The sequence below is a fragment of the Chelonoidis abingdonii genome, chromosome 1, assembly GCF_003597395.2.
Source record: "Chelonoidis abingdonii isolate Lonesome George chromosome 1, CheloAbing_2.0, whole genome shotgun sequence".
NCBI lineage: Eukaryota > Metazoa > Chordata > Testudines > Testudinidae > Chelonoidis > Chelonoidis abingdonii.
In genome coordinates this window covers 164,433,243-164,505,331 of record NC_133769.1, presented here as the reverse complement: position 1 = coordinate 164,505,331, position 72,089 = coordinate 164,433,243, and the positions used below count along the sequence as shown (strand labels likewise).

Here is a 72,089-nt window from a genome sequence, read left to right as displayed (position 1 = left end):
AGACCATAGGCTTTACGTACACAGCACAGGAATACAGATTTGACTCTAAAAAATTTGAAAATACAACATAGTGTTCAAAGTTGGACGACTATATACACTTAGACTCACTCTTCAGACATTTACCATTACTCACTAACCAGTGCCCATATCTCAGTAAATAGGTCTCAGTTTTGCCTAATGCATCCCCAGAGTCTAATCTAGTGCTCTGGTCACTGAAATGGGGACAAATCTCATCCATTCCTACCTATCAGAGAAGGCAGACGTTGAAAACTGTAAGCAAAATAAGCTCAAATGTTCTTGACTGCCAAATCGATCAACTTTATGTCAATGTCTTCACATCACACCAGCTTTGATATTAGCTAGAGGGATAGCTCAGTGGTTTGAGCATTAGCCTGCTAAACCCAGGATTGTGAGTTCAGTCTTTGAAGGGGGCTATGTTGGGATTTGGCCCTGCTTTGGGCAGGGTATTGGACTAGATGAGGTCCCTTCCAGCTCTGGTAATCTATTATTCTATCTGGCTCTGGACTTTCCAGAGTGGAACTCTTCAGATTAATACAGCTGGGTTCTTATGGGCAGCTTCTGATCTCATAGACACAAGAATCTTCTTCCTTCCACCCCACCCTTGCTCTTTTCACTACTAAAGGGGCTTTTCTTGCAACTTCGCTGTTATAAAATCCCAGCAATACTCCATTGGAAGATACAATTTTCCTTCCTGTCCCCCGTGTGGTGCTGTGCATGCATGCCTGGTACCGACATTACACGCCCTCATGGTTTTTTAACTGGTGGCAGGGCCGGTGCTTCCATTTTGGCGACCTAGGTGGTCGCCTAGGGCGCCAGGATTTGGGATGGTGGCAGGCTGCTCTGGCAGACCTGCAGCAGGCGTGCCTGCGGAGGGTACGCTGGTCCCGTGGCTCCAGTGGAGCATCCGCTGGCTTGCCTGAGACAGGTCCACCCGAGCCACGGGACCAGTGGACCGTCCGCAGGGATACCTGCGGCAGGTCCACCGGAGCTGCAGGACTGGCCCTGTGCCTAGGGAGCCAAAAACCCTGGTGCCACTCCTGACTGGTGGACTAGCATGAGAAGGCACAATCCTCACAATAATGACGCAGGCACTAGGTAGTATGCTAAAGAACCTCGTCTGTTTACTGCTGGAATTGGATTCAAAGGCAGTTCACATCTCCTGCTGGAACCACCATCACACAGCCTTCCTCTCTTTTGAGGGCCAGAAGAACAGACTCAGCCCTGAATCTCCTCTCAGAAATGCTTCCTAGGCCAAGGATCTTTCCCATATAGGAGGCACACACTTCGGGAGCTGTTGGGGAGTGTGCCATGAAAGGTTCACCCACCCAGCCAGCCAGCACTGTTAAACAGCATTTGCTTAACAACTGTTAAACAGGTCCCGCATCCTACCCCAGCCGTGGCTGCATTTTACTGGTGGACAAAGGGATTTGGATCAAAGTTTCTCTATAAATCATATGATCTTTTCCTTTCCTTTTGAAAAGTGGCCCTGCATTTGAACCTTGGCCTCACTTCTTTTGTTGCGATTCTTAGGTTTGTGGCTCCTCTTGCTCATCCCGTGGCCATCTTTTAGGCATCATTTGTGACTCGGCAGAGTTGCTGAGAGTGTTGGCAGGCTTCCAGCATTATTGGATTGATTCAACTTTCAGCTCCACTATGTCTTTAGCAGGCAGCCATTTAATAGAAGATTCAGAAAAAGATCCTTCCTTAATGTATGTACTTGTTCTCCTCTCCTTACTAAAAACAAGTACACGTTAGCACAGTCTGAGTTTGTTCAGAGTGCATCTATACTGACATCAGCAAGTCTCAATTCCCCAGGATGAGAGACACTAGGTGAGACCAATTAACAGAGCCAGAGTGGGAGGGATAGCTCAATGGTTTGAGCATTGGCCTGCTACGCCAAGGGTCATGAGTTTGATCCTGCAGGGGGCTGTTAAGTGAACTGGGGTAAAAATCTGTCTGGGGATTGGCCCTGATTTGAGCAGTGGGTTAGACTAGATGACCTCCTGAGGTCCCTTTCAACCTTGATATCCTACAAGTAAAGGAATGTTATGGGGATTTCTTACCGTACCTTAGGGCCAGATTGTGGATTCTAGGCTTATTAATATGTATATAAAAACCGCTCGGGCCATTGGGGAATATACCCGTCATAGGGTAACACAGGGTATGTCTATACTTTGAGCTGTCTGAAACCCTCAGAAGGGTTAGCCACCCAAACCCCCACATCATTTTAGGGGAATAGTTTGATTGCAGTCTAGTAGCTCCCATACCACTGTCCTTAACGCTCCTGGCCTAGAGGCTGGCTGAAAAGAACAGGGCATGACCAGAGCACTGCTGCTCTCCAGCTACTCTTGGCTGTCACCATGGCCCCTTGGAGCCACAGAGAGCAAAGCTTAAGTTTAGAGCAGCCTTAATGCACAGGCATGTCCTCAGCTGGCCTTTAGAGCAGCATTTTTCAAATGCAGCCACAGTGGCCACATGCAGCCACCAGGGGGTTTTCTTGCAGCCTCCTGGGCTGGAATGGAGTGGAGGTGGGGGCAAAATAGCAGGCCCTCCCCCTACCTGTTGCTCCTGAATGCACTGCCTTGATGTTGTTGCTGGGGCTGCCAGCAGGGGTTGGGCCCTACCTCACTCTGTAGACACCTGGAGCACAACACTGGAGGAGCAGGCAGCCTGTGAGTTTCCTGCCTTCAGACAGCAAGGTGGCAGGTTCTGGCTGAGGTTTGGGCTCCAGCTGTGCAGGAGCAGGCCCCTGGCTCTACCCACAGGCCTTCAGGCTCCAATCCCCCATTTCCTTCCTTCAACCCCCTGGCCTCCACTGTCTCCTCCATCCAGGGTTTAATTTGTCCCCAGGCTAGGCAGGGCTGAGTAAGTGAGCTGTGAAAAGTGATACATGTATGTTAATATCACTTTTCACAACAGACTTACTAGCTAGCGATAAATACATTACAATGATTTGGACATGTGTATGTGCATATTTCTTTGTTTTTCCTAAAGCTAATTAAATATTTTAGGGAAAAGTGTGAGAGTAGCCACCAGCAAGAGTTGGTGATCGCTTTTTGAGGCCACCAAAAATTTTGTCCTGAGAACCCCTGCTTTAGAATACAGAGAGGCACAAAGGCATCTTTCACCAGCACTAAATATATACAAAATAAATGGGTTGTTTTATTTAAAACATTATTAAAAGAAAAGGATATGTTCTGAGAGCTAATCTTCAAGGAATTGTCACTAAGTAGGGAGCACTGCGTTGTGCGACACATTGCACTGACTACTGAGCTACTTCGTGGTATGGATGCCACCACATTGCAGCGTCAGCTTCAGAGAAACCTGCATGGCTGAGAAAGCCTGAGAAATGAGGCAGGATTTGCTTGTTATTCATACGCCAGGCCTAAAGTACCAGAGAACTGACTTGGCATGAGAATGCGATGATACAACACAAAGATCATCACATCCTCATGTCCCATGTTTGAGTCCACTCCTCCCCAAGTGACGATGTTGGGATTTAGTCAGTTGCAGTGACCTCAAACAGCCCAGGGCCCAGACCCTGTTGAAGTCAATAAGAGTGAGGCACCTAAATCCCTATCAGGATCCTGGTCTGTATCTATTTTCCTGGCCACTTTTCCAAGCCCCAATTTGGAAAGGCCTAAAATCCCAACACAATAGGCTATAAAGTTCCTTTAAAATGACATTGGACCAAATGGTAGCAGGAACTGCTCTCGTTGACTAGGAAATCTTAGATTCTGTTAGAAAACCACAAGAACTTGGGAAAGAGTTCAGAGCTCTGATTTATTTACTAAACTTCCTTCACATGCCCATGTAACCCCCACACCTCCTGGGTGTGGTGTTCTATCCCATCTAGTGGCAGAGATCACTTAAAGAGAGAGAGAAAAAAAATGAGTCTGTCTTACAGCCTCAGCTAACAGTCAGTTGGCTATTAGCTTATATGGTAGCAGCTCCTGCCAGGGGCAGCTCTAGGTATTTTGCCGCACCAAGCATGGCAGGCAGGCTGCCTTCGATGGCGTGCCTGAGGGAGGTCCCCAGTCTCGCGGATATGGCGGCACATCTGCGGGAGGTCCGCCAAAGCTGTGGAACCAGGCAAGCCTTTGCAGGCATGCCGCCGAAGGCAACCTGCCTGCTGTCCTTGCAGCACCCAGCAGAGTACCCCTGTGGCTTGCCACCCCAGGCACATGCTTGGAGCTGCACTTGGTTCCTACATTAAGGTCCCAGGTTTGATCCTGCCTGGTGACAACTGGGATTTCTTGGTATTACACCCACATTTATGGTTTCTTGCTAACATTTCAGCATGGGTAACCTTTCTCCCCAGAAGTTGGGAGATTAATTCAGTCTATCTTCAGCACTTATATGCACCCCCGCCCCCCAATTACCATAGTATCTGACCGTCTTTAACGCATTTATCTTCACAACATGCTGGTGAAGACTATTGCTTCCATTTTGCAGGTGGGGGCACAGAAAGACTAAGTGAGTGGCCTAAATCAGGGGTGGCCAAACTTACTGGCCTCTGAGCTGCATAGGACAATCTTCAGAAGTTTGAGAGCCTGGGGCTTGGGGCTTCAGCCCAGCTGGGAGGGGAGTCTCTGGGCTTCAGCCCTGCAGGAGGGGCCTGATGGGGCTTGGGGCTGAAGCCCTGCTCCTGCTGAAGCCCTGAGCCCTGGCAGGCATATGTGGTGGAGCTGAAGTCTCCAAGCTCTGCCCCTCACTGGCCCCTACACACTCTGGGCAGAAGCCAGAGGTGACACGGGGGGGGCACATGGGGTCACATACCCTCCCAGATTTTAGCCAGGGTTTGTTGGCCTCACTTAGTCACATGGTGCTGCCAGGCCCCCACCCTGTGCGGCAGCTGCTGGAGCCAGCAAGCTGGGAGCTGCGGCCATGGGGAGAGGCAGCGGCAAACAGCTGGGAGCTGCAGGAAGCAACAACTGCTTTTGTTGCTGCCTCTCCTTGCAGAGCTAAAGCAGCAGCCCGTCCTTGCAGCTCCCAGCAGTTTGCTGCTGCCTCTCCATGATGCAGAGCTAACACCTAGGTGCTGTAGAGGGGAGCAGCTGAGCATAAGATGGGGGGTTCTGTAGGGGGCATGACTCAAACTGTTGGGGGGGACCTTTAAAGTGTGCCCCATACTCTTAGCAGGCACAATCATCTCTGTCCCTAACTGCACCACCCCGTTGCAGGGCAGAAGCCCTGAGCTCCACCTCACCCCACCCCCATTCTGGTAGGTGGAAAAGGGGGGCCCAGAAGGTTCTGCAAGCTGCGTGTTAACTATAAAGGAGCTGCATACAGCTCGCAGCCACGGTGTGGCCACTCCTGGCTTAAATCACACAGGAAGGCCGTGGTAGAGCAAAGAATGGCACCGAGATCTGTCACGTTTCAAGCAAGTGCGCTAACCCAGGGATCATCCTTTCTAGCCGGGCTATTAACAAAGGGACTGGTCAGGAGGATCTATCTGAGCTGTTTCCAGGACAACAATCATCTCTCAGTGCCATTGCAGATGCCTGCCCACTAGGAATTCCTGACTAGGGGGAGGGAGGGGTGTTCCTTTCTACAGCAGTTTCCCCCAGCGCTCTCTGGCATGACTCAGACATATATTTTCATTGCTTGTCATGCAGAACACAAAATGCTGCTTGAACATTTGTAGTCGCACGCTCCTCTGACAGAATAATGGATTTGTTCTTTCTGCCAGGGTAAATCACCAGCAGCCCTTGTGCCCAGGCAAAGATTGCAAAAAAAGGACCTAGTGCCTCTGACCTTTGGGTAACAGTAAGTTCTGATTATTTTTTACTTTCATTATCCTCCACCCACCCAAGTGCTCTTCAGTTCTTAAGCTTCAGACAATTGAAAGCTTTGCTAACAAAGACATGTGACGAATCTGCCTCTGCAATTTGGTTTTAACTGGAGATTTCACACTCCAGGGGTGAAACATTTAAAGCCAATATTAAATCCATTCCTACAGCCAGTTTGACCTCACTTATATTTTATTCCTTGATGCAGATTTCACCACATCCCCACTGGCTGGCTTCCCTCATCCCTCCAGGTCTCATGCCCCTCCTGGGGCACAGGCAGTCATGGTTTGATCTACCTAGGTAACCTTGGAGGCAGTGGCGCTGATAAGCTCACAGGCAATCCCTCAACAAGGAACTAGCTCCTGATCTGCTGTAGACGGGCATTGCTGATTTACACCAGTTTCTCTCAGGCACTTGTATGGCCTCCATCACCATGATATCTGAGCACCTCACACTCTGTAATGTATTTATCCTCCCAGCATGCCTATGAGGTAGGGCAATGCTATTGTCCTCATTTTGTGGATGGAGACTGAGATACAGTGGGACACAGAACTAAGCCCCTGTCTCCCCTGACTCTGGCTAGTACTCTAGCCACTGGACCCACCTTTCCTTTCACTGAAAGTCTGGCCACAAAAACATCTACACTTCCCAGGGTCTTTTTCTCTGAATGAGCCTTGTTCACCACCCTTTCCCCAGCACTACATCACCACCATCGTCATCATCTTGGCTAATACGATACAGTCCCCTCGGCAGCCTACCGGGGGTGAAGTCACTATACTGGTTAGAACAGGCCAAGACTCAGCATTTTTTAGTCTCTGTCTCTCTCCTAGGGGGCATCAGAAGAGTTAATCCAATTCCTGTGCTAAACGGCCGCTTCATAAAGCCACAGCAGCAGGCCTTGGGGTTTGCATGCATTCATAAGTCTCATTATGTAAATGCGGTATTCATTTTATCGTAAGCACACCTCGTATTTACAGATCCCATTGCAAATGAATGGATCTGGCAGCGTCTGGAGGCAGAGCTGGCGACACCTAACACAAGTAACTAGCTCAAGCAGGATAGAGAGCAGGAGGATGAGTACTCAGCCCATCAGTGACCTCTCCCATAGACAAAAGACATTCCAGCTCCCGGATGAATCAAATGAGCAGTGCTTTCCAGCAACAAGGCAGAAGTGGGTTTAATTGTTTGTCCTTCAAAATATATCTGCATTCAGAATTTGTATCCCCTTTAGTGAATGTGCTGAGCAGCCACACTCCCACTGATTTTAGGTGGAGCCAAGCATGCTCTTTACTTCTGAAATCAGGCCACGCTTCAGGAAAGTGATGAGCACATAGCAGCGGCTTGAGTCAGGCAGCTGCTTTGCCTATACAGAGACATCAATATACCTAATCTATAGATCACCATTCCCCTGTGATTCCAGTCCTGGGCCCTCACAATTCTACCAGCGCACTCACTCCTGACCCGCAGCATCACTGGCTAGTCCAGTCCTGGATCCTTGCTAGCTGTGTAGCAGCTTTGTGATGTGGACAAATGGGAACTAAGAGAAGACTCAGAGAGGTCAAGGGGACAGTCCTCAGCGAGAGCAAACGAGGATCGCTTTATTAGTGTCAGTGGATTTACCCACATTTACAGTAAGCTGAGGATCTGATTCATTTTCCTTTGTGACGTAAATCAGGACTACAAAAGTGAGAGTCTAATGAACAATGCCTCTATGCCATTTAATCCCTGTGGAATCTCCGTTCTAGATAGCCCGCTCCTGTAAGTGCTCGGTGCCCAAGGAACAATTTCAGAGCACAGACGTTCCCTCCTTAGAAAGTGCGATTGTTAGAGACTGTCACAGTTACCCATGCATTTACTCTAGCTGCCAAACTGTTTTTCATTTCTCCCTGGCCTCCTCCAACCCGCCCTGTAAATAACACTGAGAGTAACCAAGAATGATAGCCCCTGTTGTTGGTATAATGTTTGAATGCCTTTGTGCTCTGTGTGTCATGCTGGAATACTAAGCACAGACTCTGATGCAATGTTTTGGTCCCTGTCTACAATGGCCGATGGGAGTTGAAAGAGTCTGTACACGGCTGATAACGTGGAATCAGAGACAGCAATGTTGCAGCCAGGGATGCCACTTCAAACAGTTTCCAAATGGGGAAAAAATGACATTGTGTCCCAGATCTGTGCCTGGGGCGTCATAAAAGGATTTAGACTGGATAACATTTCCAAACCCAGCACACTGGGATAAGTGCTGAAACACAGCAAATAAAATCCCTGAAAAACCCAGCATTCATGCTACATATCCAGCCTAAGACCTTCAATAGCTGTAAGTCATTACCATTCAATGGCTGTTTGGTGGCCCATGTGAAATAAATGTATGGTCTCAAGCCAGTTTCCAGTGAAGAAACCACAACAACTAGCAGTAATTGGTCCCTTTGTTGCTAGTATCAGCAGAACAGCTGATGAGTGAATGATCCAACTGTCCTCTCAGCTCCTATGGGTTCTCTCCAGGTCAGGCTTGAAGGTTATGGCTGATGGACCACCCTATACCTGTTCTGGAGATGAGAATGTCATGCCTATCCATCTTGACCTTTTCACCTGTGCTGAATTCACTCCAGACATGTACAATAAAATAAAGAAATTATCTGTAGGGCCCAGATGATTTGCTTAGTAGGCCAAATATAGTTGAATTCAATGTCCCAGTGCACGGTTAGGACTGTTCCATTCCAAAACCAAAGAACACCCTAAAGTCTTAGAGGACTGGTGGAGAACTTGGGGCCAGAGCAGACTGGGATGAGGGGGAAACTTTTTCCATGGCTGATGGCTCTGCTCCCTTACCCAAGGCCCACTGAAATCCAGGGAAAGTCTCCCACTATGGTCAGCGGTCTCTGGATCAGACCTTCAGGCAGCAGGGACATGTTTGTAGATAACTGAGTCCCAAATGAGAGAAATCTAAAAACATGATATGCTTTTCTGAGCTACTGCCTTTTATTACTTATATAGTGTCATAGAGTAGGTGTGGCTTTTGACAAACAGGGCAGGGGAGACAAGGTCACTGCCTCAGAAGCCTTGCAATCAGCATTACATACAATGAAAACAGAGGGTCCAGTGAGAGGGTTGGTGCAGGCAGCTCCAGACAGGGCTGGCTCCAGGCACCAGCTGAGGAAGCATCCGCCTGAGGCAGCACATGCTAAGGGATGGCGTTCCGTCCATTCTTGGGGCGGCACAGTCCGGGCGGACTTTTGTTTGTTTGCTTGTTTTTTGCTTGAGGCGGCAAAAATGGTAGAGCCTGCCCTGGTTCCAGAGCAAAAATTTGGGAATCCAAGTAAAAGAAGACTGACTGGAGACCGGGAAGAGGTTGCTTGCCCTATGGGTAGGGGTCTGGAATGCTGCTTATTCTCCCAGCTAATGACTCCTGAAAGGAGACCCATAGGAATTGACTTCATATTTAATGTACCACATTCCCTAATAAATCATGAAGTAGGGGAAAGGAGAGGAAATTTCTGTGAGGTTCCCCTTGTGGATACTGCCCCACATTTCATTGGGGTGGGGTTTGCATTTCTCCATGAACCCAGCCATGGGACTTGCTACTACATGCAAGTACATGAAGGGGATGGATATCTCATTGGTTTGAACATTGGCCTGTTCAACCCAGGGTTGTGAGCGCAATCCTTGAGGGTCCATTTAGGGAGCTAGGGTAAAAAACTGCCTGAGGCTTAGTCTTGCTTGGAGCAGTGGATTGAACTAGATGATTTCCTGAGGTCGCTTCCAACCCTTCTGTTCTATGAGAAATAGTGAATGATTTGTGCTATTATCACATGTTCTTTTGGTTGATTGAACATATCAGTTTGCTGGGTCAGTGTTTGCTCAGCAGGGATGGGCCTGAACCCAAACCTGAGCCTTCTACAGCTCCAAACTTTGAAAACATTTGGATCCAGGTCTAGATCTGAATTCTGTAGCTGTGCCAATACATCTATAGTGGACCGAATCAAACCCTGGAGCCAGCCTCATACACACATAGAAGTTCAGATTTGTATCCAATTTTTTAGCTTAGGTCCATTTCTTTTGCTTGCTTGAGGAGTTTGGTAGAAGGTTTCACTTTAATTCATTTCTCTGTTATCTATTCGTGTCTCCATTTCTTATTTACAATCATTCTTCCTGCTTGTATGTATACCTCCTCATTGCCTTGTTCCCGTCTGTTCTTTTCTCTGTCCATTTGCTTTGATCTGTGACCAAGCACTCTTAACACAGACTAAAAAAAAATCTAAATCAACATTACCAATTGGCTTGGATTCACCTGGCACATTGCCTATCTTTCAGGAAGATATTTAATTTACAGTGTTGGCTTTTTAATTTGGAAAGTTATTTGGGATATTATTGCCAATTTCTTGACTTGTTTATTGCCTTCAAACTTAAGTTGGTCATCGCAGCTGTTTGAATCTGAGTGTACCATACTGTATGTTATTTTACAGAATTTCACCATTGAAAATCCATAAGATTGCTTGATAGTTCTCTTCTTCTTGCTCCTCTTCTTGGCATTCCATGAGCAAAAAAAATGCTGGGTTAACAAGCCCTTGCTCAATTTGTTTCCTTCTAAATTCACATTGCTGTTCAACATGAATAAGGGGGAGAGGGGGCCTGAATCAGCCCTGTAGGCCCTCATTCTGGAAAAATGGATGCATGTACTTAGCTTTAAGCATGTGAGCAGCCTCATAGCCTTTTCTAAGCTTCTCAAAGCATAACCCTGGATTTCTGTGGTGGCAAGTAACTACAAATGCATACATAAGCATGAATAAAGTAATAGCCTCCTGTATCATTGTACTATCTCATGGAAGGCAAATCCAGGCACACTCAGTTACAGGTCTGGGGTATTATTAGCAGAGCTCTTTCTGCCTACTGCACATGCAAACAGCTGAGGCACAAAATTCCATTGCCAGTAGAGGTGAGGTTCTCGAGTTAAAACAGTCTGGTAGTCTCAAAAGGGCAGACTACTACAATAACCCATGACTGATGGGATAAAGACAGGCTATACTTAAATTTTAAAATGGAAAGATTCACTGGTTGCAAGCTCAAGACCCTTAGGTATTTAAACATGTTAGCCTGAGAGCCAACTGATATCCTGCCAGAGCACTTCCTTATACTATGTACTGGTTTCCTTTCAGCTGTGCTGGTGTCTCTCTGCTTTGAGGTTGCTGTGCCAAGGTTATCTCATGTTATGAAATCCCAGGCGCTTAACTGAAAGAGGTTTCATATCCCTCTTGATCATTCAGGAAATGTGCCTTATTTCAGCATCGCTTACTGAACATTGGGGTGTGGTGAAGGTTAAATATGTGATAGATAGCAACATTGTACAATTTTATCACTAGTTTCATGATATTTGGTGTTTTGTTTAAAGCTTTAACTTCTGGAGTCAGGTGATTACATGAGAACATCAGCTTTTATTACTAAAAAAAAGTAGGTGTCTAGCTGTCGTGATTGCAGAGAAAAGCCTGAGAAGCATGATCTGAGTGCACCTTGAAGGCTCAGAAATCAGACGGCAAAAGGAAAGAATCCAAAATTAATTTTTAAAAGTCTCTTGATTTTTAAGCCAAACTCATCAGTTTTTGAGGACCCAACTCAATATTTTGGGATTGGCAATACTGTTCATACTCTCCCCAATCACCCCTGCCACCTCTCTTGTCTCTGTCTTCATGAGGTCAACACCAGCTAAGAAGAGTGGGTTTGTTCGGCTACAAACTGAATTCAATCTCAAATTAAAAGAGGCCTACATAGGGGAAAAGTTGGTTTATGCCTCCCTGCACCTTTTAAAATTATTTTTCCTCTTTGTAATGGTTTTAAAAATGCCTGAAAGGTTTTTTTGATTGTTTATTAAGTGGGATTCTGCCACCCGCATCCTCCTGCTTGTTTCTTACCATAGAAGCAGCAGGTCTGTAAAGGCTGGTCTTCCCTAGTTTTGAAAATGCCAGAGATGCAGGCTATGAGCTTTCTCAGCCCTTATCTGAAGGGGTAATGGTGTTGGGTCTTTAACAGAGACTGCTTTTCTCTCAAGTGTTTGGCTTAAACACATATTAACCTTATGAACTTAAGTGGACCTTGAGTTATGCATAGGTCTTGTGCTGCTCCTCCACGTGGGTAAACTCTACCCCTTGTACGTAGGTGTGCACAGCACTTCATTGCAATGGAATTTAGTCTGAATTAGGGTTGCAGAATTTGGCCCGCTCTATAACTCTGACTCAGATCTGATGCGCACTGGCTTTATACCACTGTAGCTTCACTGACTTCAATGGAATTACTCCTGATTATTACAAGTGTTAGTGAGAGGAGAACGAGGCTGAGTGGATACAATAGGAGAGGGCTAAGCAGCTGTGATTGTGACAGTAAAATCCCATCTTTTTCCACACTGCCACCTAGAACTCCTAGCAAACCTGATCAGTTTTTGAAGTCAGATAATGACTTGTTTTGTGTGTCGTTTTCATGTCACTCTGCCCTTACTGGTTCTAGCTGGATGCAAAGCTTTGAAATCTCTCTTGTGAGAGGTGGTTCTTGTGCAGTTTCCAGCCATGACTAGAAGCAGCAGCCATAAGCACTTCAGCTAAAACTCAATTAAACCTCAAGTGCTTATTTGAACCAAAAGTCTGCACCTTTTGAAGGGTGCCTGTAGCAAGCCCAGCATCTTGGTATCCAACGATTTAACACCACAGTCTATTTGCTGCCACTAGTTCTGCTGTGTCAGGGTATGTCTACACTGCAATCAGAGGTGTGACTGCAGCATGTGTAGACATACTTGAAGAGACCTGGCAGCGAGGTGCCCTTCTCCATGACAATCATCCCATCTCTCTTTTTAAGGAGGCATCTCCCCACCCAGGTGTATCAGCTAAGTATGGAGTGCCGTGACTGGGGGACAGTCCTGGAATGGGTTCTATTCCTAGCTCTCTGTGTGATGTTGGTAAAGTCATTACATCTTAGCCTCACTTTCCTACCTAGGCAATGGGGATAATGGTAGCTGCTTTTGAGATCTGCAGATGAGGCGTGCTAACCATTATTATAAAAAGATGGGACCAAATGGAAAATGCACCTTAAAATGTACATGGCCTCCAAGAAAATAAAGGGTAATGGGGTAAGATATGGTACAATACGCTTTTCTGTTTACTGCGGGAGCTTCCCTTCCCAAGCCCTTGCCACACAATATACAGAGTTATAGCTACCTCTGGGGAGCAGAGCAGTAGCCATCATACTATAGAACAGGGCAGGGGCCGCCAAACCAGTAAAAATCTCTTGGGCCTTTTATATCACCCCAGCAGCAAAAGTGTGTGAAAATAGCTCCTGTGCAGAAGATTTCCTTAGCCAGTGTAAAACTAGCAAGAGAGCTGTCTTCTGGCCCTGCTACTAGCTCCTAGCCCCTGGCAGATCAGGGATATGTCAGGAGTGTGGCTGGGATGCACTGCACTAAGCTATTCTCTCCTTCCCAGGGCCCATACTGGAAAGCAGAGGGTAAATTAGAGTAGCCTTACAACTGTGCTAACTCATCCCAGAGGCCAGACAGGTCTATTCATGGCCCAAGAATACAGGGGCCAGACCCTCAGCTTGTAAGAATTAGTGCGGCTCCAATCACATCAATGGAGCCATGCTGATTTACTGAAGCTAAGGACCGGGCCCTGGGATTGCAAAGGTGGCTTAAAGCCATTTGTGCCCCTCTAATCCTGCCTCAAGCACAGGATCGAGGTAACTTACAAATAAGTACAAGTGGAGCTGTCCATGGAGAGATTTCGGTTTTCAAAGTCTCACCCAAAAGACTCACTCCCTATAAAACAATGTGGGAAGCAATTCATCGGCCTCACCATGACACAGGGCTGAGCAGGACCCAGGTAGAATTTAAGAGTATAGTTCTGAGGAGTAACTATTGCAAAACAACCAAGTCATCCCTTCCAGTAGTGGTTTCGTAAGAGTTTAACTTCTCTGAGTTTGATTGTGTCAGCTCCACTACTCGGACATCTGCAAGCTTGCTCCAAAAGGCACTGCGCTAGAACAGCAGTAGGCTTCTTTTGCTCAGGGCCAGTCCCAGAAGGTGGATGTGTAGGTCTTTGGGGCATTATGTTGCTGAGGGTCACAACATGCCATGTCTTCAGTGCAGAGTTAACTTGCGTTATCCACACTAGAGTTTCTGCTCTTGAGTTAGCCTAACTCAAGTGAAAGCAGCCACACAGACACACACACGCTTGAACAGCTACATCCACACTGGCGGGGAACTTGCTCATGTGTGGCACTAAGACTTCTAGGGACATGTCCCATGGTTCTTTGTACTGCAGTAAGCTGAGCTACTCTACAAATTCTTTCCCAAATGAACTGTGGGAGAACTTGTCTGTCTTTTCTAGGAACCTGGGGATGGGGAGATTGTGGGAAGGCATTGGAGGAGTAGCCTCACTTGAGTGGTGCTAGCTTGCATCCGCACTACAGAGTGGTCATGTTGGCAGCTGATGAGTTTTGCTAACTTGGGTCATAGCTTATAGCCTCTGGTAGGCTAGCCAAACAGAGTTAAAAGCACCATCAAATTTTGTGGGATAAGAGGAAAAGTCCTCTCATATGTAGGCATTGACTCTGTGGGTGCTCCGGGGCTGGAGCAGCCACAGAAAAAAAAATGGTGGGTGCTCAGCACCCACCAGCAGCCCCCCTACCAGAGCCTCCCTCCAGTGCCTTCTGCCCACTGGTGGGCCCGGCTGATCAGCACCTCCCTCCCAGTACCTGCTTCCTGCTGTGGATGAGCTGTTTCGCAGTGTCTAGAGGTGCTGGGGGAGGAGTGGGAGGCATGAGGGCACAGCATGCTCAAGGGTGGAGGAGGAACTTGGCAGGCAAAGGGCAGGGGCAGGAAGAAGTGGGGCATAGATGAGGCTTTGGGGGAAGGGGTGGAGTGGGGGTGGGGCCTGGGCAGAGCTGCGGGGTCAGATTAGAAAATCAGCACCTATGATCTCATGGATCAGTAACTGGTTAAAAGATAGGAAACAAAGGGTAGGAATAAATGGTCAGTTTTCAGAATGGAGAGAGGTAAATAGTGGTGTTCCCCAGGGGTGTGTAATGGGACTTGTACTCTTTAACATATTCATAAATGATCTGGAAAAAAGGGTAAACAGTGAGGTGGCAAAATTTGCAGCTGATACTGAACTACTCAAGACAGTTAAGTCCCAGTCAGACTGCAAAGAGCTACAAAAGGATCTCACAAAACTGGATGATTGGGCAACAAAATGGCAGATGAAATTTAATGTTGATAAATGCAAAGTAATGCACATTGGAAAACATAATCCCAACTATATAAATAAAATGATAGGGTCTAAATTAGGTGTTACCACCCAAGAAGGATCTTGGAGTCATTGTGGATAGTTCCCTGAAAACATTCACTCAATGTGCAGCAGCAATCAAAAAAGTTAACAGAATGTTAGGAACTATTAGGAAAGGGATAGATAAGACAGAAAATCTCATATTGCCTTTTTTAAATCCATGGTACGCCCACATCTTGAAAACTGTGCAGGTCTGGTCACACCATCTCAAAAAAAAAAATACATTGGATTTGGAAAAGATACAGAAAACAGCAACAAAAATTATTAGGGGTTTGGAACAGCTTTCATATGAGGATAGATTGATAAAACTGTGACTTTTCACTTTGGAAAAGAGGGAATATGATAGAGGTCTATAAAATCTTGGCTTGTGCAGAGCAGGTAAATAAGGGAGTGTTATTTACTCCTTCTCATAACACAAGAACTAGGGGTCACCAAATAAAATTAATAGGCACGAGATGGATCACCTGATGATCACTAAAAACAACGAGGAATACTTGTGGCACCTTAGAGACTAACAAATTTATTTGGGCATAAGCTTTCGTGGGCTAAAACCCACTTCATCAGATGAATGGAGTGGAAAATACAGTAGGAAGAGATATATACACAGTACATGAAAAGATGGGAGTTGCCTTATCAAGTCAGGGGTCAGTTCTAACGAGACAATTCAATTAAAGTGATCACTGTTCAGTTCATTCCCTCATTGGTCACTGTCAGAAGACAGGATACTGGGTTAGATGGACCACTGGTCTGACCCAGTGTGGCCGTTCTTATGTACCCATATCCAAGAGTTTGAAAGTGAGGTGGGACTTGAGTTATGGGCAACACTTGAGCTATAACTTGAGTTATCTCTGCAGTGAAAACAATACCACAAGAGACACTCTCTGCCATCTCCCACAGCTGGATACTGAATGCATCAAAGACTCTTTTAGACCTAGAGAAGTATGGCTGGAAACAAAGACCCTGTTTCCACAGGATCTCAATCCTGAAGTATACACAGAAAAGAGGTTAAGGTGGGTATAACCTCACAGTGAGCTTATTGTTGGTGGGCAAGGAGGGAGAACTGGAGGGACAGCTGAGAGGCATTGCACAGGGAGAGGAGATTTCAAGGCCTGTCAGCAGGTGGTTAGAAGAATGCTCATTTTGGTCTGTGAGGATGGGGATGAATGGATCATCGAGGAATTTTTCCCATGATCCACAGAACTACCAGACACTTTGCACCTCTACCAAAGTCTCTGTCCTACAGAGGAAACCATCCCATCCACCTCCACTAATGATTGGCCCCTATTTAAACACAGGATCCCCAATTACATGGGGACAACTAGGCTTTCAGAGAAGCTGAATCTGCGTTTGGCTTGTGAACAAAACCTGGCTATGAAAGACTTCAAGGGAGGTATCTTTGCTGGTTCCCAGCATTTTTAAGTTATTTCTCCTCCCCTGAGGAATGTGTGATAGCGTTCAGAATTTATCAGTTACCCTAGGAAGTCTGGCTAGGAAGAGCCTTGGCAGTGCTTCATGCACAGCTCTAGTCATCCATGGTCTGTATCACTGCTCTAGCAAGAAACAGAAGAATACAACCTGTGCAGAAGTAATAATAAGAGATTATATCTCTGAGTTGTCCTGGGGATTTTCTTCCACCAATGACTTTGCCTCCCCACAGCTATTGCAAGGCATCAAACGAAACAGTGACACAATAGCTTGCATATTAGTAACATCATCCATCCATATGTTTTATATGTAAGCAGAGTCAGGATGAGCTGTACCCTGACATCTGATGGTGAATTATGGAAAGTGTGGAAAGAATGTCCGGAATGTGAAGTTTCAAATATTTGCAGGAGCCAGCAGGGAGTCTGGGAATGGGTATTTTGACATTTCTGGGATCCCCAATTTCTTCATTATTGGGGCAGGATAAATAAAGTGTTGCCACCTGATTATGTGAATGAGGAACTACGAGACTGCTTTATAACAGAAATGTCTCAATATAAATTAAGTGACACTTGCTAGACAAGGGACATGGGTTCCAAAACCCAGTGAATTAAGAAAGGTTGGGGACAGGTATCTGTGCTGGTGGCGCAGTCTCCTTATGGAGCCAGAAGCACTAGTTCCACCCCTTCTCTCTCCACTGTGGAATGTCAGAGTTGATTTTTTTAATTCCCTTAAGACTCTAGATACAGGTTGCTGAGCTGAACTCACTTTGGGCTAATGGTGCACTAGCACTGGGGCTCCCCTACTATGTGCTGAGATCACTAAGAGCTGAATTCTGAGCTGGGAGCACTTGAGTGCTGTGCGTAACTAGTTGGGGAGCCTGAAGTATACTGTGGACAGAGCAGCCTGGCGCGAGCCTGGCCCAGTTTTCCCGTGGGGATTGGATGGAACGGACGGGGAAGTGGTGGAGGGGCGAGAAAAAAAGCGTGGCAGAGCGAACTAGCTGTGGGATGTGTGGAGCAGCTACAGAGGAGTGGGAGACGAGCGTTGGCAGGGACAATGGACCGTCGAGGAGCTGGTGAGCAGAGGTCTGTGAGCAGCGGGAGGAGAGAGTGGCGGCTGGTAAGCGGAGCGTTCGTGGAGAAGGCGGAGCAGAACCCGGGAGCAGGGCAGTATGGGCCCTGAGGACCAAATTAAGGTGCCCCTTACAGGTGGGGGGGGCCTCTGATGCTCTTGAATTCTGGGGTGGCTATTGACCAGGACTTTGGGTTGGTTGGACTTTGGAGTATTGGTTGTTAGACCTAAGGGAAAGGACATTGCAAATTGATTACTTGGGGGTGGTTCATTGGTTTAGTTTGTTTATAACTCTGTCTGTGGTGTTACTCCAATGGGGTGCTGCATGATTCATTCCTTTATTAAAAGATTCTTTGCTTACCTTCAGACTCCGTGTTGCGAGAGGGAAGTATTGCCTCTAGAGGGCAACCCAGGAGGTGTGTATGTAGTGTTCCCAGGTCACTGGTGGGCCTCGAGCCGGTTATGCATGGTGTTATTGAAACGGAACCCCTGAATACTGAACCCAGCCCTTGTTGCTGCCAACTCAGAGGGGCAGAAGGGTTACATATAGATATGTAAATATTCCTCTCACAGCCCTCTTGAGATAGGACACTTAAGTCTGATTATCCCCTTTATGTAGCAAGGGTAAATGAAAAGCAGAGAGTAGAGCTGGTTAACGCTCAGAACTTCCAGTTCACAGGAAATTGACATTTTGAAATCTAGTTTCATTCTCATTCAGAACAAAACCAATGTATCAAAATTCCGCATGAGCTAGAAATTCTCGAAAATGTTTGTTTTGGAAACACCAGTACAGGGTGTTTCCAAAACAGAATATGCTCCCCAGACCTGGGCAGCTGCTGACTGATATTGGCATGATTCTTCTCAGTTTCACAGCTGCCCACCACTGAAAAATAGCCCTGAAGCTGAAAAGAATCATATCAGTTTCAGTCAGCAGCTGCCAGAACTTGCATGGTCTCAGGTGGGATGCCATCAGGTGATCCCAGTTCCAGGGCAGTCTGCAGCCCTGTGAAGCCCAGGCTTTCTAGCAGCTCGCTAGGCGAACTGGCAGGAAACTGGGCAGATGTGCAACAGACACTTGCCTTTGATTTGTCAGAAGTTTGTCAAACCTGATTCATTTCCACAAAACATTTTGGGGTTGACAAATCAGCATTTTCCAGTGAAACCCTATTTCTCTGGAAAATTCCCAACCAGCTCTAACAGAGATGTTAAAGTGGCTTGACCAAGGTCACACTGCAAAGTTAGTGGTGAAGCTGGGACTAGTAGCCAGAGCACCAACTAAGAGCTTGTCTACACAGCACAGCAATGTGAGCTAGGAAGTGTGTGGTTTTTGTTGCTTTCTAACTTCCCCTTGTAGACCCAACTAGCATTCTCTACAAAGGCACCACTGCACATTAACATAGCCCTGTGTGAAATGTGACAACATCCGTGTGCACTGGGCACCTGTCAGAGTGCACCAACGGGGTCCACCTGGGGCAGTTAGGGAACAACACGTCAGAGTGCTCCAGATATCACACCCCTCTAGTTTGCACTGCGGTGCCATGTAGACAAACCCTAAATTTCCCTCATTCATTAATTTGCATAGCACCTTTGATCCCAAAGAATCCCAGAGTGTTCTACAGACTTCATTCCTGGGTATAACCATACTCCTTCGGGCACAAGACCCAGGCAGGAAGCAAAAACGGCCTTAAACTGACAAACAGTTCAGCCTTCAGCATTAGGATTCTCTGTCTTATGCTTGGATGACCACTGGCCCAAGGGGCAAGTCCAGCAGCTGGGACTAGCCAGATTGCAGGGTCAGTGTTTTAACCTCATTTTGCACTTGTGTAACTGATTGCACAAGCTACAAGGCAGCATCAAATCAGGATCAATATATTTTTGAATATCTTTAGGCTGTCCTAGACCTGCAGGAAATCCAACAGAGAAGGCTTTGGGGGCCATTGCACAAAGTAACTGAGAGAAGCCAAATGCCAAACAGAGGGAGCTGGCAGGAGCATAGAGGGAGGTCAATTCCATGAGGCAGGCTAGCGGTTAGAAGCTTTTAAAAAAGAAAGGAGAATATGGCCTAGTGGGTGGGGCACTGAACTATGACTCAGGAGTCTTGGGTTGTGTTCCTGGCTATGCCACTGGCTGCTGTGTGACCCTGGGCAATCATTTCCTGTCTCTGTGCCTCAGTTACCCCATCTGTAAAACAGGAATAATGATATCAACATCCTTTCTCGTGTGCTTTGAGATTGTCATGGGGTCCACTCATCATACATGGCACCTCCTCCTGATAGCTCTGAGGATTAGCTCCAGCCAGGCATTTCCCTCCTCTAGCAGTATTGCTACCTGTCATCTCTTTCACCCTGCAGCCCTTCTCACTCTCAGAGCTGCAGCTTCCTGCTTGTGACTTAGCTCTCCAGCCAGGTCACTAAAGCCCTCCCTATCCAGGCAAGTCAAAGACCTTCCAGACCAGCTATCCACTCCAATGCCCTGCACCACTTTCCAGCTGGTAGAGAACACAGGCCCACCACACTGGGTTCCAGCCAGGGACCCTACAACAAGCAGCCAACACCTGTACTATAGACCTCTTCTCTACAACTCCCTTGCTGTTCACAGCTCCTGGGCTTTATACAGGCCCCCCCTGTTCCTGCCCAGACGAGCCCATTTCCAATTAATGGCCTGTTCTCTGTCTCCTTCAGGTGCAGCCTGGGCCATTAATTGGCCTGCCTGGCCACCTCAACTCCTCCAGGCCTTGTGTTGGGTGGGCACCCCATCACAGAGATCTGCTGAAGAAAAGCCCTATATGAGTGCTAGGTATTATATGCAGCACGTTGATTTATTTTACAGTTTGCACTGGCTTCTGCAAACCTTTTATCTGCAAATGTATGATGCTAGTGTCTGTTTAAAATGTCTGTAGCTATAGACAGCTGTAGGAGATTGAGATGCTGATGCTGATGATTTGTAGTACAGAAATATTTAAGAGGAGGCCACAAGCACAGGACCTAATTATGCTAGGTGCTGTACATACACATAGTAAGAGGCAGTCACTGCCCCAAAGAATTTATAATTTAAATAGACAGAACAGACAAAGGTGGCCAGAAGAAGGGCTGACATAAACGAGAGTAATAGGTGTCTCTCAAGGAGAGATCTTCCTGTGGAGGACCAAGAATTCTATGAGTTTGATTTAACTCCATATCCTTTCCCATCACTACTCTGGTGTGAGGGCCTTTTCCTCTGCAGTGCCTTTTGGGTGTTACACTCTTTGTTTCATCAACTCTTCATCTCTTCCAATGTCAGCTGAAATCTTCTCTCCCTTTCCTGTGCCTCTCAAATTTCATTTTTCCTCTATTACTTATTATTTGGCCTAGTAACCGGCTAGGACAGAACCTTACTAATGACGGTGATGCAATCTGTGAATGACTGAGTTTTTGGCAGATTAGTGAGTTAAGTGAACAAGCAGGCTAAAAAAGACCCAGGCTACCACATTGCAAAATGTACTTAATTCATTTATTTGACAAGTATTTTAATGATAACATTTCATAGTATGCTAGTAGAGACCTAGTATAAGAGAGATGCTTGTGATGGGGTAACTGAATGATTGACTCCGCTCATGTCTGTGTTTCTCGTGATCTTAGAATCTTGAGTTTGGTGCATGTCTTCATTATGGGCCTGATCATGTGCCACTGAAGACGGTGGGAACTTTGTCTTTGATTTCATTTGGCAAAGGCTCAAGCCCTAAACGTCTCTGAGTGTGAAAAAGCCCGTATTTGACCTTTCTGGCAGAAGTCATTAGAAGGTCGTCTGACTGGACTGCAACTGCACAAGTGTTCTTTGAGCGACACTCTTGAAATCTAGTAGGCTCATGGACTGCCGACTACATGGGGAAGGGAAAACATACACTTGAAAGTGAACATTTCCAAACATCACTCTGAGGCTATGTCTACACTGAACTTGGAGATTGTGACTGGAGCTGGTATGGGCACACTCGCACCACCTTTAATCTAGCAAGCATGGCCAATCTAGAAGACGTAGCCGCATGGACTCTGATGTGGACTAGGAACATCCAGGATTCTGACCCTCCAATGGCCTGCACGGCTGCTGCTAAGCTCTATTTTTCTCTCTCTACCTAGATCAGAGCTAGCACCACTATGTCTTCTCAAGCTGGGAATCACAGTCCCAGCTCGAAGTGTAGGTATACCCTAAGTCTAAAGGAGATTCAGGCTCCTAATATAAACAGATGAAGCTGCTATTTGCACTGGTAAATGATATCAAACAGGAGTAACTTCTTTTTAATGCAAATAGTGGTTTTGCCTGTCCACACAAAGGATTTGCACTAGTGCAGTTACACCAACAGCTGGAATTGGGGCAAATCCCCAATATGGAAAATGCGAAGATCCTGGCAGTGTGAAAGCTCTCTACAGCACAGTCTCAGTTATTGAAGACTGGGAAGTGGGGAGAGACCAGTGGGGCTTCTGTGCCAGCTAGAAGGCGTGAAAGAGCAATGAAGTGCACACGGGAGAGCTTCTACTGTATTTTAACCTTGTGTGCAGTGGTTCAGGGATGGGAGGCATTTGACATAAAGGCGCGACGCAAAATAATCTGCAAAGTGGATAAATACAAAAAGAAATAACTGTTAATAAAATGTGTGTATATCATAAGCATTTTAGCTGTGAGATGCAACCACACATAACGTTCAAGGGCATCCTCCGAGGTTGAAGCTGCAATCATGTTACTAGGCTAAAAGGTGCCATAGGCTGGTACTGTGGTTAACAGCTCCACAGGCAAAGGAGAAGAACTGTAACTTCAGCCGCCAGCTGGTGCTGCTTGATGCTCTCTTTGTGAGTTTAATTGCCCCTTTCCCACCCGTCCCAGCCTCCCCACATTTGGTATAGGCAGTATGTCTAAAGGTTTTGAAATTGACAGTCAAAGTCTGTCATCCTGCAGATGATGAACTTCCACTGACGATCCCTGCCGGGGAAGAGAGACAAGAGATAGACATTAATGAGGCGAGGGGAACCGCAGAGGACAAAATTATACAAATGAGAACAACTTTGCACTAAAGGTGCCTCCAGCTAGCAAACTCTAACTGTCTGCCACTAGCCCAATCAGTCTTCCTCCAAGTGTTACCTGCATGCTGTTACATTATGGAAGGCAGCTGAATATTTCAGAAGATTAGTAATGTCCTGCCCTACCCCCTGACAAACTTAAGAGCATAAGGCCACTGAATTACCCATTAGAAGATATCAACTTTTGATCATGATCTATCTCCAGTAAGCTTCAAACCAGGGACTAGAGGAGAAAAGCCAGGCTGGTTATGATCAAAAGTCACTGGTCGGGTGATGAATCGCTCTGTAATCTGCAGTACATGAAATGGGTTGGTTGGCTTCAGCTGTCATATAGCACTGGGTAACTAAAGAATTCAGATGTAGAGTAAAATATTGGCAGATGGCAACTGTGATTTAAATTAGTAATGATTGGCTGTCCAAAGTTTGGAGGTTTCCAGAAGCTCTGATACAGCTAATCATCTGAGCTTGAGTCTGAACTCTGGGTTGGTAACATTGTGAGAGCTAGTCCAGGCGAAGGGGACATTTCCTTCCCAGATCATGCACAGTGTCTGTCTTCTGCTGGCAGCCCCATATGGTGCATGCCTCTGTGCATTCAGGAAAGACAGGAGGTGCTGTAGAGAAGGGAAGACAGACACTGATCTCACATTTGCTGGGATGTGACTTGATTGACTTCAGTTGAGTTACTCTTGACTTACACTGCAGTACATGAGAGAAAAATTTTGCCCCCTGGACTCTCTATAAGTAAAAGTCCTTTCAGTTCAGTTTCAATTTACTGTACATATTATTATCGTAGTTTTCCACATTTGAATGGAGTGTTATTTAGAACAGTGTGTCTCTCACATTAACCAGCAGGGTTTAATCATTTTCTGACATTTTTGCCTGGCTAGCTAGTTTTGATTGTTGTTTGCTGACATGCATGTTGCCAAGGGCTAATATAATGCCAAACTTATTTTTAGATTCAGTTTAAGAAATCATCATCTGTGGTACATGCATGCTGATCACAGATGTGTTACTCCTTTGGTCACTTGGATACCCAGAAATACAGATACATCATGCTTCAACAAGGTTTTACAGATCAAAATTATGGTCTATTAAATTAGCACCTGTTGTAATGGAGGCTGTAAGCTCAAAAGCTCAGATACAGTGACTTTGCCATTAAGAGACATTGTTAAGATAAAAATCAAGCACGTTTAAAAGAAATGTTCTTTACTTCATGTATTAATAATACTGTCTATGATATTAAAACACAAAAAAGTTTTGAAACATTAACTTAGACCTCAATCCATCAGCCAAACTTAATTTTCAGCCCCATCAACTTTATTTGGGACTATTCAGCGCACAGGCACCAACTTCCAATTTTCTGGGTGGGTGCTCTGCCTCCTGCCTCCAGACCCTCCTGCCCACCATCGAACAGTTGATCTGCGGATGGCTGGTGGGTGCTGCGCATTCACTATTTTTTTTCCGTGGGACCCCCAGCCCCAGAGCACCCACGGAATCTGTGATTCTAGGCTTACTGTGATCTAGCATCTGTGATTCTAGGCTTACTTTGTATCCTTTGTGCTGTTTGTTTAATCTCTTGCATTTCTGTTAGGGTATGTCTACCTTGCAAAAAAAAGGTGTGTTCTTAGCTCAGGTTAGCTAACTCACGTTAAAGCAGCAGTGAGGACATAGCAACTTGGCATCTAACTCAAGTCAGCCACTCAAATTCAATCCCAGGCTCCGGTAACCTGAGTTAAAGCTGAGTTTCTGTGTCTTAACTTGAGTTAAGAACACACCTGTTTTTGCAGTGTAGACATGAGCTTAATTAGGAAGCAAAGCTTTACTGGTCACTTTCACACTGTGGTTCTCATGTACCTAGTTCTGCTGTATTTGGGTTTCCAACACCGCAGGGAAATATTTAAATCCTCAGATAACCTGTTTCCAATTAAATTAAAAATACAAAACCTAATGGAGAGCCTAAAACACCTGATAGTTTAGCTAATCTATCTGGGTAGTCAGTGTCTTCCTCGGCATTTCTATTGCACTCACCACATAGGTAGCTGTCTTAATGGTGTCTTTAATGACGATTCTCATAGCAGTTAAGAGATTTCTCACTATTCAGTTCACTCAAGCAAAGACACAGAAGAACAGATGACAAAAATCTCTGTATACCAAATTGTTGAACTTCGTATAAGGCCCGCTCCAGAAAAGCTGTGGCTGGGAGTGACTTCTGTGTCCCACCACTTGCACTGCCAAAACCTGGTGGGTTCCCACACGGGCTGTAGTGGCAAAGGATAGCAGAGGAGGGCATGCTCTGTGCATTTTAATGTGCACACCCTACAGTATAATTAAGGCCCACTCCGTGGCTGCAGATTCCAAACCCAGATTTAGGGAGACCTGGACTGGTGGCGCTTGGCCGAACAGCCTGGATTAGTCATTCTGGCAACTGGAGAGCTGGAAAAAACAGCAAGGTCTGTCTGTGTCCAGCTGCCTCCCTAAAGATTCTCAGGCTGTGTTACATTAGCCTTTTTTTCTCTAAAATCCCCCACTGCTGCTATCATAGGTTCAGCTCCACCAGTGATAGTGATGGTGGTACAAGGGGCTCCTGAATGTAGCTAGCATTTGAAGCACCATGTCATCAAACTCTGCACAAAGGTGTTCCAACCAGCAGCCAGTGCCTTGTCTACGCTACACTAGTGCTCCCACTGCTACTATCAATGGGAATAGCAGCAGTGGGAAATGCTAAAGGGAAAAACCTAGTGTAATCATGATCTTGGAGTCTTGTCTCTTCTCTACCACAAGGGAGTCGAGGCACCACTGGTCCAACTGCCTGTCTCTTGCATCGGTTACTCCTGCCTTTGGTAGGAATAATTTGTACTACAAGGTTGCCAGTAAGCAATCATCAGCCCCGTGTAATTTTGTCAGAAACTATCATTTCTGGGACTATAAAAGCCTGGGAATTTATTATCTTTTCTGCAAATCCACAACTCCCGTGGCATTGCACTGACAACCTTGGCCAGGGGGAGTCCCTGGTTTGCTGCCAGGGAGCTGGGAAGGTCACTGTGGCCAAGGCAGCTCTTCTTTTTCTCCTACTGTAAATGTGGGTGGGCGGGAAAAGTGTTTGAATTCCTAATTCTCCTCTCTCCAGCCACTCTTGGCAACAGCTGGCTGCCTCCGTACACCCCAACTCATTATCTACTACGGTATTCCATAATGGTGGGTTAGCAAATTGGCTTGATGTCGCTGCTAAAATATCCAGCAGTGAAATAGTTAACAGGACACTGCATTGTTCTACTTAGGGTTCACATTTTGAAGGTTATCTCTGCAACCATGATGGCTAGCGAGAGAATTTATTTTAAGGTGAAGATTTTGAAGCACAATAATGCAGCAATTTCAAAAACAAACCAATGATATCTATTTGCATGCCTGTATAATCTCATTGTACACAGAGCCCTGCTCCTAAGGCAGTAACGAATGCTAGTGATAAATAATGGTCTGGCATAATTAATACAAAGTAATTAACTCATTCTCTGGAAAGGAATCGGTCTTATATTTCATTACTCTTAATTCTCTGCACCTGACTTTGCAGCATGCTTCAACTACAGGGCCTGAAGCTGCTCACTTACGCCTTGTTTTATATCAGTGTCACTGTTGATTTCAGTGAAATTATTCTGTATTTATGTTGTGTCAAAGGGGTGGAAGAATCAGGCCCAGTATTGGTAAAATTCTCTATTGTAAACCACTCCATATTGGGCCTTATGAAACACCACGGGGTCTACAGGCCGCTTTTGAAGACCCCCATCCAAATCCCCAGTGGATTAATAGGGTTTCCCTTTTCTGTGTGTCCTTCTGCTTGAAACTCAGCTTCTGATTCATCAAGCTGTTTGTGAATAGGTTCTTACACTAATGAACCAGCTTGATCTATGGTATAGAATATTCACCAGTGTTTGGCCCAATCCATTTTTAAGATATTGAAGGGATGAGGCTATTCAGTCACATTATGATTGTGTATGTAGCTAAGAAGTTGTGCCTTTGTTTTCTATATTCTGCACCTTTAAGTTGGGGGTGGGGGGGATAGCTCAGTGGTTTGAGCATTAGTCTTCTAAAGCCAGAGTTGTGAATTCAATCCCTGAGGGGGCTATTTAGGTATTTAGTTGGGGATTGGGCCCCCCCCCCGAGCAGGGATTTGGACTAGATGACCTCCTGAGATCCCTTCCAACCCTAACATTTTATGAAATTACTAAGAACTCTTCCTGTGTGCATAACTCATATATTTATGCATCACCCTGAACAGTGGAGATGCACATACTGTCTGTCTTCTCTCACGAAGACTTTACTTTTGTTCCTTTCTGTTACTTTTATTTTAGACAAAGGAAAACAATTTTAGACTGAATACATAGTGTTGCTCTTTGCATATGGAAAAACCTGTAATTGAAATCCCCTCAAATTGTTGATGTCAGTTCCCTGAATGTCCACAAACACAGGCATTTTAGTCCCTGTCAAGGCTGATGGGTGTCCATTAAAGGGAGCTACCCTCTCCCCACTTTATTTATCACAGTCCCTTTTACATGACTGTAAATTATAAGAATTGGTTTCTGGCATGGGGAATAATCTGAAGTCATGTCTATAAGAATATGGAAATTACTGTACAGGGTCAGACCAATGATCTGTCCCTGTTGGCACACCGCTTGAAGGAGTTCCAACCAGCAGTCAGCCACCAGCACTAGGGTCTACTCACTGGGTCAGAGAAAATAATCACACAATTGCTGTATATAAAAGCTGGGGGTGGTGTTAAATTAGGACTGCTGTGAGGTTTCAGAGGGGATGTATCTACTGTTATGTTGGAGTTTCGGGGGTGGGAATGGAAGGGGAGTCCCAGTCCTCCTCTCCTTGTACCCCAGTGATAGCACCTAACAAGCTAAAGATGGCAAATCTTAATCAAGCTAAAGATGGCAAAATGCAGTCTTCAGGGGCTCTGTGGCTATGGCAATTGATGCCAGCAAAAGGGGATTGAGGGCATTGTATCCTTCAGGACTCCACCCTGAAAGGGGCTTTTAATTTGTCAGGAAGCAGCATACATCTGATGTGGATCACCTGCAGCTGATACAGTGTGGCGCACACAGACTGAGCATGCAAGTGAGCAGAAGGAGCAGTAGATGTGTCTCCACCTCGCCGCACACAGTTTGCAGCATTTGGCAGTCCTGTGTGGCCTGAGGTGCTCTACACACCTGCTGTCTCCCGAGTTGCCTTCATGAAGGATGGGCTGAAATGAGACCTCTGTCCTTCCAGGAGTATGGGATAATCAAGCTGGAATTTTAAAGATCTGGATAATTTTATAAACAATAGTATCCAGAGGTAGGCCAGAGCCAAAACTCCAGATCCAAACACCAGTAAATCTGGGGGGAACGCAGATCCACATGTGAACTTTTTGGCTGAGGCCCACTGCTAATAATGCTTGTAGCTGTGCCTACTAACCAAATCTCATCTAAGCTGATTACCACTCAGGATAGGGGGGTAATTCCTCCCCTACCCCATGTACAGTCCATAACATTTACCCAGGTGCATGATGGACTTACCCAGATGAGGGATAGTGCATTTGATGGACCATCGTTTGATCCAGTAGGGCAATCCTATATTCTAGATGGGGGGGAAATACCCACTTTTTCTCCCACTTCCAATAACAACACAAAGCAAAAAGCAAACCTGTCCACAGCAGAGAAAGTAGTAGTTGCTCCCCGGATGTAATGATCGTAAGTGTACAACATCATGTCCATATCTTCTCCATAGTGTCCTGGATGTTCTGTTGTCATACTTTGTCAAGGGAAAAGAAAAGACAATTTACCTTTTGGAAGAAACAAGGAATGAAATAGAATTGAATGAATGCAGATCAAGTGCCATACTCTTCACCTCTGTTTCCTTGAAAGTCTTTACTCTTTGAAAGTTCTTATCCATTGACAACATAATAATGCAGAGTCCTACACATAACATGGTTTTACTTCTCTTGCATGCAATTTGTTCTTGGAATCCTTTGGGTAATTACAAAGAATTTAGCTTGTGTAGAGTATGTCTGATTATTAAACATTGCCTTGCTCCCAGCGTAGCTGCTATCTGAACAAGAATGTAATGCCTGTCTCTTTCTTCTGTTTCTGTTGCAAGTATTTTCACTTTCCTAGTATCAGTTTGTTTGGTTTACTACTCCAAAGTGTTCTAAATATTTCCAAGTCAAATAAATACAACCATGTCTCCATTTATGACTTATATGTATGAACATAACAGCTATTGCATTCCTCTTTCTTCTCTTTCCTCCTGGTTTGTAGTCAGGCTTTAAGAAAGAATGATCTGGATTAAATGTGTACAGTGTAATTTATGCAAGGATCTCAAAGCGCTTCTGCAAACATTAGTTAAATAATGGTTACAAGCAACCCTCCTGGGGAGGAGGCAAGTAGTATTATTCCCATTTTACAGATGGATAAATAGAGGCACAGAGAGGGTAGGAAGCTTGCCCAAGGTCATCCATCAAGACTCTGGTGGAGGTTGGCAATGGAGACAAGCGGCTGGATTCATCACTGGGTTTATGCAGGTGTAAACTGAGTTATATCAATGTGAATCTAGAGTAACATAGCGATGAATCAGGTTTCAGGAGGAAATTCTGTCCCCATCAAAGTCAATTGCAAAACTACCCCTGACTTTAACAGGAGCAGGACTTTACCCCAGGAGTTCTAACTCCCAGTTCCCTGATGTAGGCCCCAATTCAGCAAAGACCTTAAGGACATTCTTACACACACAAATAGCCCCCTCCCTATTCAGCAAAGCTCTCAACTATGTGCTTAAAGCCTATTAAAGTCAACGGGATTTAAGCACATCCTTGAAAGTTCTGCTGAATAGTGATAGTATTACTGGGATTACTTACAAGTTAAAAATTAACCACATGCTTAAGTGTTTTGGTGAATCAGGGCCCTAACCTGTAACTATGGGAACTATCAGAAACTGAAAGAATATTTTAAGGCAAATGTATCTGATTTTTCAAAAAGATCATATTTACATATTATCTTAGGCTGCTTTATACCAGAACTGTTTCTGTGAAAATTCTCTGAAATTACCACCAATGGCTGTATAATTAAATGCATTTTACATTGCTTTGTTTACTATACTATTGAGCTGTTTATTTTCTCTGTACATAGCAGATGTGACTTAATTATAGGTCATTTTCTGCTCTTGAAAATGAAAGGAAAAGACCATCCCGTGCAACATCACAGTTGGCACAATATTATTCCCAGGCAAATGAAAATAAGAATCAGGTTAGAATTCTGATGCTGCTGTTTAAGACCTTAAAGGCATCAGGAGCTGATTCCTTTTTTTGCCACAGGCATTCTTCTACCACCTATCCCCTAACCGTACACCATCATCAAACAAATTAGTGATAGCAGCATGAGTGCAACACTGTCTGGTCTTATCTGAGAAGTGTCTGATCAGGTCTGTGTAACAGCATCCGTGTCAGTGGGCCAGCCATGGGGCTGGCGATCAACCCAGTCTCTGCGGTGCTGTGTTGTTAAGTGATGATCCACATACAACAACATTTCATCACTGATACAGGCAACTGCTGCAGACAACTGAACAGAACACCTGTCTGAAGGGAGAAATAACACAGCCAGGGGAATGGATGACACTGAGCTTGGTTTTCTGATAGAACGAAGGAGACAGAGATGTCCTCTGTGGATGAGAGGATTTGGGCGATAGGCCTCAATCCAACACCCGCTGAAGACCCTGAAGAGATCTGGATCAGGCCCAGAGTCGTCTTCTTAGCGTAGGCACAATGTGCCTCAAGTGTTAGGTTGCCAGGCATCTGGTTTTCGATGAACACCCAGTCGAAAAGTGACCTTAGCTGCACTGGTTAGCACTGCTGACCAGGCCGTTAAAAGTCCAGTCGGTGACTCAGTAGGGGTCCAGGGTTAAGGCAGACTCTTTGCCTGCCTTAGCCCTGTGTGGTTCCCAGAAGCGGCCACCGTGTCCCTGCGGCCCTTCCGTGCATGGGCAGCCAGGAAGGCTCCATGCGCTGTCTGCGCCCTGAGTGCCGGCTGAGCAGCTCCCATTGGCTGGGAACTGTGACCAATGGGAGCTGCAGGGTGTTGGCACTCTGCAGGTGCAAGGGCAGCCACAGCACACAGAGCCTCACTGATGCACCTAGAAGCCTCAGGGACCTGGTGGCTGCTTCCTGGGAGCAGCAGTAAGCGCCACCAGGACCCCACATCCCAACTCCCTGCCCCAGCCCAGAGTCCCCTCCCCAACCCAAACTCCCTCCTGGAGCCCACATCCTGCAACCCCCCTCAAACTCCAACTCCCTGCCCCAGCCCAAAGCCCCCTCCTGAACCCCAAACCCCTCATCCCCAGCCCCACCCCAGATCCTGCACCCCCAGCCGGAGCCCTCACCCCCTCTCCCAGTCCGCAACCCCAGCCCGGTGAAAGTCAATGTGGGTGGGGGAGAGTGAGCAATGTCAGGAGGCAGGATGGAGCGAGCAGAGGCGAGGCCTCAGAAAAGGGGCGGGGTATGGGTGTTTGGTTTTATACAATTAGAAATCAGCAATCCTACTCAGGTGACTAGGATTCATCGCCGAATTTGGTCCATTGATTGGATCATTAGCTTCCCCAGCTTGGGCCAGGTACTGACAGGGAGTGAGACGTGAACACTGATCCATCCCAAATACAAGTGTGGCATACGTGGCAAAATCTCTTTTCAGTCGTCCCCAAGTGAGATGGCAGCTTGTCTTAGACTATGTTTGTGATATGACTTGCGGTCCTCTAAACTGAGGCAAACTCAGTTGGAGTATTATTGTGATTGATAGCTGGCACTATATTATATCTGCTTTGGACACATCTGCCTTCACACTCTTAAAATATATATCTAGAGCTTCTGTTTTTCAGGGTTTATTAATATCATTGGCAGGGAATTTTTAGCAATTTTTGCATTTTAAGTAGATGTCCAAACATTGGGGATTTTTAGGGCTTTCTCTTTGAATGTACTGTAATAAGCAACGTATATCACATAAAATCATAAGAACGGCCATACTGGGTCAGACCAATGGTGCCTCTAGCCCAATATCCTGTCTTCCAAGAGGGAATGAACAGAACAGGGCAATTATTGAGTTATCCATCCTATGCCACCTCCTCCATACCCCTACTCATTTTTGTTGACCTCCTCTGTACCTTTTCCAATTCTAATGTATCTTGCACCAATGCTCTGTCTTGCACGGAGCTTATCCTGGCCCATTAAGGACCCTGGCAGTAGAGAATAGTCATGTATAGCGTGCTCTGGCCTTGGCCCTGACATGTCCATTCCAACCTCCTAGCCTACCCATATGTTACTCGTTACAGTAGTTCATGCTGTAATAAGTAATCTCTCTGAAAGGTTCCAACAGAACTATGTTAAAGTACATGAGGGAACCTTTACTGCACACCAGTGAGGTTTACTCAGAGGAATTAATGCTCAACACGTTAGTGCGCTTTCAAAACCACACCCTCATAGTCTGCATTCCTGCCCTGTGTAGATAAGTTCTTAGATACCATCATTTCAGGATGGGGAGGTTGGTGTTTACTGGATAAATACCCATTTTTTATTTTTTCTCTTTTTGTGTCGGGGTGTTTTATCAGTATTTATTGGTTAAAACCAAAAATTAGAAGCCCTAAATATGTATTATTTTAAGCAACCTCAGAGACTTTGCAGCATGGGCAAATCAGCTTGACTATTTATGTTACTATCTTATCTAGGGCCTGATTTTCAATTACTGTAAGGACTCTTACAGGAAGCCACTCTAGCCGTATAAAGGAGCCCCTGAGTAAATGTAAACAGCTCCCTGAGGATATCCCCATGCAGGAAGTCTCTCTGGTGTAGAGCTGGAATAAGAGTTCCCAGGCTCCGGCATAGGAGGTGGAATGGGCACATCAGGGGCAAGGCCACAACACACCACACAATAACTATTCTTTACACCCAGAGTCCATAACTGGCCATGGGAAGCTGAGTGAAAGACAGAACGTCCCTGAGGCTGCTCTAACTTACACTATGGGCTAGGGAGGCCCTTACACCACATCAGAATGCGGGGAGTGCAAAGTCATCTAAAGCTACCTTTGCCCTTCCCCCTTCCAAACTTCCTGCCCCAAATATGGGAATGGAGTAAATGAGAATCAAGCCCCTACCACTGATCCCATGAGTCTACCAAAACTAATGAGATGTAGGCTGGAGCCTTGGAGTTTTGCTTTATTATGAATACAGATGCTCCTTTTGTTCTGGAGAGGAATGTTATAAATAGGGCTAGGACAGCACGGTTCAAGTTCACTTAGGTCTTTGTGGTCTGTCTGTCTAATTCTATTTTCTTTGATGTTAGCTGTGCTCGTTTATGTAACTCTTGCCATAAGCCTATATGTCTCAAGGTCAGCCTGATTGCATGCTGTCCTTTAGAGAGAGATGCTAATAATTCATCCTATTGCTGGGTGGTGTGCTATAATCCTCCCTTTGACTTTCACCCCTTTTTGGAGTTTGGGAGCCAAAACATGGAGAGATCATGCTCTCCATGTTACTACTGGTCCTTTTCAATACCCGGGTCTTTCTCCCAGAAACAGAGATGTCATGTACATAAATGGCTAAAAATCTCTTAAACTGAGCTGACTGGCTTATGTGATTGGTAATAGATATGGAGCCTTTCACCATTGCTGGAGGTTGCTACTTCAAGTCCAGATCAGGCTGGTAGTGAATCCAAGTTATTACAATCTAAATGTTGTACAGTGGCCTATGTGGAATAACTCTGTGGTCTCAGTCCAGGTCCTAGTGAACAGGTGTCTGCATCACTGCTTCTTGGCAACAGTCTCAGAAGCAAGGCCAAGGATATAAATGTGAACTACTGTCTTCTTTTCAGTCAGTGCTGAGGCACATTAGCAGAGCAGAGCACACCTCTGGGGGTGAAACTTGAAAGTTCCACTGTCCTGGTTGTGCTTGTTCAGCTGATGGGGGGTGGAATCCGTCTCCGGGACTGGGTTCGAATGTAGAAATGCACAAAAGAAAAGCAGGCGTCAGTTTGTGTGAGTGCGGAGCATGGCAGGAGTACATGAATATATATTTTGTAATGATTTTTCTCTTTGTCCTTCATGTTGGCACATAGATTTTTCCTATAGTTTTGTTTGTTTGTTTTTGGTGTATCGTGACTTAAATTCTACAAGTCTTAGGGTGGGCCATGATGTGTTTCATAAAAGATGTGTTTAAATGCTCCGCATCTTTAATAAGATTTTTATTTTAGTTTGGAAGGAGGATTTGTTCTTCCTGGGGAAGAAGAAATGCATAAGAGGTTAATAATACAGGTAACGTTATTTTATTCAACCCGGGGAGAAGTCTGTAATAATAAACAGTAATTTCTAGCATGTCTCATCCACCATCTCAGAGCAATTTACCCAGCTGGGTCAGTAGCATTATGTCTATTTTACAGATGAGGAAACTGTGGCAGGGGAGGCCTGATTTTCAGAAGTACTGAGCACCCACAAACCCAGCAAAGTCAATGGGAGCTTCAGGTGCTCAGCATCTTTTGAAAATTAGGCCAAGAGAATTTAAATGACTCACCTAAACTCACACAGAGATTTCATGGCAGAGTCAGTTAATATAAGCAGGGAATATAAACAAGGGTCCTTTAAAATCCTTTGAAAAGCCTGCTCCTAAGGGACCAGATGAGCTAGCAAACAGAAGCGGCTAACAGGAGAGTTTTGTGAGGGAGTTTACAGAAGGGGAGTGTGAAGGGGGGCTAGATACACTTACCATTCCTTAAACTTCTTTAAACTTAAGCCAAAAAACACCCCCTGATAAAAACAAAACTTCAGCAAAGGAACTAACGTCAGGAGTAAAAAGAGAATGCAGGCAGAAGTGCAGCTACGGAGTAGGGGGATATCTAGTTTATTGCACCCAATGCAGCATGTATGATTACCTGCGCTATGGGCAGGTGGCATATGTGTGCATTTAGTGTAAGGAGCGCAGGGCCCTCAGAGACCATGCACAGGCTTTGGAGAGCTGGGTGGCTGAGCTAGAGGAGCTAAGGAAGACAGAGAGGTACATAGATGAGACTTTCTGAGACACAGTTCCCCGTCCCCAATAGTGGCTGCGTTGCTAATGATGCCTTATATTGCTTGTAAATTGCAGATTTATTATACAACCATGTGGCCAGTGAAATGAGAAGCTGCTCTTTAACTTGATCTTTCCTCATCATCATGCTGCACTTCCTCCAATGGAGCTGTGACCAAAAGTTGGGGCCTTCTATTCTATGAGGGCACATGAACTTTGACCTTATATCTATGATCCCTCAGGATAAGCAGTGGCCCACAGGTAGTCATGTTGCTTCAGGTGCCGTTTGTAGTTGTGTAAAGAATGTGGTTTCACTAAGGGGAATTTTGTATTACCGGTGGTGATGGCTTCATGTGGCACGTTTGCAGCACATGGGAGTTAATTGTTTGTTTGATCATACTTTTGGGAATGATGGATATCCCCGTCTAGAAAGCAGGCTGTGTTGAAAAGTGAAGGAGGTCTCCTTTTAGTAATGCTTTGGAGCAGGCTGTAGCCTAGCCCATGGTTTTAGTAGAGCGCCAAGAGAGGAATGCTGCTAAGGATTCAAGAGCTACAAGGTGTGTGGATCTGCTGCAAAGGCAGTGAGCCTTTTATGAGGGCAGCATGGTTGGGACACTAGACTGGGCATAAGGAGTCCTGGGCTGTATCCCCAGTTCTGCTGGGTGACCGTAGACAAATCACTTCACCTCTCCTTCCTTGTTAGACTATAAATTCTTTGGTGCAGGAACCATGTCTTATCATGTGTATGCACAGTGTCTAACACAACGCGCCACAATTTCAGCTGAAGGCCTGTAGATGCTGGCATGATGCTAATCTCTGTGTGATCTGGGAACTGCTGTCCATTCTGCAAAGGGGAAGGGCTGAAATAGTATTATTTAGTTTTTCAACATTAAATGAATTAGGATCTCTTGCAAGGTGGCTAACTGATAGCCATGGAGACTGAATTTGTCGGGTTGTGTTCCCTGGGGTATATGTCAGCAATAAAACTTCACTTTTGCCTTAAAATGACCACATTCAACCATAAGGTATTGAGAGTGTAAATGTGGGTTTCCAATTCTGCAGTTACTTTTCTGCCTCTGTAACTGCACTGCTCATAATCTCAGAGGTGCCAGTTAAAGCTCCCATGGATTATAATATGGTTTTGATGGCATCTTGGGTAAAGGAAACAGACACTTCCTTTAGGTCCAATAAACTGTAAATGCTTGGAAAATGGTGCAGCTGCCTGGACAATCTAACTGAGAGAGAAAGCAGCCACAGCACAAGCCAGACCGTCTGGCACTCAACAATGCTGGTTGTTTGGAGAAGGGAAACAATCATAAATAGTTTGTGCAGACTTTCGGCTGCTCCAGTGACATGTGTTTGCTTTTGAGAGCATCAAGTCAAGCTTTTCAATTCCCCTATGAAAAGAAAAATATGAGGTCTAATGGGGTTATTTAGTAATGATGCGTCCACATCTGCAAGGAATTTGTTGCCTTTCCAATTAAATTAGATTTGGTTCCTTCCAGAGAGATGGCGGACACTTGGTCTCCCACCACCAGAAGTATTTTACTTGTGTAACATTTCCCCAGGCGTTTTTCCCCTCTCCTGTAATTAATGTAACAATCTTTGGTATGGTAGAAATCCACGGAATTCAAGAACAAGTCTTATCATGGTAGAAAAAAAACAAGAACTCCCAAAAAATATCAAGTTCAAAAATCTGAGACTGGAACAGGCTACAGTTGTAGCTTGCAAAGGGGTGCGTATAGAGGAGTTTCCCTGGGAGTTAGTGCTGAGAACATATGTTCAATGTTAAGCATGTGTTTAAGTCCACCCCTGTTCAGCAAAGCACTTAAGCATGGGTCTTAGTTATATAATGGTGCCTTTAAAAAGTATTCTAATAAGTAGTATACATAATCCAAAGAAGTGAAAGGTAAATGAACTTTATGTTTAGGCTGAGAAGTTGGAAAGATTCTAACAAGTTGTATGCTGGTCCGCTGTATATTGGGAAGACTCTGTCTCTTAGGAAGGAACTTCTCATTTCATGAGGAGCATTGGAGTAAGATAATTGATCTTTTTCTCCTTCAGGTGAAATACATATGCAGTCTAAAGTGAAATCCAACATATAAGTGATAGATATATTGCTTATAGATTTGCAAGAGAAGATGCAGAAATGGGCATGAAGACATTTTGAGTGGGAAAAGCGAGTCAGACAAATGTGATAAGAAAATCTCAATTCTCAAACTACTCTGTGAATCTCTGGCTCCTTTTAGTTTTCCTTAGCAATCTCCCTACACTTAGATACCACAGTGATAGGCTTGTTTTGATTTAGATGAGAGTAGATCAGGGATTCGCAAACATTTTGGAAGTGTGAACCACATTTTCTTGTGGCTCACACATTGTCCATGGGGCAACTACAGTAACTGCATACATGGAAAAGTAGTATTAGGAAAATATGCCTGTATTGGTCCATGCCTTTTAATGTCATTGAGTAGCTGGAAGCAAGAAAGAGGAGCCACACCATGTTAACGCTATTTCTCCAGACAACCAGAAATTGTTCCACAGACTAGGCCACAGTCTGGGAGCCTCTGACAGAGAGAGGGAGAGAGGTGTGGGGGGAGAGAGAGAGAGATGTTATCAAAATTGGACACGTATTGAAATAAATAATTAATCTTGCATTATCATTATTATTACTTAAGTATCTCCAACAGTGGGTGTGATGCTTCTTGGATAATTCAAAGGACATGGTCCCTGCATCTAAATAGACCATATATAGCTAATAGCTGATGGAGGAGAAGTAAAGGAAAAACAAGTGCTGAGCAGTGAAGTTTAGCAGTCTTGTTAGTTTCATATTTTCTGTTGGAATCACAGAGTGCAAGACCAGAATGAGTCATGTGAGGGGGTATACCTGCCCTGCATTGGGCAAGAAGAGGTTAACCCTATGCTATGGGCTGAGGAAGCCAGGCCCCCTCTCCCCTGCCGGGCATGCTTTAACTGGAACCACATTATAAAAGGGAGTGGCCCAGCTCAGTCTGCTCTGACCACTAAGAAGACAATATGTGTTGCGGGTTCCTGTCCAGGAGCTGTCAGAGCCCCAGACTGCAGAGGCCAGGCACGCCAAGACCCAGAAGAATACCTGGCTAGCCATGGGAGCCCATGAGAAGGAGTCGTCAGGAGCTGTGCCAGCCAAGTACCCCAGAGAACCAGAGGGCCTGCAGACTCTGGAGCAGACATTGATCCGGTTGTGGAACCGGGAACACAGTCAGTGTGTTTTGGACAGACCCCTGCTGACCCAGTGGCGGATACTCTCGCTGCTGAGAGGGCCCTAGTGGAGTAGAGAGGGCCAGGGTCCACCTGCCCAAGCTGCCAACCCAACCATGGGTGGTGGCCCACCCCGCTTTTTGGCCATTAGGCTGTGCTGCCCTGCACCAAAGCATGGGCCCACTGACTCTTACCATTAGACCCCACCACCCTGTACAGGAGGACAGCTCTCTCAACTCTGGCCACTAGGCCACACTCCCCTGCATGGAAATGCACCCCAATTAACTTGACTGCGGGGCCATAACTCCTCCCAAAGGGGTGACAGGGTATACCTGCCTAGCAACAGGCCACCACATCATGACCTTCTGTATAGCACAGGCCACTAAACCCTACCAAGCCACCCCCACACCAAGTCAACCACCAGAATTAGACCTAAGTATTACAGCCCTCGGGAGACTAAACTATTGTGTGCTACAGGCAGAGTACAGGAGGTATCGAAGTACATCAATGTCCAAGGCCCTTGCAGTGGTTCAGTAGGGTTCTTCTACTACTATATCTTGTATCTGTCTGGCTAACACTACTTTGAGGGGAGGACTAGGGGTTGCAGGCCACTTGGAAGAAACATGTTTTAAGGAGGGACTTTAAGCAGGAGAGTGTCAATGGGCATCACACCCTGGTCAGGGAGGGGTTCCAGGCTGAGGGAGCCACATGGAAAATGGCACAAGACTGGAAGAAGGACATGAAAGCAGGAGGTTAGACATGTAGCTTGAACAGAGCAAACTGGACCTTGGAGTGAGTGACCAGAGATGAAAGCACAGAGTCAGGCAGAAGTTAGACAGTGCAGAGCTGATTTTATAATGTCCCTAACCCCCCGGAGGATCCCAAAGACCTTTAACAAACTGTGGGCAAAATCCTGTCAGATCTGCCCAGTGGATCTCCACTGTTGTGTCCTGCTCTGTTTAGATGAATGGACCTCTAACCCAGTCACTGGGGAATCTGAGCACAGAGAGTAGAACAGAGGACCCAAGATTTGTTGCATGGATCTGCAAGCAGGGTTTAACTCTGTTTATGGAGGAAGCACTTCACTCTCCTTAAAATGCTTCTACTTCTGTGTTGGAATATTGCTGCTCTTTAACAGTGGAACAAACACTACACAACAGTTGACGACAAGAAATGGAGAATGCCATGTCTTTTTGAAACAGATGGGCAGTCTTCAGGCTTGCATATAGAGAACCACACGACATGATGAACCCAAGACTATTGTTTTAGATCTTGTGCTAATCTGCCTTCAGATTTTCAGGGCATAGCCAAGTGGTAATACCAAGACTGAACAAGAGTGATTTGACTATAGATAGATTGATATAGATATAGATATAGATATAGATATACGAATGATTTTAACTGTTTCATTGAAACACACACAACAAATTCCTGCCTCACAAGAGGTGGAGACTTTAAAATCTGCCTAAAAATGAGATCCAAACAAAGTCTCCCTCATGTGCTGGAGACTTGGCCGGTCTGTCAATACAATTTGCAAATGCGGAGCATCTGCAGACCACATAAAGTGGAAAAGTCACAGAGGGGCATTTACAGATTTTGCTATAGCTCCTTTTAGTTATGCTTTTAAAAATGCAGTTTCTTTCTCTCTTGCCTGTAAGGAGATTGGATTCTGAAAATTAATGCACTACTGTTGCATTTGGTTGGTAGCCAGCCAGCCAAACAATAAGGCCTACAGGCATGTGAACATCTCATATGCATTTCAGTGAAGAATGCACTTCAAAAACTAGTTCTAATCACAAAGCTATAAGCACATTTTTTCCTTAAAAATGTGTAAAAGAATTATTTAGTGTGCCAGTGAAAAAAATGCTGGATTAACAACCATGGAGACTGAAGTCCCCTGTTTCACCTCAGAGCAGGCAGGAGCAATGCAAGCTTGCCTTCTAATATACTGCTAATAAATTTTCTCCTTGATTTAGAAGGATCACATCTAGGGCAGCAGAGGAGCTCAGTACCCACGGCCCAGTTAGTCCTTAGCCTCCCTGATGAGACCGCCAACAAGGAGACCAACAAGTGCCAACTGTGATGATCTTTTCTGAGATGCAGGCATCTCTTCATCAGGCCTTGGACTATGATCACTAATTCATTTCCACAGAGGCCCCCAAACAGCCTATGCACTACAAAAAAATTGGAGAATGATTTGTGTGAGATGACTAGAGGTGAAAAGTTCCCTACTCTGTTCCCAAATCCCCTAAGCCATGCAACCCCCAGGTGATACTGCTTGGCCAGAACAGAAATATACATGCTTCACCTCAGTACACATGACTAATTTCTTCTCAATGCATAAGACAACAGGGCACTGAACTTCCCGGGCCTAGTGGTCAGTTATGCTACATTGGGAGGATAACAATTCTGAACACTTTGCAGCAAGAACTGAGCAGATCTGGGCTGTAGTAAATCTTGTGGAACTCACCTACAGGAGTATGGGCATCTCCGGCTGTAGCGGCAGCAGTAAAATTGCCACTCCCGATCAAGCACAGATGGAAAATACTGGCTCTGGAAACCTGCCACTAGTCCATTATTTGAACAGGTCTGATACCTGAGAAAAGGGAGGGAAAAATAAAATACATTATTAAGTATTATTTTAAAGAAGAAAGCAGCACTTATATGGCAATTTACATCTTCAAAGCACTGGGCAAGGAAATGATACAGTGTTGCCAACCCCAAATATTCAAAAATCATGAATTGGGCAAAGACTGGCTTTAAAATGTTATATTAACACTTCTCTTTTTTTGTCATCTGGTATTTGAGCATTTAGGGTTCACTGGGGTCACATTTTCAAGCTTTTCTCTGCAATCCTGTGGGCTAGAAACTGATTTGATGAAAATGAAAGTTGAGTTTGTCATGTAATCACCTGAATCCAGGAGCTGGTGCTTTAATAAAAAACATCAAAAACTGTGGGATAAAATCCCAAGAGTTGGTAACAGCCTTACAATATTATTTTGTACTTGGGAAAACTGAGACATTCTCTGGAGGGAGATTAAAAGACTGGCCCAAGGTTTTGAATTTGGATTTGCAAAATGAAATGCTTGCTAAATTTACTGAACCACTAGGCTACAAGTTATGAGGGAGGTCCTCCACCAACAACCCAGGGTTACAAAAAACTCAGTTTTCCTTGTAGGGCAGATGATGCCTGAAAAGCATATGGTATGATACTACCACAAAGCTCTCTCTTCAGAGCTTTGCTAATGAAACATCAAGCACAATATTTTCCCAGGAAAAAAAAGGACTGTCCTAGGTAATTTTGTTTTCCTGTAAAACTCTTTCCTGCAGTGGCGCTGCATAAAGATCTATTATTTTTAATATTTCATGCAAAATTTCCTCCAAGTGCAGCAGCAAGACAGAAGTGCGTGCCCACTGGTTTTGCTGATGGGATCCTTGTTTTACAGAATGCCATTACCTGAGCGATACAGCCCAACATCAATCTTTATCAGCCCATTAAGGACAAGAAGGGAAGGGTAAGTGCTTGAGGCAAAGCTGAAAGCAATTAAAGCACTTCAGCTCAGGCCAAGGGAGGCTCTCACAATGTCCAGCTCCACTGAGGTCATGCAACTTCCTGTCATCTGCTTCTGCCAGGGCTGCAGGAAACTCCACCATCCATTTACTCCAGGGCCTTAGGAATCCTGTCACCCACTTCCCCGTGGCCATAGGCAACCCTGCTGTCCAATCTGGCTCGTGCCACTAGCAACCCTGTTTCCCTCACATGAGTCACTGGCAGTGACCCATTCCTCTCCCACACAACTTCTTTTTCCTTGGGGGAAGCTAGCTCCTCTTCCCCATGGTCTCACTCCTTGTTGAGGTTGACTGGTGAGGACTATACACAAATCTAAGCAGCCCTGCTTCCATTTCCATCCATGCACTAGATTCAATACAGTGGATCTGTGTAAAAATGCACCCTGCTGTCCCTTTAAAATAAACCTACAACTGCAAGGAAAACCAGCTTGTTTATGGCAGCTAGCACAAATGGGAACACGTGGAAAGGGCAGTCTAAAAAGCAGTCAGCCTGATTCCTGGGTTTGTGTAATGCTTTCCCAGTGTTGGTCATAGAGTCTGCACAAGAACAGTCCTCCACATATGTACTGGGCCGTATTGCCAACATGTGAACAGGTAACTCCCACACACATTTGCTTCCTTAGCCCATGATGTAATCTGTGTCCCAGGGTTGTGCATGTGTGTGTGAGAGAGAGAGAAAGAGAGAAAGAGAGAAAGAATGATTCAAAGACTGCAAAACCTGTTTTCCTCACTTCCAGCAAAGCACTTTCTCAGAATCCTAGCCAAGGAAAAGAGACAATAAATTTATATTAAACCGCACTTTGTTAGAAAAGTTTATACATTGTGCCTGAAAAATAAACAGTTTGTTGAGGGTAGGGCACAGCATTAATCTATCTAATCTGAAGAGGGCCTGGGGGATGAAGACCTCATAAAGCAGGGATGGCCAATCTGTGGTTCTGAAGCCACACGCGGCTCCTCAGAAGTTAATATGCGGCTCTTGTATAGGCACCGACGCCAGGGTTGGAGCTACAGGCGCCAACTTTCCAATGTGCCGGGGGAGCACGGAGGGCTCACTGCTCAACCTCTGGCTCTGCCATAGGCCCTGCCCCCACTCCACCCCTTCAGGCCCCCTCCTCTGAGCCTTCCATGCCCTCGCTCAGCCCCCTCCCCCCCCCAGCCCCCTGCACACCACAAAACAGCTGATCAGGAGGTGTGGGGAGGGATGAGGAGGTGCTGATCAGCAGTGGCAGTGGATGGGAGGGAGGCACAAGGGGTGGGGGAGCTGATGGAGGGCTGCTGACATATTACTGTGGCTCTTTGGTAATGTACATTGATAAATTCTGGCTCCTTCTCTGGCTCAGGTTGGCCACCCCTGTCATAAGGAAACATCCTTTTTTGGACAAGAGTTGTTTGTTTGGTTATTTAATCCCTGCCATTTGATGCAATTTGGTTCATTCCATCCATAGTTGTTCTTCCTAAATATATATTTTTAAATCATCTCTGGCATAGATAATTGAGCAGCAGCCACAGAAGAAATGAACTTCACCAGAGGCAGAGAAATCACGCAAACTCTCCCATCATTTGGGTGGAAAAGTTTTGAACTGAACTCTCAGGGCCCCCTCCATTGTAAAGGGAATGGGATAGACATACATTACCCTTCCTTGGATTATACATCCCTGTTCAAAACGTGTCACTGTGTAGCTGCTACAACGAAGCCATAATTAACAGGACTTATCTTATAAATTATTAGAAACTGACACTGTCCCTCAGACCTCTCACTGCTCCAATCCCCCACCACGGCTTACCCACCAGTCATTAAGGGCCAGATTCTGCTGCCCTAACATTGAGTAGTATCTTGTTCCCCACACAGTCTCCGAGAAGCCAGTGGAGACACTTGTGAAGTAAGGGTGCTACTCAGCATGACTAAAGGTGTCAGAATCTCTCCCTTCAAAAATAGGCCCCCATTCAGCAAAGTCCTTAGACATGTGCTTAACTTTAAACACATTAATAGAGTCAAAGGTCAGAAGGGACCATTAGATCATCCAGTCTGATCTCTTATATATCACAGGCCGCAGAATTTCATCCAGTTACTCACGTGCTTATGTCTGGCCCCATTGAGCAATGTGTTTAAGCCCATATCTATTCATTAGAGCACATAAATATATTCCTAACTTTAAGCATATGCTTATGGACATCCCCTAATCAGCAAAGCACTTAAAGTTAAGCCTGTACTTAAGTGAACCCATGCTGAATCAGGGTCATCACGGTGAAAAGTCATAATATTTCTTCTTCTCTGAGCTTTATATCCCAACTCCATTTTCTCTCTCATGTGTTTTTTCAAAAGACTGTCTTTTGGGTTCATTTCTGCTTTGAAATCTGCACAATGTACAGAGATGGTAATTAGTTAAAAAAACACAACTAGACAGTATCAGGTTACTGGTCAAAGGTTTCTTTTTGGTGTTTCAACCAGAATGGGGTTTCTGATGCATGTTTTAGACAAGATAGCCAGCAACTGGAGAGAATTCAAAGAAGAGCAGCAAAATCGATCAAAGGTTGATTAAAGAGCTGGGAAAATTAGACCTCTAAGGAAAAGTTAAGCCAATGGAGAACATGTTCAGGCTGAAAGCAAAGAGGCAGAGAGGGGGTATGGTAACTGTGACAGATATTGCAACTGCACATTAATATCTGTGGGGACCACATTGTATTATGTTTATGTATCACCGTGAGGCAGGGATTGTGTGCCACTCTAGGGGGGCAAGGTGTGTGTGGGGGGTTATCACAGCTCCTCCAGAACCAAAAACTGTGAGGGGTGATTAGTAAACACCTCCAGAGAAGTACCAACCATGGGTAGGCCTGCATATACTGGTTCAAACTGGGTTTTCCAGAGACCAACGGACAAAGAGAGGGTTTTTGGCATAAAAAGGCTGTGTTTAAACTGACTCTGGGCTTTCCTTCTGATCTAGCAAACAGGCAGGATCTTCTTTCTGAGGGCCCCCAACCTTGCAGAAGAATTGGAAAGACTTTGGGAAGACTGATGGGTGACCTCTGGTAAGCTTTTAGCATTTGCTTAGGAATTTTTGCTGTTTTGATCTGTTTTCTCTGTGATGCTTTTACCCTAAGAATAAATATGCTTGCTTAGAAAGAGCTGTGTGGTAATGTGTAACAGTTTGAAAAACACTGTTCATAGCCTTTGGCGAGAAAGCAGAGCACAGATGCTGGCCTTTAGGCAGACTGGCTTGCTTGAGATATCTCAGTACAAGGCAGGGAGCTCTGCAGCCTTAAAACCCCTGCTCCGAAGGGAAAGAGACGTGGGTAGTTGCCCAAGAGAGGTGATGGCTGGGAGCCAGAAACCTGAAGTGGTGGCCTCAAAAGACCACAGAGGGGAATACATGTATAGTTACCCTGAAACTGTGACAACAACCACCTGCTAATATGCTAAAGGGATGTCATGCAGACAACAATACATTTATTCTCATTAGTCACTGAAGGCAGGACAAGAAGTAACAGGCGTCGACTGCATCAGGTAAAATGTAGATTAAATATTAGGAAGAATTTTGCACCTTTATGTTTGTGAATGGAGCAGGCTGCCAATGGAGGCTGTGGAATCTCTGTTGTTGGTGATATGCCAAGTGCAGCCAGACACCCATCAGTCAGGGATGATATAAGGTTAATAAAATCCATCTCGCCACAGTGAGAAATGGATTAGATAATCCAGAAGAGATCTTTGCCAACTGAAAGTTAATCTAATTTGTCCCTCACAAGCAGAGCTGATCAATCAGGAGTCCAAAAGGGACACAGAGATGGCCAGAAAGAGACTCCTGTACTACAGATTAACTACAGATTATTATTCATATTTGTGTTCCTACACAGTTCCTGAATGGAAGTATTTTCAGAATATTGTCAGGCATGCAAATACCACAGTGATGAGCTTGATAGAGAGCTAAAGAGAGGCAATAAATTAAGAGAAGACAGAAGGATTGGATTTTCAAAAGCCCTAAGAAAGTGACATAGGAGCACAAGTCCCAAGGACTTTCAGTGGTCACTTAGGTGCTTTTGAAAATCCCACCTGAAATAGATCCATATAGGAAAAGAGAAAATGCTCAATATAGAGATAAGATAAACAGAACAGACAGATAAAAGAGTTAGACAGGACAGGTTAGTTAAGAGAGTAACATCCAAAAGAGATAAGGCTGACAGATAGAAAAGACAGTTAAATAAAATATCCAAGATAAATAAATGCTGGAGAGATAAGATAGGTAAACACAGAAAAAAAGAGAGAGAAATATCTAAGATAGGTAATTGATAGAAAAAAAGAGAGGAGAGAGAGAAAAGAAAGAGAAGAGAAAGAACATGTGAGAGACAAAGTAGAAAGATCTAAGAGATGAGAAAGAAATAGGGATAGTTGACATGCAGACGATATAGACTTCCTAGGTACATAGAGTTCTGATGATGAATATTTCTAGAGGGTTCCAATGGCATAAGAAAACATTTTGTATAGAATTACACAATATCCTGTTTGTGAGAAATGACTTTAGCAATTACTGGCAAGGGTTGTTTGAGAAGAAAAAAAGTTTTCTTTATTTTTAAACAATAGAAAGAACTCATTCAAAATTATTACACAATAATGCAAAATGCATCAAAGTATGAAAAGGACTGCGTAATACTTTACCAGAATGATCTAATCTCTTGCTTATCTTGACATCTCTATCTCCTTCCTAGCTCTCCCTTTTTCTTCTCAGTCTTATTCCAAAGTGAACATAAAGAGTCAATTTTTTTCTTAGCAATTGCATCAGCCATAGGAACTTATCACAGGGTGAACTGAGGAGCATGAATCATTCACAACACCACTCAAACCCCTTGAAAAACAAGGCTTTCACATTTCATTTTGAATTTTTGAAAAATTTCCTGTTTCATGCAAAATCTGAAGAAGTTTGTGTTCTTTACTGAATTTTTTGGAGCCAATCTAAAATGTTTGAATTTTTTTCACTGAATACACGAACATTTTAACATGTGTCTGTTTTCCATTTCATGAAAACATCATGAGAAAATGAAATTTGGGGAACATGTAATAGCCCAGAATGAAATGCCATAGATCGCCCATGAAACTTTGCCACCCCCCACCTAAAAACTGATAATTTCTGTCAAGTCCTTTTCAGAAGCAGAGTAGCATATATGCATGTTAAATATGAACTTCAGCTGATCATATTAGGCTTTCCTATATAATTAATATTCACTGTCATCGTCATAGATTAGCATGCATTTTGGGCCCTTGTAATACGGTGTGAGTAGTAAACAGTCCCATACTGGGCACAAGCCAAAGTCTTCAGCAACAGAAAGATACAGAGAAAAAACAATGCTACGCTGGGAAGGAGCTTTTTCTAATGATTAGGGTTGGAGATTTGTAGTCAGCAATTTTGGGTTCCGTTCCCAGCTCGGTCACTGTTTCCTTGTTTAGCCCCGGGCAAGTCACAGCCCCTCTCCGTGCCTCGGTTTCCCCATCTGTAAAATCAGCAGCAGCAATACTGAGCTGCCTCAGAGGTGCATTGGACTCCTCCAGTGGGAAAGTGCTATAGAAGTGAAATGTAGAATCATTATCACATCAGTATGGATCATTACTAATATGACTAAGACAGTCATTTGTAATGACTAAGCAGATAACGAATGTGCACTTGTACTATCACCACTGTGCTAATATGCACCCTTCAACTTTGAGCATTGCAATTTCTCTTTCAAAAGATAGTTTAACAGTATCCTACCATTGCATTCCAGCTCTGTTGATCTCTTCCCACCAGCATTCTGTTGGTTCCCCAAGAGTCTGGGGCGTAGGCATGCATGCATAGTTCCACAGTCTGTCAGAGCCTTCCTTCTTGCTGAAAGTGCTTCTTACTGCCACTATCACCTGGCCATGGGGGCACTGGAAGTTGAAGCCCTGACGATGCACATTGACCCACCCATCATTACCCCCATAGTCATAGTGTTGATAGTAATAATCCCCATACTGGCCCCAAGCCACCGTCACCAGTGGCAGGAACACACAGAGAAGAACAAGGTCCATGTTGAATATGTTTCTGGCTTAGAAATGCCCCACTGGTTTGTTGTGCTGGTCCTTTTATATTGCCTCTAACATGTGGCTTCCAGATGTTTCATATCTAGATCCAAGTGCAATGTGTCATAGTTTAGCAAAAGTTCTCTGACCTAAAATATTGGCTACAGACACTTTCAATTACTCTTAAGGTGGAACTCTGCAAGAATAGTGGTGCTTAGGAGAATAGGAACTGAGGTTTCCCAGGAGTGTGAACCTTCTCCAATCCCTTACTGTAAAACTACTATCTATAAGGGCTGTATATAAACATCACACATGGATAATACATAAGCTTCAGCAACCCATTGTGCAATAGTTAAGGTTGAAAAACAGTTTCATTTGAAATTCAAGCTCTATTACACATGGGCAGAACTTGGTGAAATGTTGATCTTTAGGTTGCAATTTTCCATTCTTGGCATTTGTCCATCTTTTTCATCTTGAACAAAAATGGTTCTGTTACACCACTACCTCGATATAACGCCACTTGATATAACACGAATTTGGATATAACATGGTAAAGCAGTGCCCGGGGGGTGGGGCAGGGCTGGGCATTCCAGTGGATCAAAGCAAGTTCAATATAACACAGTTTCACCTATAACGCGGTAAGATTTTTTTGGCTCCCGAGAACAGCGTTATATGGAGGTAGATGTGTATTTTTGAGTGAGAAGAGAATGGAGAAAAATATACTTTTCCCATTATAAAAATATCCTTTAGACATTTGGAGCCCAAATGACTGACAGTTGATTGTTCTGATCTAGCATAGGAATGGTCCTCACTGAAGAACAGAGCACAAGCTGTTTCAAGAGGAAAGTGATTTTGCTATGACTGAATTAAGAGCATTTGAAAATGTCATATGCCGCACTTTCAGCAGGTCATTAAGTGTACTCCTAGGGCCTGATTCGGGAAACCATCCCCATTCAAAAAACCACTTAAGCACCGGTTTTACTTTAAGTATGTGCTTAAGTCTTATAGAAGTCAACGAGGCTTAAGCATGAGTTTAAGGTTAATCATGTGCCTAAAGGCTTTCCTGAATCAGAGCACTAAGGAATTATGTACTGGGGGCATGGGTACCGAAGCTGACTTTATAGTGAACGGGCTCCAGAATCACTGTCTGCAAAGTCGCCTTAGTCTGCAAGTGAGAGGATCCAAATGACAAAGATCCTCACCTGTCCCTCCATGCCCATTCACTGCATATCATGCAGATCTTAAAACATCCATGCGCCTCCCTCCCCATCTGCTGCTATTCCCAGAATTCACGATTAAGCAGACCTGCTGCAGTGAGTGGACTGGACTTGCTGGAAAAACCAACTACCTGGTAAAGATCCAAGCTCCATTACACCAGGGTGACTGCTCTGATGACACTTAGAAGCTCCACAGGGCACGTGCCTTTAATGCCAACAGACTAAGGTAATTGGCAGGCAAGATTATACCTAGGGCCTCTGGAGCTTAAAGCATTGAGCCTCTACCGCATGAGCTAAAAGCTATAAGCTCTAAGGCTGTAGAGCAGACTCATTTAACTCACTCTCTTAGTAGTCTCGGTGCCACTAGATGGGACAGAACATCACACCTAGAAGGTGTGTGGGTTACACTTCCACCAGCTAGCCCCAGCGCTCAGAAGCTTCACAGGAATAGAACTCCCCTCCTGTACCCATCTTAAAGTGGAGCTTCTATTCTTTGGATCTTAGACCTTCTGCAGCAGTAGGGGACCTGGATGGCCAGGATCTTGGAAGAGACGTGAAGAGTCATGGAGATAAAGAAAACAATGTGTCCGCATGTACATATGCATTAGAGTCATCTTTAATTACATGAACTCACACTGTTTCTCACAATGCAATAGCATATGATTGACCCCATAGACACATGTGTTCAACATATTGTAGTATTCTGCACTACTCTTTCTCTGCCTGGCAAAGGCTATGAAAATAATCTATAGAAGTACATAGTAAACCACACATACACAACATATGGAGCTCGACCCTCAGCTGGTAGAATGCTACTGATTTCAGCAGAGCAACATGGAATTATACCCCTTGAGGTTATGGCCCATGAAGTACAACATTAAGGAATAATAGCAAAAAAAAGTACATCTCTGGAGGGTTGGAATTAACTTCCAAAATTAATTTTTTTCAGTGAATTTATGAATGGGGCTTTATGAATGAATCTTACTCTGAATACACTATCCAATCAGGAAGTAATCATAGAGTGTTCATTAGATGTTTTCCCTGGACTAAACCTGTGATCCAACCCCATTCCTAACCTAACAGTAGTTTCCTAATGCAATCAGTGCAAAGTCCGAGCCTCACCAGCTTCCCATCTGATCCCCACATGCGATTCCCAAGTGTCTATCACTTGGAAACTATACAGTGTTCTAAGTCAGTGGTTCTTAACATTTTCCACAGCAGGACCCCTCCAGGATCCATCCCTCCCACCTCTCCACCCTCTAGTTCTGGTTGGGATCCCTGATCCCAATTAGCAATATGAGCAATGCAGAGTGGGACTCTTGGGGCATCTGAAGCTACCAACAGCATCCCCCAGGTGCCAGACAGGGAAATGTCCACATGTGGAGAACTCTGAATAATGAATAAGTAGCTGTGGAGCTAAAGTTGTGCATGGGGCTGGTAAGCCTATCATGTCAGACCAGACTTGCTACAGAAACAAACACCAGAAACCATCTCAGTGTGCAACGGGCTCAAACAAGAGATCAGCTTCATGTGAAGAACATAACAGACATTCATTAAACCCATAACGAAGCCCACATGTCAAAAAGTCCCTTGCTCAAGGCCAGATCAGTAATGAAAATCAGATTTTGAAATGTGAAAAAGAAGCCAAATACATCAACATGACAATCAGTAGCCTGAACAAGCCAGCACAAGACTGAAATAAATGGTAGAAACTGGTAGGGGCAAGAAAGAAAGAAGGAAAGAAAGTGGGAGTCCCACGCTGCACCACAGAAATGATTGTGTTGCATTGTGGGAGATGTGGTCTGGCAGGGGAGGGTCAAAGAGGGGAGAATGGGGCCTTGAGAGATCTGGAAATACAACTCCCATGAGGCACCATGGAAGTTCAAGTAGATGCAGATTAATGTCAGTTCAAAACAATGTGTTTCAGTATTTCCAAATCATTTTTTTTCTGAACTCTTAGTTCAAAGGAAAGTTTTGGTATTTCAAGTTTTCACACTGATTTGGGATGAAAAGAAATATCGAAGTATCAAAAGTTCTCATGGGAGGGAAATTCCGTTTCTCAGTCAGCTCTAGGACAAGAACCCTTGTGAAGGGTTAAAAAGGAAAGCCTAAATGTGTGAACTTTCCTTCTGAGTAACACCAATGTTCACTGAACTCTGAAGTTTACAGCTCCCTGGTTCATAGGGTGAAACTTAGGCTGTGTCTACAGTTGGCTTTTTTCCTTAATGCTTTCCATCACCGCTATAACCAAGGCAGTTCCATTAGTGGTAGCAGTGCAGGGAGGTACTAGCCTAAAGAGATCTCCAGTTGGTCACTGGTGTTTTAACCACCCTGTCATCTAACCCTGCTCAAAGCAGTCTAGAGAGACGACATAGTGGTTAAAAGGCCAGTGATTAGATGTCTTGAAACAGACATGCTGTAGCAGAACCGAAGTTCAGGCAGCCTGACTGGCTGCAGGGTATGATGTGGACAGCATTATAAGCCAAATCTGAGTTCTTGGGTTGCGTTCAGCTGGTGTTTGCCTGGGAGAAAAATCTCAAAACCTGGCCCTTTCTGAAATGCCTTGCCCTGTAATTTGACTTTGAAAAAGTCGGTTGCCGCCTTGTGGTTTGATGTTCTCACAATCTTACTCATAAAGCAGCAAAGCAGAAACAACAATATGGTAGGAGACAGGAGACTCTAAAGCCTCCCTGTTGTCAATGCCTTACCATAAATATGCAATAACTAGTAATACTTTCCAACAGTACTTAAAAATGCTACCTTTTAATCCATCTAAACCCCATATTGTCTTCTGCAGTAGTTGCCTGATAGAACTTACAATAACACTCTTGTAAGAACATTGCTTTGGATCACTGCTTTAAAATACTGTAGTATATTTTTAGTGTGTAGAACCACTGCTGTGGATCCAGTACTAATTTTTCAAAGGAACATTATGACTTCCTTGGGTTTTTTTTTCCAGCATAGAGCTCCAATGCTAGAGTTGGATGGATATGAAAGCTTTATTTACTACTGAGGCCTGGTCTACACTACGTGTTTAAACCGATTTTAGCAGAGTTAAACCGATTTAACGCTGTACCTGTCCACACTACGAGGCCCTTTATATCGATATAAAGGGCTTTTTAAATCGGTTTCTGTACTCCTCCTCAACGAGAGGAGTAGCGCTAAAATCGGTATTACCATATCGGATTAGAGTTAGTGTGGCTGGCTTGCAAATCAACAGTATTGGCCTCCGGGCGGTATCCACAGTGCACTGCTGTGACCGCGTCTGGACAGCAATCTGAACTCCGGATGCTGTGAGCCAGGTGAACAGGAAAAAACCCCGCAAAATTTAGAATTTCATTTCCTGTTTGCCCAGCGTGAGCTCTGATCAGCACGGTTGGGCAATGCAGTCCCAAATCCAAAAAGAGCTTCAGGCATGGACCGTACAGGAGATACTGGATCTTGGATCGCTGTGCTGGGGGAAACAAATCTGTTCCATCAGAGGCTCCGTTACGACGACGGATGCAAAGGGTTGATAAAAAAATCTTCCCGGCTTACACATTGCTGTGTGACAAGCGTAATGGACAGCAGAGACTCAAAGGGACGCTCATGGAGCAGGAGTACTGAGGACTCCCGCTAGTCCCAACAGTTCCACAGGGTCTCAGCCAAAGTTTTGCATTCTTGGGGACTCCAATGCCGTGTAGGTTCAAACACATTGTCCGGCCGTGGTTCATGGGAAGCTCCCATTTTTCTCCCCCCCACCACCAACATGAACCAGCAAAAGAAAGAAATCATTTTTAACTTTTTCAATTTCAACCGGTTACTGATGCTGCTGGTAGACGCGAGCTTGCCAGCAGTGAAGCGCAGATATTCGCTTCCTTCCCTCCACAGGTGGCATGATGGTTAGTAGGATGGTTAATGGTCGCCTTATCGAGCCTGAGAGGTGTCAATGCTTTACATTGGTGAGTACCTCTGCTGGCCTGAGTGGTGAGGCCGGGGGGGGCTGGCGGTCGGGGGCGCCTGGGGTAAATAGGAATGGATGCCTGGTCACTCCCAGTAGATGTTTTTTTTTTTAGGTAGACGGTGTGAACGTCGCTTCGCTAGCATTACTGGGGGCTGAGCTCACCATCAGCCCCCTCCCTTTCATGTGAAAAGAAAATTCTGTTCTGCTCTGGAGACTATCATAGCAGTGGGATGATGGGCTCCTCTCCCCCACACGGCTTAATGTTCCTCCTGCTGGACTGTCAGAGCCGGGAGGCTGCTCTCCCCTCATTCTTATTCTTCCCTTACAAGTCACTGTTTCTTATTCTGCTTCTTATAAACTATCATGACAAAAGGGGGGGTCACATGCCACGGTACCCAGGAAGTGGGGGGGAGGGGGGATGCCAGTGAGGCTATGTGGCCGGACACTCCTTCGAAATGGCAGGTAGCTCATCATTTCTGCAGGATCTGACACGGAGTAGCTGTGCTCCTGTACATTGTTCTCTAGAATACACTTGCCCCATATTCTAGGCAGGACTGACGCTATTTTTTAGAAAACCATGAAAGGAGGGATGAGTCGGGGAGTCATTCCCAGTTTTGCTGACGCCCCCGGCTTATCTCACAGCGGGGCACCCATGATAGCAGCAGACAGTACAGAGGACGCTACCCGTCATCTCCGTTCCAATTTACCCTGGCGCAGACGGTACAGAATGACTGGTAACCATCTCTTGCTATCTGCAAAAGCAAAGGAATGCTGCTGTTGTTAGCGCCTGGAGTTGTAGACCGAGCTGGATGAGCAACAAGCATTCAGGAGTGAGTTAGAAAAGCGGGAAGCTCACACGGAGTGGAAGAAGGTGGGATTTAGAAGGGAAGGACTTAGTGAGGTCAGGACATGTAGGGATAAGTCAGGAAGGCAAAAAGCCGTGTAGAAGTTGACCTTGGCAAAGGGATTAAACCACCAGTAAAGGTTCTAGCTAGACCACATACATAAAAAGAGAACAAAGAAGAAGTGGGACCGCTAAACACGAGGTGGAATGGAGCTTAGGATAACCTTAGTGGGGGCATGCGCACCTATGTAAATTAGTATTTTGCTCAGTCTTTAATTTAGGCTAATGAGGGTTAGAGAGGATGGGGATGTACTGAAACTGAGATGGGTGGAGGTAGATATTACCACATCAGATGGTAAGAAGTCAACTAGAACAGCTATGGGACAAAATCAGAGGCCCGGAGCAATCTCCATCACAATAATTAAAGGAACTGGCACATGAAATGCAGAGCCTGTTAGCAGCTTTTTAATGAATCGGTAAACTCAGGGGTCTACCGTACGACTGTGAGAATGCTTAACGTGGTTTCCCATCTTCAAGAAAGGGAAAAAAAGTGATCCACGTAACTGTATGGCTGTTGTTTGACGTCTGTAGTATTAAGGTCTTGGAAAAATATTGAAGGAGAAAGTAGTAGAAGGACATTGAGGTAATGTATTGGGCACATTTACACGCGGACTTTTACTAGAGGTAGATCGTGCCAACCAACCTGATCTCCTTCTTCGAGAATTGACAGATTATGTAGACAAAAGAATGCGGTTGAGTCTAATTTACGCTCGATTTCAGTACGCACTTTGACACGGTTCACTGGGGGAATTGTTGTTAAAGGGAAAAGATGGGGCTGAACGATGAAATTGAACGGTGGAATTGGAATTGGGTAAAGAGGGAGCTCCAAGGGTTTACTGAAGGGTGAACTCTCAGGCTGGAAGGAGGTGTTACTAGTGAAGTTCCTAAGGATCGGTTTTGGGACCGATGGCTTATTTAACTTTTTATTACTGACCTTGGACAGAGTCGGGAATTGCTATTAAAGTTTCGTGATATCAAAGCTGGGGTATTAGCTAACTACAGAAAAGGACGGGTACCATACAGGAGATCTGGATGACCTCTGCAAACTGAAGTAATAGTATAGCTGAATGAAATTCATGTGACAGTTGCAAGGTCATGCACTTAGGGATAATACTAAGAAAATTTAGATTACCCTGGGACCCCAGTCAGTGTGTGGAACACAGAGGAGGAAAGGGACCTTGGGGGTATTGGTTTCGATCGCAGGGAATGACTATAAGACGGCCAATGTATATGGCCGTTTAAAAAAGCGAATGCGGTTTCTGTAGGATGCAATCAGGCGACGGCGATTTCCAGCAAAGATCAGGAGTGTAAGTACCGTTGTAATAAGTGTGCGTGAGACTCCGCTGGATATACTGTTGTGCAGTTCTGGTCCTCCATGTTTAAGAAGGATGATTCAAACTGGAACAGGTTCAGAAAGACGGGCTACTAGGATGATCCGTAGCATGGAAAACCTGAACGTTTGAAAGGAGACGTCAAAGTGCTTGGCTTGTTGTAGCCTGGCCGAAGAGGGCTTCCGGGGGGATATGCTTGCGCTATATAAATATATCCGGGTTGCATTAGGTGAGGGAGAATTAGGTTTGTTAGTACTAATGTAGACAACAAGGTAAATGGGTAACACAATGGACACTAGGAGTTGAGACTTTTGAAAATTACGATGATGAGGTTTCTACCACCATTAGAGGAGTTGAGGTTCTGGAACAGCTTCTGGGGGATAGTGTGGCAAAAAAGACATATCTGGCTTAAGGCTAGCTTGATTAGGTTATGGACAGTGATGATGATGGATAAAAGTTATTTGGCAATTGTTCTTGGATATCAGCAGATAGGTCTGCTCAATGGTCTGCGATGGGCGTGGATGTCTCTGGATTGCATATGTGGTAGTTACTGCAGAGATTCTTTCATGATGTGGTGGGGGCCTTTGCCCACATCCTCAGGTTTGCTTGATCACCATTTCTGGGGGTCCGGGAAGGAATTGTTCCTCCAGGGCAGATGGCAGGAGGCCTTGGAGGTTTTTCGCCCTTCCCCCTGCGCGTGGGGATGGGTCACTTTCTGGGTAGTCTCTGCTTGGGTGTTTTATAGAAGTGGTAATGGGTAGGGTTTCTGTGGCGCGCTGTTGTGCAGGAGTCGATGCTAGATGATCATATTAGTCCTTCTGATCTTATGAGCCTATGAGTTCTGTCCGCGGCATCCGTACACATACGGTGACTGTAAAAAAAAGTCTGAACGGGAGCCACTGGTTGCCGTGCTTTAAGTTGGCGTCGTTCTGCCAGGGCAAATCCAGGGGAAAGGCGCAAAATGATTGTCTGCCGTTGTTTCCGGAGGAAGGAATCTGACTGACGACATTTACTACCAGAACCACCCGTGACAATGATTTTTGCACCAGTCAGCCACTGGGTCTCAACTCCACGATTCTAGGGCGGGAGGAGAACTGCAGGAACTATGGATAGCTCTGAAACTTGCTACCCCAGGGCAACGCTCCGGACATCGACGCTACCCTTGGACCATGGATGCCACAACTACTGATTACTGGTTCAGTGTTGGCGCGTTGCACTCGAACTTTATCAATCTGTTTTATAAAACCGTTTTATGTAATTTCGGAATAATTCCGTGTGTTAGACGTACCGTTATTGAATGTAAAACGGATCGCATAGGAGCAGTAAACAGGACTATGGAGAATGCACACTTTTTTCCAATTTACATGCACGATTAGGGCCGGTTCTGCAATTACTTAAGTCATGACTGGCGTAGCTCCATTGATTTTGATGAGCCTGTTTGTAGGGGTGAAAGTTTCCCTGTACAGGAGACAGCTGAACGTTTATACAGGGCCTCCAGAAGATTCAAGGAGCCTGGGAGCCAAGCAATTTAAAGGGCCGCCTTCCGTAAAAAAAAGTTGGCAATACTATAGCGAATACTATTCTCGTGGGGGAACCACTTGCCCCACTCCCCTATGAGCCGTGGGAAAAATAAACATTTTAAAACCTTCCACATCTCGGCACAAACCCAGTTTTGAGAAAACTTTTTTTCAAGTCACCTTTACAAGGTATTACTGGTTCTCAGTATCAGCTAGTCCTAAAAGGCACTAAAGCTCATTAAAAGGGTTGGACAAATATTTTCCGTCAAAACTTTTTTTGGATTGAAAACAAGAGGTTTTTAAAAAGCAGAAAAAATCACGGACAATGTCTGCTTTCCATCAAAATTTGTTGCATTTTTTTTTATTGAAAAGCTGAAATTCGTCTGCCAAAACCTGAACATGGTTTGGGGTTTCGGAAGTGTGTGGCTAAATATTTGCTCCTTGCTGTGTTTGATTGTTTAAAGAAACAATAAAAAAATTCTGCTTAAAAAAAATCCAAAACTGTTAAACTACCTCAGCTTGCGACCAAATGCCTGAGCCCATCCAGTCAGAGATTTTTCCCAGTTTCTGATACTCTGCTGGCTTCCTTGACTCATATCTTTCTCCATAACTTTGGGTTCATTTAGCTTAGAACATAAGAACGGCCGTACTGGATCAGACCAAAGGTCCATCCAGCCCAGTATCCTGTCTACCGACAGTGACCAATGCCAAGTGCCCCAGAAGAGTGAACCTAACAAGTAATGATCAAGTGATGTCTCTCCTGCCATCCATCTCCACCCTCTGACAGATGCTAGGGACACCATTCCTTAACTATCCTGGCTAATAGCTATTAATGGACTTAACCTCCATGAATTTATCTGTTTACTAGAGAGTGGCTCCATGAGGTCCCTCACAAACTGTAGACGGTTACTGTGGGTTTGTCTTTAGTATAGCTTATGAACATACTCCACAAACTGAGCATTTGAGCTTGTTCCAGAATCTGAGATGAGTCTATGTTGTGAAAACTGAAATGCTCAAAATAGCACATGCATGTGAATGGACACAGGATGCTAAAATTAAATTAACCCAGGGGGTCGGGACCCCTCAGGGGGGCAGGAGGTTATTACTGGGGGTCTTGAGCTGTCAGCCTGCACCTCAAACCTGCTTTGCCTCCAGCATTTATAATAGTATTAAATATATTAAAAAGTGTTTTTAATTTATAAGGGGGGGGTCGCACTCAGAGGTTTGCTGTGTGAAAGGGGTCACCAGTACAAAAGTTTGAGAACCACTGAATTAACCACTCTGGAGCTTCGGGGAATGCAGGGGAGTGGGGTCTCCCTTGGTAGGGTTGGGAAGGAGGTAGGTGGTGTAGTATATTGTTCTTCTCATGTGATCCCTCCTCCAAGCCTCTCTTGGCTCTATCACTGTAAATCTAAAGCGGTTAATTTTAATGAAGCTACCCTCCCCTGACATGAATTTCCCTATGGAACTGAAATTAAATGTAGACTATAATTTGTCATTTGAGAAGTGAAAGGGATGGTAGCCCTAAGGGAAAAGATAACAGCTTGGCTCTTTGTGTTAAATAGCTGTCTGCAAGCCTCAAACTGCTGAATGAGCTTTAGGGTAGGGAAGGCTGTGCCTCCCCAAACAGCCTGGCTCTGCCCCCTATCTGACCCCCATGCACTTCCTGCCCCCCGACTGCCTCCCTCAGAATCCCTGACCCATCCTGCTCCTTGTCCCCTGAGCACCCTCTTAGACCCCCTCAACCACTACCCCGAGACCCCACTCCTGTTGTCCAGTCTCAGCTTTTGGCAGTCAGATTCTTAGGGACATCTAGAGCATAGGGTTGTGTCCCTGACCATCTTGGCTAATATCCTGCATGAACTTATGTAACTCTTTTCTGAACCCAGTTAAACTTTTGACTGTCGCAGCATCCCCTGGCAACAAGGTCCACAGATTGACTGTGCATTGTGTGAAGAAGTACGGCCTCATGCTTGTTTCAAACCTATTGCATATTAATTTCATTGGGTGACCCCTTAGCCCTTGTGCTATGAGAAGGAATAAATAACACTGCCTTATTCATTTTCTCCACACCTGTCATGATTTTATAGACCTCTATCATATCTCCCCTTAGTTGTTATCACATTCTGGGGTGAAATCCAGACCAGTGAAGGGTTGTGTCACCTGCCCTACAACCTTGGGTGTATCTCATTCCTTTGCTTCGGTAGCTCCCAACCTGGGCCTCTCACAAATAGCCAAACAGAATGCAGGTCACACTCTGAGTGTCTGTGAATAGCTGCAGCCCTGGTCCAGCAACTCTGACCCCAGAGCCTGTCAGCAACACACAAGCCACACTCTGGCTTCCAGCAGGGTGACCCCAATATACTTCCAATCCTGCATTTCTCCCCAAAATAGTCTCCATGTTCTGCAGTATCCAGATCTCTCCTGGAAAGTTCAGATATTATAGATCTGTTGCCCATGTACAGGGTCAATGTACTATAGTTTGCTACTCTAATTGGAGTTGCCAAATAATTCAGTTTAAACACAACTCTGGAATAGTTTTGATTAAAGAATAACACAAGTTTATGTAACTACAAAGAGAGAGATTTTAAGTGAGTACAAGTTTAAGGCACTAAAGTCAGAAATGGTTACAAGAGAAACAAAGACAAAGCGCTTTCTACTAATGAAAATGTAACAAACTAGACTTTAAGACAGGTTCCAGCAATACTGCTGACCACATTTTCAAGATAGGATCTCTCACAAAGTCCCAAGGCTAGTTGCTTTGTCTTCTTAGTGAACGAAAGAGAGAGAGAGAGAGAGAGATACTCTGGTGTGTTTTTGCGCCTCACTTTTATAGTCCAGTCCCCCTTTGCAGAGGATTCTTCTGAGGATTAGCCTTCAAAGGAAAGTTTTATTCAAACAGTAAATGCGGCTATGTGGAGGCTGGGGGTGAAGGTGCTGCCATGCTCTTTCCTCTCCCTTGTGTTTGCTGAAATGCAGCTTTGCCTTGTCTCCTCCTTGCTGTCTCAAGGACCCTGTTTACTATTATATGTACATTGAGGGAAACACACATTCCTTTGTTTAAGGTAGACCTGATAGAGGCTTGGTGTACACATAAAATTAGATTGACCTAGCTACATAGCTCAGGACTGTGGAAAAATTTCATGGCCTGTGAGTAGTTAGATCAACCTAAACCCTACTGTGGCCATAGCTCGGTTAACAGAAGAATTTGTCCATTGGCCTAGCTACCACCCCTCGGAGAGGTGGATTACCTACATTGATGAAAAACCTCTTCCATCGATGCAGGAAGCATCTACACTATGGCACAACTGCAGCACCATAGCTATGCTGCTGTACCACCGTAGTGGAGACATGCCCTGAGCTTTATTTGCTCAGCCCCAGTGGCGGTGAAGCAGTTAGATTATCCCTCCTCTGAGTCATACAGGAAGTGGCAATGATGGTAATGAACACTTTTGTGTGAGCAGCAGTATGAGGGACCCTAGGGAAGGCTCTAAGAGATGCTGTATTCCAGCAGCACCTACCATTCCTATCAGGCTAAAACTGCATCTAACTCAAAAGACTGTTGCAATTACAGTCAATCTGCCAGAGTTATGATAATGAAGAAAGGTCAATTTGAGGGAGTGAGAAAGCAGAGGGAGTGAGGGAGCTGCCTGCAGGTGATTTGAAGCCTGGAGAAGTCTTGCTAAAAGAGCCGACCAGAGACACCAGGTGTAGGGAGGGAACCTTCAAGGAGCTGGTTCCTTATAAGAGAGCTGAAGTAGTTCTAAGAGAAGATCTAATTCTGGGAAGTCTGCAAAGTCAGTGCTGAGCAGGGCAGCTGCAAGTCAAACCCCAGAGTAGGTTGCCCCTAAGAACTGATAAGAAGACTGTGAAGAAACCTTTGTGCTCACCCAGCTTCTGAGACAGATTTTTGGGACTTTGAGTTTCACTTCTGAGTCTATTTTGTCTGAATAAACCCAGCCCCCAATACAGATGGTGATTGGATGTATGAAAGAGTAGAGTCTGTTTAAAGGGACCTAGAAGAGGGACAATAAAGAGCCTGACTACGTAGGAGCACCCAGACACAAGAGGGTACATGAGGGTGGCCAACTCATCTACAGATGGGAATACACAATTGAGGTTTCTGTTGTCAGGACAGGGTACAGCACTTTTCCAACTGCATGTAACTGCTAAGAACTAAGAGGTTTGTTTTTTAAAAGTCTGTTTAATTATGTAGTTATGTGGGCTTGACTAAAATCCACAGCAGATGTCGACCTGCATTCCCCTCAGCTCTCATGTACTGAGCAGGTCCAGGTAGGGTGCAAGTACTTGGATGAGAGACTTCCAAGGAAAGCCCAGGATGCTTCAGCAAAGGGTGTTGGTGATTCAGTGGAGGGTCGGGTGCTTCCCTTTGAGAGTATACCTACACTTTGAGCTGGGGGTATAATTTCCAGCTTGAGAAGACACACCCAGACTAGCTTGACAGAGCATAGCTGTGGTGGCACAAGTGCAGGATGAGTATCTCAGACAGGTACACACTCAAGTGCCTAGCCCCTCATGCCACCAAAACTATGCTTTATTTTTAGCAGTCTAGCTCAATCAGAGCCTGTGCAGGGATGTCTCCTTGAGCTCTGGGGGGGGAGGGGGATGTCTCTGGGGTCCAGACCAAATCATCAAAGCAAATAGGATTAAGCGGTTAGTTAGCTCCTAAACTTGTCACACAAGCAAGTGTATAAGGATGGTGAGCAGGGGTCTTGTTTTATTTCTGGAATTGGAGTTTCATTTGAAATTTTTCACATGGCTCTCTGTAGCCTATACTATGAGCTACAGCCCATAATAATCATCGTATCGCTGCAAAATGCTGGGGGGTAATTCTGAGCTAATCCCTCTTAATAACGCTACACAGAGCCACAGGGGTAAATTGGAGGTCAGCACTGGCTTGCTCTTTGAAGTTAATGGTGATAGCAGTTGTAATTCCCAGACTGGTCATGGGAACGAGATACAGTCAAAACCATGCTCCTCTGAGTACTGTGGAGGGAAACATGACCTCACTAATGAGAGGTTCCGTTTCAGAAAATGATTCCATGGGCCCCCGTCTCTAGGCAGTCATTTGGGCCCAGTGCAAAGTGAGTGCTGAGTGAGTGTACCGTGCTTCTGTTCTTACCAGGAACCATTCCACACCCACTTCGCACTGGCAGAAATGACTGGCCACAGAGGCCCAAAATCTCTTGCCTTAACTGTGACTAATGTGGACACAATTAAATTGACGTAAGTTACGATGACATACAGCCACCACAATAATTACTGCAGTTTTTAATGTCCCTCCTACTCTCCTTCTGCTAGTCACGTGCATCCTCAACAGAAGCGCTTACACAGACTGAAGTGGGGCATTGCCGGGGTCTGACTGCCAGAGCACCGCTGCCTTGGGCTGACTGGGATCCGGGCCCATACTGCACTGACTGACGCTCAGAGTTCTTTATGCTGCAAGAGCCTCTGCAAATCCTTGTATCTGAGCCTCTGGGTTCTGAACCCTGATTAATCACCCCCAGTTCTTTGTGGGACTCTGGCTTGGTATTGTAACTATAAAGGCACTAACCACTGATATTTGCCAGTTGAAGTCTGAACCTCCTGGAAAGTATCTGCTTGACAACCTAAAATTGCCTCTGTTCCAAATGGATTCTTCCTCAGCTCCTGCTCTAACTCATCATTCACTCTGACTGATAAAAGCATGCCCGGCATGTCCAACTCCAGAAGTGGCTGCTTTTCAGTAGATATAATCAGATGATCACACACTTCTTGTGGTTTAATCTACCACTCTTGTCTTTCCTGTTTTGTTCTCTCTGCATCCTCTCTGCTCCTGCTGCTGTTCCCTCTGCCAATGCCCCCCCTCCCCAGCCGCCTGTGTGCCTTCTGTGAGATGTAGAATAACTAATGAGCATGATCTAGCCCACAGTCCCGGAGTTTGTGCAGGCGGATGGCAAATGTGGCTCTGCAAGCCCATGCCAAATTAGCTCCATCTGCCAAAGCTTGGAAAGGGCCCTGTTGCTCATTCTGTGCCTGTGTCTTTCTGTCTCCCTCCCTCTGTGCTTCTATGCCTGCCGCTTCCTCCTCTTGTGGATTTGTGCACGCGTGTGTCTCCCCAGTCTTTCTGCAGCAGGTGACTCTCTTTAAATTGCTAACTTGTAAAGAGCAGCCATGAATCTTTCCTTTTCAGGGAGGGCAAGTGCGTCAAAGTCATTTCATTCCTATCAGGGAAAGGTGACCGCGCCAGCTTACCATTAGATGTAGGATCCTTCTTGTAGGCTCACTCAGGCTATAGGCTATAGAATACGAATGTCAGCTAAACCCAGATCAACATAGGTATCTACGCTCTTTAACCTACATTCCTTTGTGGATCTGGACCACAGCTCCTTTCCAGAGTATAAACCCTTCAGGGGCTGTGTTAGTATAGTACTTAGCACAATCGGATCTTGGCACACCACTGGGGTTCCTATCTATACCTTGTACTGTGCTGAGCACATTGGGATACTTTCAGTTATCATCTATTTCATCAGTGATACCAAAGTCCTTTACAAACTGTAAACTAAATCAAAAGGCACAGGAGGCACTTCAGCCAATGCTGGAATGCAGCAGCCACCTCTCGGGTGTAACAGAGCGTTGGTTTCAGAGCACACAAGAATTCCACTCAGTATTTCAGGCCAGGAAGTGAAGCTGCATTGTGAATCCATTTGACACTGGTGGGGGAATTTGGGTAGGCAACATTATCCAGGCTGGAAATGGACCAGGACCCCTGGGATTAAAATGTCATAGGATAGTAAATAGGCATGGATGACTAGGGTCTTGGATTAGCACCATGTTTAAAATATGTCACCTTCAGGAGCACAATGCCCCTTAGCACCATGCTGAGGCTTTGATCTGGTACTACACCTATATGAGAATCAGCAGTTTCATTTCACAGGAATACTCCTTAGGGAAGGAGGGGGTATCACTGCGGCGAGTTTGCGGCTCGAGGACACAGAAATGGTTTGTGACCCTGGTGTGAGCTTCTCCGTTTTAATGAAATCCCAGACCTGATGGGTTTTGCATGGTCTGGAGGATTGCTGTGAATGTTTTGCACTGCTCTATTTGGTGCTGACTCAAAGAGAACAAAATGCCACTTACTGAAGCCCAGATCCTCAGCTGGAGCAAATCAACACCGCTCCATCAATTTCAGTAGCACTATGCAGTTTTGCAGTAGCTGAGGATCTGGCCCCAAATCATCCCCTCTGCCTAAGTGACACATTCTATATATAAATATAAGGCAAGGACCTACCTAGAAGAGCTTATACAATCAAATTGGCTCAGTGGTGGGAGTGGAGAAAGGATTTATGTGATTAACATTCTGATTTATTCACTCCCAGCTTTGTACATTAGAGCATCAGCATGAAGACAGCATGGTTTAGTGATGGAGGGGGGTACTTCAGGGCTCGTGGGATCTGCGACTACATCTGCTGTCACTTATCGTGTGACACTGGGCAACTAAGATTAAATGTGTAAACTATTTAATATATGGAGCTCTGATCCAGACTGGGGCCTTTGAGCACTGATGCAATACAAATCATAGATGAATCATAAGAGTCCCAAATGGTAATTAAGGGTGTTACTCCATTCCTCAGAAACTAGCACAAGAGATTGGTGCTGCGGGCGGGGGGGATGAGTTAAGTCTCTGTGAGAGATATGTTTAGGCTTGAAGAAAACAAGAGATCAGTTACATGAAAGTAACTGAAGTTGACAGTGACTTTCTGAATTCCCCTTTCTCAGCTTTTTGAAAGTGAAAGACAGGTCTCGCCACTACAGAACTTTGCTATTGCGCTTTGCATTCCTGGACCATCTGTCTCGGCCCATCCTTCCACAATTGCACCTGCTGCGTGTGGGATTTGAACAAACCACAAACTTAAAGTGAAACTCAACTGAAATAGCCACATTTGGTCTGGCTTCCTCCTGACAGCTCAAGTCAGCCCAGATGTGGCTCAGATTCTGGTTCTTATTTGGAGATTCGCTCTCAATACTCAGCCATCTCTGAACCTAACAAGATGATTGGTCAGCCTCGCTGTGTACTTATAGGATGTCTGTCACCTTTGTATGTAGAAGTCAATAACAACATCGCAGGGCCCAATTCTATCCACCATAGGGCCCAATTTAATGTCTACTGAAGCCAATGGGCATTAGATCAGCACCTTGCTCAGACAAATATCCATCCAAGTGGACGGGCGTATTGCTTGACAGAAGTGGGCAGGGCTGATGCCACTATGTTGTGCTGGGATGGAAAAATCAGCCCTTTGCTATGCCAGCCCCTCAGAAGATGGAAAATGAGTGGCAGAAGAAAGCCATCTGCCTTGGGAAGAAGCAGATTTTCTAGTGGTTAAGCAGAGCACCTGGGAGCCAGGACTTCTGGGTTCTGCTATTCTGGCCGCTCCGTGTTAAAGAAATTTGATAGTTTACTACATGCCCCCAGATTTTATGTGGATGAGGTTTTTGTTAAGATGAGTTCCTGTCTGCATCCTGTAGAACTTGCCGATACCGGTATTGCCCTGGCCTCTTCTTTTGTCATTCAGTGTTGAACGCATTCTAAAACAATATGCATTTCCTCACCTTTTGGGGGCGAAGCCAGACTTTTAGGCACCTGCTCCCCTACTTGGTGTAAACTTTGCTTGTGCCAATCAGAAACGAACACACACAGGTTTTGGGCCCCGTCCCCTATGACACTTCTATGATGTCATAGTAGGTACTTTAGGTCGCCCTGCCATGTGCAGGCAGGGAGAGGAGAAAGAAAAACGAATCCTGTGTATCCTGTGTACACCCGTAACCGAGCCTGATCACCTCGAAGCCTCTCTCTCAGCTCACGTGTTTCAAACAGAGTTTCTACGTTTGCCGGTCGTTATGCGTTGGTTTGTATTTGTAAGTATCAGTTATTACTAAATGCTGCATCTTTGTTTATAAATATTGTTAGTAGATATTTTAGTCATTGTGTGTTTTAAGTTTTATTAACCCTGTTAGCTAATCATACGCTGCTCCCTTACCTCTTGTAACTATCCCCAATAAAACTTTAAATTGATTAATTTTAGTTGTGTGTTTCTGTAGTTTGCATCGTGACCCATGCTCTCCTTGCATCCCTTACCTATATAGTCTATTGCCATGTGCAGCCTGGTAAATAACAGGCCTGCATTTCCTTTCGCTCCTGCGAATAGGTGGCAATCTACAGTTTTCAGGTAAAGACATGGAAGTAAGCTATAGTCCCAATCATTAAGCTGGGCCCCTGGTCACTGGTAGCTACAAAAGAATGAGGAATCATTCTCTGAAGATCTCCTTGGACCTACAGATGGGTGTGTTCTACCAGTATTCTGACTGTCCAACTGGAAGCTCCCCTTCTCGGTAAGACAGCGTGTGACTGGCAATTGTTGCAGTCTGGCTCCTTGTTACAAGACATTTACAAATCTTCCCTATTATCTTGTGAATGGTGGACAACTAGTGTTTATTCTTGCTGTTGTTCTGTTTGTCTAAGTACGAGCAGCTCCTGCTTGGCTGCCTTAGCAAGGTCAACAGTACAGTGACAGCGCTTGGGAAGGCTGCCTTCCCAAAGAAAACTTCAGGGGAATGGGTAAATGAAAACTTGGAATCTATAGCATGTAGCAAAATCCCAAGGCCACCTTCTACTTTTTTGGCATATTCTGCAACTGGAAAGTACAACCAGGTACTGAAGATTCCTGAATTCTTCAGTTATTAACAATAATCTACTTAAGTGGTTGTGACCCCCATTACGAAGGCATGGGGGCTCAGCTTCTACACTGATGGAGGCTGCATAAGAAAAAAGATAGATTAGATTTTATTGTCTCGTTGTCTCCTTGTATGCTTCCCCATATGTCTGTCAGTATCCACCTGTCGTCTTTTAATTCATACTTAGATCGTAAGTTCCTTGGAGCAGGGGCCATCTTCTTGTTCAGTGTCTCTATAGCACAAAGGTATCCTGGTCCATGAGTGCGGGGGATAGGTGCTACCATGACAATTATTAATAATAATAATTCAAAATACTAGTTACTGTAAACAATTTGCATCAATAATTCCGCTTGCCTGCTAGTGTAGTTGGGGTGTCACAGCAAGCATGACTGAAACCTCGTGGAACATGAGCTAGAGGCACTTTCTGTAACAGTGTTGGAAATGGTTTTGGCCCTTCTAGACTAGCAATTAATCAGTTTTAAGCACCAGCTGATGGGAGTGAGAACAAGAAGCACCATTTGCTGCTAATCATTCACAGCAGCAACTTGCCCTTCTGATCCTGAGGTGGCCAAAAACACCAATGGAGCAGATACATGGCATTAAAAGTCACTTTTCTGGCCATAAACAAACAGAAAAAAGGAAAGGTATGGAGCATGGCTATGCAATATCTTTGTGGCTCAATATAGTACCTGAGTTACTGTCATAGCTTCCTACTCAGATTTGAACCTTAGCGTTCATAAAATGAGAAGCTAGCATGAACCCTCTAAGCTTAATTACCAGCTTAGATCTGATATCGCTGCCACCAGCCAAGTGATTCCAGGGCTTGGCTCCCTCTCTGGTCTCTGAAAACCTTCTCTGGGGGACCCCAAGACTCAGAAGCCCTGAGTCTTACCACAAAGGGAAATAACCCCCCCCTCCCCTTGTCTCTCTTACTTCCTCCCAGGCTTCCCCTCCATGGGTTTATCCTGGAAGATTACTGTATTTAAACTCCTTGAATTACAAACAGAAGGAGGGCAATTTACCTTCCCCTCCTTCTTCCCCTGAGGCTGACAGATTCACCCTCCGTAAATCTAACACAAAGAGAATTTCCCTTCCCTTCGTTCCTTAGCCTACACAGAGAAAACTCAAACACATCTTAAAAAGAAAGCTTTATATAAAAAGAAAGAAAACCATAAACATAGTCTCTGTATCAGGTTGACAATACAGGGTCAATTGCTCACAAGAAAAATGAAATAAACAACCTTATTCAAAAAAGAAATACAATTAAACATTCTAGCAACTACACACATGTAAATACAAAAAACAATAAAAGCCTATGTCTTATACCTGTACTTACAACTAGGAAACAGAAGAGTGAAGCTTGAAGATAGAAGATCCCTTCATAGCCGAGAAGACAGACAAAGACACAGACCAAACATTCCCTCCCTGAGCTTTGAAAAATCCGGTTTCCTGATTGGTCCTCTGGTCAGGTGTTTGGTTCCCTTCATTAACCCTTTACAGGTAAAAGAAACATTAACCCTTAGCTATCTGTTTATGACAGTTACAGAATTCAATGCTATTACTATTCACCATTTTGCTGCTGCTCCTACACTGTACGTACTACAGAGCCATCATTCATTGCCATCCCACTGAAATCAGTGGCCTATGAGGACTACCTGGTACTGTATGTGACAGGTTGGATCACAGAACCACCCCCCTTGGAAGCCACCACCCGATCTACCAAGACTACTTCTACCCCTGCTTTCCCTGCCAGCTCCGGACCCCAGCATTCTGTCTTGCTGAGCCAGACATGCCCATCTGCTCCAACACAGACCCAGGGTCTGAATTACTTGCCCCAAAGCTGCAGGTTTACCTGAAAGCAGCTAACAGAAGTGTGCTTGTCTCTAACACCCAGATGCCGAACTCCCAATAAGGTCTAAACCCAAATAAATCTGTTTTACAATGTATAAAGCTTATGCAAGGTAAACTCATAAATTGTTCGCCCTCTATAACACTGATAGAGAGACATGCACAGCTGTTTGCTTCCCCCAGTATTAATACATACTCTGGGTTAATTAATAAGAAAAAAGTGGAGGATTTAGGTGGTTCCAAGTAGTGATAGAACAAAGTAAGTCAGCAAGCAAAATAAAATAAAATGCGCAAATCTATGTCTAATCAAACTGAATACAGATAATGTCACCCTCAGAGATGCTTCAGTAAATTTTTTCCTCAGAGTGGTCACCTTCCAGGCCTAGGCACAATTCTTTCCCTGGTACAGCTCTTGTTCCAGCTCAGGTGGTGGCTAGGGGATTCTTCATGATGTCTCCTCTCTCCTCTTTGTTCTGTTCCACTCCTTTGTATATCTTTTGCATAAGGTGGGAATCCTTTGTCCCTCTCTGGGTTCCCACCCCTTCTTCTCAATCGAAAGACACCAGTTTAAAGAAGGATTCCAGTTTAGGTGACATGATCCCATGTCACTGCAAGACTTCATTGCCCACTTGCCAGCACACACGTATAGGGGAAGACTTACAGGTAAAACAGAGCCATCTACAGACAATGGTCCTGATTAATGGGAGTCATCAAGATTCCAAACCAACATTAATGGCTCACACTTTGCATAATTACAACAGGCCCTCAGAGTTATATTTCATATTTCTAGTTTCAGATACAAGAGTGGTACATTTATACAAACAGGATGATCACTCTCAGTAGATTATAAGCTCTGTAATGATACCTTACAAGAGACCTTGTGCATGAAGTACATTCCAGTTACATTATATTCACTTATTAGCATATTTTTATAAAACCATATAGACTGCAACGTCACACTGTACATTCAACAACTTGGTATGAGTTTTCCAGGAGGATGTCCCTAGAATATCTAGCAGCACAGAAGGGTCGTTTTACATAGATGCATCAAACATATTCAGTGAAAAGCAAAATACCTTCTGCCAGAACATATGTGGAGCATGCCAGCATATCTTGTGCATTTCACCTGGATGTAGCAGGCAAGTTTGGCAGCACCCAGTGGTTTCAAAATGTTCTTTCTTGTTGACACCACATTCCACCAATTTTCACTAACATTGCACATATTCTCTGCCCCAGACTTGGAATGCCTTTTCAAAATGTCCAATCTTTGGCCCTAGCAGTAAACCAGCCCTGCACATGTTGACATCTCACCAAGGAACTGCGCAAATTGTTTGAAAAGTGTTCTCCTAAATTTCTCTCCTACATATACTTTCATTTTTTAAAATAGCTTTTCAGACTATATTTAGTGCAGGGAAAATGTGTGGTATTAGCAAGCCCTGGAGACTGGTACTGGATCTTCTGTTCTAAGCATGGGCCAAGTCACTAGGGTGACCAGATCACAACACTAAAATATTGAGACAGATCATCCCCACCCACAGTACACCCCCCATCCTTCCAGGCTCTGCCCCCACTATGCCCCAGGTCCTATCCCCTCCCCGCTCCTTCTCACCCCACTCCACCTCACCCTTCCTCATCTCCCTGCCCCCTGCTGGCTTGCTGCATCCTTCCTCAGTCCCTTACCCACCGCATGCCTCCTCACACCCCCCAACCGCCCACTGCTTCCTCGCCTCTTCACCCTCTCCGCCCACCACTCACCTCTTCACACACACACCTGGCCACCAATCACTCCTGTGGTGCCAACTTCCACTCTGCCAGGTGGGTGCTCACCCACTCCTCGCCTCTGCCCGCCCAAGCTTCCGCCCTCGCTCCATTCCCAATCCACCCCCTTCCCCCAAGTCCCCACCTCTGCCCTGCCTCTTCTCCACCTCCTCCCATGAGAGTGCCACATCTCCACTCCTCCTCTCTCCCTTCTGGAAAGCGCTAAGCTCCACCCAACAGCTGGTAGGCGGCAGGAAGTGCTGGGGCGGGAGGAGTGGGGACGTGGCGCACTGGGGGAAGGGAGGAAGAAGGAGGCGAGGAGGGGGAGCTTGGCTGCAATTTTTCCCCGTGGGTGCTCCAACCCTGGAGCACCCACGGAGTTGGCACCTCCCTCCTGCTCGCCTCCTTACCTGAATATCGGGACAAATGGCTTCCCACTCGTACATTGATTGAGGCGCGGGACAAAGGGTTAAATATCAGGACAGTCCTGATTTTATCAGAACATCTGGTCACCCTACAAGTCACAGATAAAAACAGCTCTGCCACTGATCTGCTGTCTGACTTTAGGCAAGTCACTTCACCTCTCTAGGCTTCTGGTTTCCCCTCCCAGTCATCTTCTGTCCCATCTACTTAGAGTGTCTCTTCCTATATACAGCACCTAGCACAATGAATCCCCCTCTCAACTGGGGCCAGTGGGTGCTATTGTAATATAAATAATGAGATCAGGTGGACCAGGCTCCTCCCCCACACTGTCTCCTGTCAGTGTGTCTCAGCACATATCTGAAGGGATCACCTCTAGGGATAAGGGTGTAGTTCACTCTTTGTGGCCCATTCATACCTGGAAATTTCTGCCAAACCTGCACACGATACTTGTGTTGAATTCTATGATGTTAGCATCTGTTCACCAGGAAATGGACTGGCGCCCTGCAGATCTTTTTCACGTGGGCCTCTGGGGAGCAAGCAGATGGTAACAACTTTGGGCTACAAGTCTAAAGACCCAGGAATTTCTTTTACATTAAATAAATCTGTTAATGATAGCAGCTTTCCCCCCCTAGTAACTGGGTCTCTTTTTTCCACCTATTCTGCTGTTCTGCTATGAAAAGTGGCAGTTGTGGGGTTCCATGTTCATTGTTTCACCTGTTAAACTTTCACATTGCACAGGGACTGATGGAAAAGCTGTCACTGGCTGTGCTGGGCTCTGGATCAGCCTATTAAAAGGCTTTCCTGACTGATGTCCCTGAAACTTCAGCCTTGGAGCTGAGAGTCAGTCTGGGTTGCTTAGAAACTAAGGGGTTAGTGCCATTTGGCATTAATGTGGATTACATGCCTGGGCAGTGAGGAGAATAAGACACATAAGAAAAAGCGGGGACGGCAGGGACTGCAGCCTTCTCTCCCTTGCCCTGTTTCTGCTGCTATGGGGAATTTCTGATGTTGTAATGTGCTGCTCAAGGGGCATGCAAATAGCACTTCCTCAGGACTATAGTGCAATCCGCGGTTCCGCTGCAGTGATTTTATTGCTCAGTGCTTTGTTTAAAAAGTCAAGTGAGAGGACTGGCAAAATATAGAGTGCAACTTCAGATCCCAGCTGTATCACAGAAAAAATGCTGACCAAGGAACCACCATTTCTGATACATGCCCTGCACTAGGGTGGAGATGAGCCAGATAACAGGCAAAATCCCAGAGCAGGAGTCCCCTATCATTGCAAAAGTAACTTGCAGAGAGCACAGGGAGGTCTCAGATATTATTTCTCTCCTCAGTGTCACAGGGTTGCTAGTAATCTCCATACAGGTGATACAGAGACACTGTTTCCTTAGAAACACACTAGGAAGTTGTCATACTATAAGTGAAATCCAATTAGGAAAACTCTCCTTTTCACTATTCCCTTGTACTCCCATTGTTTGTTTGTGGCATCCACCTATTGCATTGTATCTTATAGTAAACTGTTTACAGCAAGAGCCAGAAATTATGTGTGTGTGTGTACAGTGCCTAGAACAATGGGGGCCATGATCCTTGAATGGAGCCTCTAGGCCCTACCGTAATAAACCACCATCATCACAATAGACCTTATTGACTTACATAAATGTCTGTTCTTTGGCTGGGGAGCTCCACTGCTGCTCTTCCCAACACTCACCAAAGCAGAGCTGCCAAGTTCTGCAGAGCTGCTTGCATGACATATTTCATAGAGGCGAGTGCCTTTTTTCTGAATCAGCCTATCACCTCGTCTCTAACACCAATACTGTATTCACAATAATATTTTGTCCTT

The 72,089-nt window shown here is 45.1% G+C and overlaps 1 protein-coding gene across 1 annotated transcript; it reads right to left on the bottom strand.

Annotated features, from left to right (window-relative positions):
• Positions 1-21,101: 21,101 nt before the first annotated feature.
• On the bottom strand, positions 21,102-47,610 carry DPT (dermatopontin). Its single transcript, XM_032790989.1, has 4 exons — positions 47,287-47,610; positions 40,452-40,577; positions 28,357-28,464; positions 21,102-22,576 (listed from the first exon to the last, which is right to left on the bottom strand). Exons 1-4 carry the CDS (start codon positions 47,583-47,585, stop codon positions 22,510-22,512), a joined length of 600 nt encoding a protein of 199 aa, XP_032646880.1. The 5' UTR covers positions 47,586-47,610; the 3' UTR covers positions 21,102-22,509.
• Positions 47,611-72,089: the final 24,479 nt, after the last annotated feature.

Coding starts and splice junctions, on each gene's coding strand:
- DPT (XM_032790989.1), bottom strand. CDS start 47,585: ATGGACCTTGTTCTTCTCTGTGTGTTCCTGCCACTGGTGACGGTGGCT. Junction 40,578..47,286: donor AACAGAGCTGGAATGCAATG/GTAGGATACTGT, acceptor CCCTTTTCTCAG/GTATCAGACCTGTTCAAATA. Junction 28,465..40,451: donor AGATGCCCATACTCCTGTAG/GTGAGTTCCACA, acceptor CCCTTGACAAAG/TATGACAACAGAACATCCAG.